At 38.3% G+C, this 72089-nt stretch overlaps 3 protein-coding genes across 3 annotated transcripts; all 3 read right to left on the reverse strand.

Moving 5' to 3' along the window:
- Positions 1 to 32942: 32942 nt before the first annotated feature.
- Positions 32943 to 35915, reverse strand: LOC131961178 (cyclin-dependent kinase inhibitor 1B-like). The gene is made up of 3 exons (XM_059326446.1): positions 35095 to 35915; positions 34557 to 34713; positions 32943 to 34174 (listed from the first exon to the last, which is right to left on the reverse strand). The coding sequence occupies exons 1-2, from the start codon at positions 35516 to 35518 to the stop codon at positions 34568 to 34570; spliced, it is 570 nt and encodes a 189-aa protein (XP_059182429.1). The 5' UTR covers positions 35519 to 35915; the 3' UTR covers positions 32943 to 34174; positions 34557 to 34567.
- A 1416-nt stretch (positions 35916 to 37331) lies between these two features.
- Positions 37332 to 40326, reverse strand: cdpf1 (cysteine rich DPF motif domain containing 1). Its single transcript, XM_059326043.1, has 3 exons — positions 40130 to 40326; positions 38657 to 38768; positions 37332 to 38230 (listed from the first exon to the last, which is right to left on the reverse strand). The coding sequence occupies exons 1-3, from the start codon at positions 40240 to 40242 to the stop codon at positions 38102 to 38104; spliced, it is 354 nt and encodes a 117-aa protein (XP_059182026.1). The 5' UTR covers positions 40243 to 40326; the 3' UTR covers positions 37332 to 38101.
- A 1356-nt stretch (positions 40327 to 41682) lies between these two features.
- pparaa (peroxisome proliferator-activated receptor alpha a) lies at positions 41683 to 58436 on the reverse strand. Its single transcript, XM_059326158.1, has 8 exons — positions 58338 to 58436; positions 55740 to 55952; positions 54503 to 54657; positions 48252 to 48390; positions 46634 to 46833; positions 45631 to 45897; positions 44057 to 44300; positions 41683 to 43973 (listed from the first exon to the last, which is right to left on the reverse strand). The coding sequence occupies exons 2-8, from the start codon at positions 55942 to 55944 to the stop codon at positions 43729 to 43731; spliced, it is 1455 nt and encodes a 484-aa protein (XP_059182141.1). The 5' UTR covers positions 55945 to 55952; positions 58338 to 58436; the 3' UTR covers positions 41683 to 43728.
- Positions 58437 to 72089: the final 13653 nt, after the last annotated feature.

Below are 72089 nucleotides of genomic sequence, written 5' to 3' on the forward strand. Positions count from 1 at the left end.
CACAGCCAAAAATAATTGAAAAATCAAAAATGAAATTGCCAAAAATGTCATTAGTAAGGCACACAGGTTAAAAGAGATTATTTCAGTCTGGGCGTTGAGCGCAATGGGGCATCCCACTCACTGGTTAGTATTAATGCATTTGAGGAACAAATAAAAGCTGCCAAGTCAGGATACGACTTGAACTTACTGACTTGCAGATCTGACCATTAAATTCAATAGAAATAACCCCACCATATATTTACCACCAAGTAATCTAACTGCAGTTTAACATGAAGTCAGGGAGTATTGACTTTCAACAGACAATCTGCTGCTACCACATTCACAGTATGTAAAAAAATGTGCTTGTCTGGTTCCTCTGAAAAAAAAGGGGATGTAGAAGTGACCCTAAAAAGCCTGTGTTCAAGGATTTAAAGTATTCTTAACCTTTGTAGAGATTATATGCTATCAGCTACATAAGGGATGGCTGACGCTGGTTGAAAAGGTGTTTATCATACAGACATAAGTGTGTGAGAGTAGGGACATCTTATCTGAATTGATTTTCATCAGACTATATCAGTTCAGCTGCCAGCAAGCGAGGGCATATAGTGCCACAGGAATCTATTCTGGGCATTGGGCTGTTCATCAGTTACATGAATAATACATTACGTCAATGTGTAAATGTCAAATTCATCTTTATGCAGATGATACTCTTTTATACTGTGCTGTTTCTATTTAATTCGTCTTTTAGAATTCACAACACAACTCAACTAAACTGAATCCATTGTGAGATACTGCTATGCAATGCAAATTAAGTACATCCTATTCTAGAAAAATCGCTTGCATATTGCCACTGCTTTTAATATCATGAGGGCCATGGATCCTAAATTTGCATATTTAGATTACAGAATACAGTGTAATCAAAGCAGGGACTTTGTGTTCAGATCACATATGCCAACCTGCAGTGAGAAGAAAAGTTGTTGGGTTTTTTAAGACAAAAAAGAAAACTCTTGTTTGAAACGCTGTCACTTTCAACCAACTGAAGCCATGCGAAAGTGCCTCTTAACCAGGATGTCAATGTTTTACCGTCACTGTTGTTGATGCACGTCATTGTTCTGTGACATATGATTGAGGGACGAAATTAGTTTCACGCTGTGTCGCCTGTGTTCATCAAACAAATCTCTCTGGACATCTGTGGCGACCAAAACCAACACCCATGTTTTCCACAGCACTCTGACTGATGGCCAGCAATCACGAAGTCTCATCCTTTTCTGACTTTCTTAATTTAGAAGTTTTCCAACCCAGTGATCCTTCGTGCTACACAAATGCCTCACATTAGATCAGTGACAGCCAAAATCGAGGTGACCTTGTTCATTTCTGACAGTTGTTGAAATTACTTTTTTGTGTTTATTGAATTAGCTACACTGAAAAAGATGTGCAACTCATAATCTTGGCTCCCTTAGCAAATATTTAAGAACTGACTGACTGCTGATGTTAGAATACACTAACACAGCTTTATTCCACATCTATGTGCATGTGTTCCTTCAGCAGGGCCATGGGGTTTACGATGACGCATTAACCCTGTATGAACCTGACTGAGAGAGATAAAGGAGGTGTGACGAGAGAGTCAGAACAGAAAGACAGAGATAAAGAGAAGTATGATGAGGTATGGTGTTCCTGATGAACAGGCGGGGAGTAGAGGAGTAGTCTGCAGTTTATGTCCAGGGAGGGAGGTGTATGTGTGTGTGTGTGTGTGTGTGTGTGTGTGTGTGTGTGGAGGAGGAACAGTAAATGGATGCAGTTGGGTGAGGTATATAGGGAGAATGGGGGAGGAAGGAAGAGTAAAGTGCAGAGGAGCAAGGGAGGACAGACAGAGTGTAGGGGAGAACTCTTATCTTGGCCTGTGTATCACAGTGGCCTGCTATCATGCACATGGGGGAGGTGGAGTTTTTTATCTTAAGCCAGGAATAGGAATCAAGTTGACTCCTAGTGTTTTTTATATAAATACTTTTACTCGTGTTTGCATGACACAAGTTTAAATGGATACCAATCATTCAGCTGTGGATGAAATTTGACCAGATCATTTCCTGTAAAACTCAACAAGCAACACTTGTTTTGGCCACTTGTGTGCAGTAGACAAGATGTAAACATGATAGTCAATGGAAAGTAATAAGTACATTTACTCAAGTACTGTACTTAAGTATAATTTTTGAGGTACTTGTACTTAACTTGAGTATTTCCATTTTATGTAACTTTATACTTCAACTCCACTACATTTTGATCCATAAATTGTACTTTTTACTCCACTACATTTAGCTGAAAGCTTTAGTTACTTTTCAGGTCCAGATTTAACATAAAAAACATCATCAATTTAAATTGATTAGACATGTTTAATTAAACCTTATAACAGTATAAATCAGCCCTATACCTTGAGAAGAGTCAACCACTGCTTACATAAAAACATCCAAAATAATAATATAATAATATATTGGAATGTATTTAATAGTCTGAGTGTGTCCATTCTGCATAATGAGTACTTTTACTTTTGATACTTTAAGTACATTTTGATGCTGATACTTTTGTACTTTTACTTCAGTAAGTTCTGAATGCAGGACTTTTACTTGTAGTGGAGTAATTTCACAGTGTGGTATTAGTACTTTTACTGAAGTAAGGGATCTGAATACTTTTTCCATCACTGATGATAGTAATATATTGTCACCTTATAAATGTTTCGGGGTCAACATTTTAGCAAACATCTACATATTTGCTATTTACACAAAGCAAGATTATTCCATTGTTATCATTTGCTGGTCACCTTAAAGCAGCATTATGCAGCAATTTTACCTTAAAATAACAACATCAAGGTATTTTTTATGCTACACTGACTTGTAACAGGCCTCTGTCATTCACACTCTGTGCCCAAAATATCTTTTCTCACACTATTCAACTTCAGTGAGCAAGTACAAAAATTGCAAAAGTGATTTTACGGCACTAACACACTGATTTTGGTGAAACTGGATCATAAAATATGCTCTCTGGCATTCCCTCTGATGTCCGTCAGCTGCTTGAGAGTTTTTCTAAATAAAGGCTGCCGACAGATGCTGAGCTGGGCTTCTTGCTAGACTTTGTAAGTAATATTAGCTGGCGTGTTATGTCTTGTGTTGTTGCACTTGCTTATTGTATGGCTGCGTTAGCAAAGTTATTAAGTGAAATTTAATTTTGGTTAAAGGTTAAGGTTTATCCTCCTAATTTTGAAACACAAGTAAAACATGAGAGTGAATTATGACTCATAAAGTGCTGTGCTGCACAGTATGAAGTAATGTAGTAAACATAAAGGAAGATAACAGATGTAAAAATGAATACAAAAGGGAAGTCTAGTAATTATCAACAGAGAGAGTCATTGTAAAACAGGTATCTATTTTGTTCCGTGTAGTACGTGCTAGGAACAGGCTGACAGCATTATAGGGATCAATAAATCCATTAAATATGTTGCACACACCCCAGAAGTTTATTGACTGTAATGCAGATTTAATCACCACCTGCATGACTTGATTGCTGGGTATTACTGTAAACTTTACACCTCTAGTATGCACACAGGGATTATATAATTCTATTTAGCTTACTCAGGATGACGGCTTTGTCAAAACATTGAAGCACATAAATTTACATACTTATTATTTTCTACATTTGCAAATTAGCGTATACTGAAGGTGCACAGGTAAGCCTCTTACAGATAAATGCACTTGCACTATACACACACACTTATGCACGCACACTCCTGATTCCTGACTGTTGAGTGGATGCAGATTTCTATTTGCATCACGTCAGGCTATAATAAAACCTCTGAGGAACTGTTTTTCATTACTGCCTCTCTTGCTACAACTTCTCTGTAACATACATCTTCGAGAGGAATGCGAGGAAAAACACTGGCACAGATTCCAGTAGTGGTTTACCCTCCCGGACAGGCTTTACAGTTGGGTTGGAAAAGTATCTCTATCTGTTTTGAAATGTCCCCTGCCTGCGGAGCAGAGCGGGGCAATGTGCCAACAGCCTCGGCACCTGTGTCTCCACCCAGAAGTTTTTGGAGGGAAATAGTTCCAGTTGAGTTGCTGGTTGAACCAGTTTGGTTGTAAGTTGTAGTAGTAAAATCAGTTCCTCTATTGTGTGTTTGGGTGCATGTTTTATCTTATTTTATGTTCATGATTCTTGATTCCTTAAAAAAAGAAGTTAGTTAAAGTGACAAAAAGAAACATTAGCAGGTTCAATAATGCATAAAAACAAACATGCCGATGCAGTTAAACAACTGTTTTTGCAAAAACAGAAGAAAAAATTAAAATGACTAAAGAAGCTTACTGGGCACATGCTCAGGGGCCCAAGGGGTAATGGGGCCCCTGGACCAGAGCTTCTGTTTGAAGTGACAGTTAACATTTCTTGTTGGAATGTCAATCAAAGAACAACAAAGACACTGAAACACAACCACAACAAGAAAAACTATAAAATGACTACAAAGAAACATAAAACTACTACAAAAGACACAAAACACGTCTTTTTCTCTGTTTCTGCCCGTCCAGATCCCCCCACCATGTCTACATTAAACCATGTTTTACAGTTAAACCGCTGAATATCTACATAAACTGTCTAATGTAGATACACTCTGTAAAGAGGGTTTAATATAGACATAGTGTCATATAGGAGAGGTGGGGCCCTTTACATGTTGGTGCCCGGTGGCCTGTTGTCTCAAAATCCACCCATGAAGACAAAAGCATGTATTTCTGATAAATCAGATCCTGCACTTTTGACACACATTTAAACCTATGATGACAAAAATTTACACTAATCCAATATATTTGAAAAATAGGTTTGATTAGAATACGTTAATGCAGGAGTGTTAAAACACACAAACTAATGACCTATGTCTTCATGTTGATTCCACAGAATGTATTACTCACTGTGCTGTATTGTGAAATTTATTTTATTGTGAGTATTTCTTTACTCTTCATTTCCTCAGTGGCCAGCTGCTACAGGGAAGGAGGAGGACAAAACAGAATCTGCAATAGTGAGTTCCACATTTTCATGACTAGACCAGCTCCTTCAGGCCCAATGGCATCACATGTGTGTGTGTGTGTGTGTGTGTGTGTGTGTGTGTGAGTGCGTGCATGTGTGTGCACATGTGGTGAACAGCCACACCCTTACCGTAGTAAAATCACGCGGATCATTATACCGCAGCCCAAACAAAACCCAACTGCTGCAGCAAAACTGTACTGGCAAGAGGACAATGTGTGCAACATTATCAGCTTTAACATCTTGTAGCAGTTTTAACCACCTTTTAAAGACTTTTGGTTATACAGTGAAGGGCTTTGAGTGACAAGAAGACAGAAAGATTGACAGAGAAATGGAGGCTGAATGTTGAACATATAGCATATGTGTGGAGCGTATGTGCCTCCATTATTAATCAGCCATATGTGGCTGCTCAGTATGGAACATTTTCTGGGATTTGTATATTTTTTGGCATGAAGTCAAAAACCCTGTATGCCTCCCATGTGTAAAACCTGTTGTATTCTGTCCATCCAAAGATTAGCATGGAACTTAAAACCCTTTGTATTCTTTATCCATTGCAGTGGAATATCAGGTTGAAGTGTGTATCTCATGTTTCACTTATCTACGAGTGTCTCCTACATGTACCCCTGCAATCACCTTAAATGACTTTTGAGGAGAACCTTTGGGAGGCCTCAAGAGATCTCATGATTCAAACAGTTGTCAGAGAAAAAAAATCTTGTCCTTATGCCTGAGCAGCTGTCAAACAGCAAAGACAAGAGGTGATAGGAGAAATAATGACACAAAGAAAGATCCATGCTTCAACCTTAAAGCTGGATGTTTTCTAAACGAGACAAAACATAAATTAAGAAGTGCACTCAGCAGAGTGCAGGTCTTAGTTGTGTCTTCCTCTTCCTTCCCAAACAAAAAAAAGTTGAATTGACGGATAGAATTTAAAAAATGTGTGTTTTCGAATTACAACACGCTTTGACAGATCCATAAAAGATGGTGAATCCTATTGCACTGCTACATTTGGTTGGTAATTCGGTCCACTTTGTTGTTTTTCTTGTTTTTTGAATGTAGTTCTGCTGAAACGGAAACCAGCTCACAGCAGGACTGTGCAGCAGCTAGCGTGAGTTCATGATTTGCTTAAATCTTCTTTTGAACTTCATTTGTTGGCCCAATTCTTCTGGTTAGTCCGAGCTAAATTCCCAAAATCTAGAGGTAACATCTAGCTCTTAACCACTGCTCCTACCCACAACAAAGTTAAAAACTGCGGTATTGGCCTCCTTACAGTCAAGATGACGGCAAAGATAACAAAAACAGGGATTTATTCATCTCACATCATGCCTCACTTGAGTGGATCTGAAGATGGGGCGTCCCGGTGGCTCACACTGTTAGAGCGCTTACTTGCCGCGGCGGACCAGGGTTCGAATCCGGCCTGAGGTCCCTTTGCCGCATGTCCTCCCCTCTGTCTCCCCCTTTCTAACTATCACTTTCAATAAAAGCAAAAATGCCAAAAAAAAAAAAAAAAGTGGATCTGAAGATATCAGCTGTGGAATTAAACTGCGGAAGCTCTAGTTTAAAATGAGGCAACACTTCTCTATAGTTGTCAGTTTTTGAGCCATGACAAAGGCCAAAGTGTGGCGTGCAACAGACTGAGGAGTCAGCATTCAATTATGTAATAAAACAGTCAATAAAATGCTTTTTTTTTAAATTTCTCTTCTTTGGGCGAATTGTATTTCTCTCCACCGTTTTGGAACTGTGTTCACCATAAGGTATGGTGGGCACTTCATGGTGCATTCAAGTGCACCTCTGGATGAATATTTAATTGTTTTACATTATCCTTTACATAAATAAAATATATACCATGGATTTGTACAGAAAAGGCCCAAATTAGGATAAAGCAATTAACCCCGGCTTATTTCCTGGGTTCTCTCTCAACACAGGAGGCTCCTCTCGAGCTCTTTAAGCAGGCTCTAATTAGATTAGTGGACTTTATTAGTCGCCCAAAAAACAGAGAGGAAAGGTAGACAGACAAATATAAAGAAAGAGTAGAACCATGTCGTCACTCTTTGATCTGTTTCGCCTGTGAAATATATTCCTTGTCCCCTCCAAATGCCCTTCATCACCCAACATTCACTCACTCTCACACACACACACACACACACGCTTTTGCCCTCAGGGTTCAGTGCGGTGAGCACGCAAACCAGCGCCTGTCTTTCATTTTGCCTTTCCAAAAGCAAACGAGCGAGGTGGAGGCCAAGAGAGACAGAGAGAGAAATTACGAGACGTGCTCCCGACATTCCTTCCAATTTAATGGCCGCTGTAGTATGTCCTGTTTTGACAAGGAATGAATTTGGGCCCCAATACTCTCCACGATTTCCTTCCAGCAGTTGACTTACGGCACGGTGGTTGGATATATGAGGGGTTCATTTCCAAAAATGTTCGGGTGTCAGTTCTGGGGTTGAAACATTACCTGAAGCTCATCAGTCATCTCCAGATTTTTTATGACCACCCCAATGCTCATTTTGTCAAGCAATCATCAACATGTGGTAAATTAGTTTCAATGGATATTTTTTTCAAATGGTGATTAACATGATGATTTTGGACTGAATCCAATCCCAAGCTGATAAACAGTTACAGAGTTGTGAGGTCAAAAATAATGAAAATTCATGTTTATTCACTGTTGGTTTGTGGCGTGCACGGCAGGTTCCATCTGTTGTTTGTCATTTTTCCTTGTTTGACCCTGGATGAATATTATTGTCAGCTTAGGATGGGTTCCTTGTTTGTGTTCTCATCCAGTCCCCAAATAGGAAAGTGCTGAATAAAAACTATATATGGTACATAACAAACCCAAGAGGGCACATGTGGATTTAGCAGGAAAAGTCAAGGTAACATTTGTGCATTCATGAGAACATCTGCACAGCCTGTAAAACTAAACCTGATTTATTTTACCCCAAAATCAATACTTTCAGAATAACAATGGATCAAATGACTACGCATAATATAAAAGGAGTTGCTCATAGTGACAAACGAAAGAGGGGAAACCATTCCTGCAGTTCCTCTCAGCTCCATAGACCTCTCTGGCTTTCCATCCTCAAACTTTACTATTTCACTTCACTCTTGCAGATCTCATAGTGTCGTTTTTGGCAGCATACGGCAGCTGTTTTAAGTTAAAAAGCTCCAAAATCCCAGTGTAAACTATCTGCTCAGAACCGAAGAGCAGATTCACAAAGTTAGAGACTAGCTGCTGAACAAAATTTAGAAGCTATAAAGCCAGATATTTCTCTCAGGAGTTGGTGGAGACCAAAACAGAGCTTCAAATAACAGCCCACTGTTTGTGCCACAAGATAAGGTGATAATATCAAGGTCAAGGTCAATGTCACGTTTATTTATAGAGCACTTTATATACAACCAAGGTTGACCAAAGTGCTTTACATAACTGAATCACAACAAAAAATCCAATGCAATCCAACACAACACACAGAAACAACTTTCTTCTCATGCAGGTTCAAAAGCCTGGGAGAAAAAATGCGTCTTGAGACAAGATTTAAAATTGTCCAGTGTCTTTGACGACCGGATATGCAGCGGTAAACTGTTCCACGGCTTCGGGGCAGCAACTGCAAAAGGGCGATCGCCTATAGTTTTTAGCCTGCATTTAGGCACATCCAGGTAGGACTCATTTGCAGACCTCAGAGCTCTGGTCGGTCTGTGAACCTGTATCAGTTCGGTCAAATAAGCTGGAGCCAATCCGTTTAAAATTTTAAAAACAAACATCAGGTTTTTAAAATCTATCTATCTAAAAAAGCACTTTTTTGAAACCAAGGAGGGGGGCAGAGCATCAGCACAGTCACTGTAATGTTTATGACGCTGTGAAGGAAATTTGGGGCTTCCTGCATGGTGGGACAGTTCCCACATGGTGGGAAGTAGGCGTTGACCTACTTGGTATTCAAGACACAAGGCATTGTGGGAACTGACTCTGTGAACTTAACAATTCTAACACCATGACTGAGGGGAACGTGTTGACCAGTGGGCTCTGTCCTGATGTGATGTTTAGGGCAGGAAGATAGGGCCGCATTGAGTCTTGTTGAAAAGCCAATGTTGAAAAGTGCAACAGTCATAAGTCGAGCGGTGTATGGGACTTTGTTGTATTGTAAAATAGCCATTCGGAATTGTGCGATGTATGGAATACGAATGTGCTAATAAATCTTGCTGAACAGAGTATTGAGTGCTTTGTTTTTGGCCAGCTCACCCACTAACTTAGTGCAATTGACCAGAATTGCCACGACAGTTTGGGGGCTCGTCCGGGATCACCACTTGAGTTGGACCAGGATAAATCTGCAGGTGAGGAACTGACCCCGAAACTCATTTACCTCCCCCCGGGGAAAAGCTTTTGGACGCCGAAGGGGGCGAGATGCATGAGCGCCTGCTGGATGACCTGGAACTACTCAATGCGTGATCGGACCGAAGGGTGAGCCAATACTCTATTCAACTAAAGCAATTTGATATATGTATAGTTGGGAATTATGCATAGAAGAAGCTGTTGTTTCTATCAAGCCGACGCAAATGACTCATAAAATATTGTAGTTGTGCTGACTTACTGCATGGGAAAAACCCCAGGGTGTTTAGTTGTGTTCCTTTTGTTGCTTATTTGGCTTTCATAGTTTATCTATTTATTTTTTCATAATTCATGGTAGAGGGCTGGAGTGGAACTCATGATTAAGTTAAATACTCATGATTAAGTTAAAGTTAGCCACAATTGAATAAACTGTGACTCAATCATTGTCACCTTATACAATAGAACGAGGTGAAGCAGACTGGAAGGGAGGTGTCAACAGTTCACAATTGTTCTCAATCTTAGGTGTGAAAGCTGTTGCCATTGATCCTGTGTTCTCATCATTCCTTTTATTAGTGATCCTTTGTTATTTCCTTTCCTTTAAGTTAACATTTATCCTTTTTTAGTGAGTTTTAACTTAATCCTTTATAAACATGGGTTGTGCATTGGCAAAAAAGACAACCCCATCACTTCCACTCACAAGACCGGTACAAATCATGATTGAAAAAAATGGTGAGCGGTCTTGTAAACAGCTTAACCTGTGGGAATATTTAGGATTCCCAACTGAAGGTAGTTTCAGCACCAATCAGCTGGCAATTCTAAAATTCCGACTACAAAAATATGAAAGGAAACATAAAAGGGCTAGAATTGACTGGGAGGCTTTTGAGTTGTGGGAAAATGAAGCAGAGATGAGGGATGAACAGAAAAAGAAAGAAAGAACATCTAATGTTGTCCAAGCTGTTACAGCTGTTCCAGTGACGACGAGCCTGGAGACAGACCTAGACCGTCTCCCGAGCAGTCATACAGCTGCAACCCCTGACCCAGAATGCCCGCCACCATACAACAGCCAGGCCGACCAGAAGGATGCGACCTCACCAAAATCTGTCCTACTGCGTGACCTCAACACACCTCCACCGACTGCACCAGCCCACAGCACCCGCAGCCACACACAAAAGGATTTATTTGCAACTCCCCCCACACCTACTCTTTGCTGTGAACCACTGTTGCCACAGGCACAAAACACACCCCTTGATGGATACACTTCATGCGAGCAGCCTAATGACGACATGGGAATTACAGTACAAGCACCCATGGTACAGGTGCTGAACCATGAAGGCCAACCGGCATATGTGTTCAGACCATGGAGTCCGGAAGAACGGCATGGAATTATTGCAGACCTCCCTGATCCAGCCAGAGAGGGGGGGCAAAAGTTTTCAAAAGCCCTGCTCCAACTGGTTGAACAATACCGGCCCAATACCCAAGAATTAGAAACCATAATTCGAGGGAAACTGCACCTGAAATGGGGAATGATCAGGGGTGACTGGAGAGGTAACAAAGTGGAATACAACTGGACTGTTGGTCATCCCTACAGGATTGCCATCACTGAGCTGACAGATCGCATCTCTACCCATTTCCAAAAGAAAATGGATTGGGGAATAATCCACAGTACACGACAGCAACCAGATGAGAGTGTCAATGATTTTTCCATGAGGATGACTGAAATCTTCAGAGATCATAGTGGCCAAGAGGAACCGGATAACCAGAACGACTCTCCATATTGGCAACAGTTAAAAAATGCAATTGTGCAAGGACTAAGACCTGATGTAAAAACCAGAGTGAAAACACTGTGCATTGCTCTGGCCACAAACACCTTACAGGACATGATGATATATGCCAGACATGCTGAGAAATTGGCATGTGAGGACCAGCAGAATGAACAAAATAAAAAACAAAAACTTCAGGAACGCTTACAGATGGCTCAGCTACAGGCCTATTCAAGGAATAATTTCCATGAGAGAACAGCAAACAACTATAAAAGAAGAGTTTTTCGAGGTCGAGGTCAGACTTCAAGCAGTAGAGGACATACAATAGACACATGTTTTGTCTGTGGACAACAAGGCCACTGGGCAAGAGACTGTCGCGATCCTGTTGGTGGCTGCCACACTTGTGAGACACCTGACCACTGGGCAGTCGACTGCCCAGATGAACAGCACCATGGACAATGGCAGGCCAGCTCTCACACTGCAGGATGGTCAAACAGCCCTCCTACTGGAGTAACTGTCAGGAACCCAAGGTCCAGGGGTCACAACAGCCTCATGAATTTTGACTCACGGAGGAGACAGGAACACCAGCCAGACCAGTCTCCTTTTTCAGAATTCATTGAAAACCAGCAATAAGCAAGGCCACAAGAGCGAGAACGCTGGAAGTGTTCATAAAAGGAGGGGTTTGATATGGCCTGAATGGAAATCTTTTACTGTGCTAAGTTAGCACATTGTATTGACCATGTGTCTAAAGGAGGGATGGTCAGTATGCTTCACAAACATTGGCATGATGCGCTGTACACATTACATTTAGTATTCCCATACCTTATTGATAAATTTCATTGTGTTATTTAGAAGTGTTCGTGTTTTTTTTTCTTTAATGCATTTGAGATTTTTTCATGTACACTGTTTTTTGAATTTTATATTCTATGTTTTTGAAAATGTAACATTGTCGCACAGTTTCCACTCAGTCATATTGTAACCAGGTTAACAATCAGTGATATAGTTCTCCCTTGGCCTGCAACCAAATTTTTAGCTTTTGAAATTGACTATGTTAGTCAAAAGGAGGGAAGTGTGAAGGAAATTTGGGGCTTCCTGCATGGTGGGACAGTTCCCACATGGTGGGAAGTAGGCGTCGACCTACTTGGTATTCAAGACACAAGGCATTGTGGGAACTGACTCTGTGAACTTAACAATTCTAACACCATGACTGAGGGGAACGTGTTGACCAGTGGGCTCTGTCCTGATGTGATGTTTAGGGCAGGAAGATAGGGCCGCATTGAGTATTGTTGAAAAGCCAATGTTGAAAAGTGCAACAGTCATAAGTCGAGCGGTGTATGGGACTTTGTTGTATTGTAAATAGCCATTCGGAATTGTGCGATGTATGGAATACGAATGTGCTAATAAATCTTGCTGAACAGAGTATTGAGTGCTTTGTTTTTGGCCAGCTCACCCACTAACTTAGTGCAATTGACCAGAATTGCCACGACAACGCCCAAACACAATGACCTCTGTCTTGCTGTCATCCAGATTTAGGAAGCTGAGGCTTGATGTCAGTCTTGATGTCAGTTATGCAGTCCAGTAAAGATTGTACAGAGTCTTTACAATTCGTTTGCATGGGGAGATAAATCTGAACATCATCAGCGTAACAATGAAAAGACACATTATGTTTGCGGAGAATGGAACCAAGGGGCAACATGTACAGTGTGAACAGTAAAGGGCCTAGAATAGACCCTTGAGGCACCCCACAAGTAAGAGGGGTCACACTAGAAGAGAAATCTCCCAAATGCACGGAGAAACTCCTATCGGTCAGGTAGGACTGGAGCAGCATGAGGGCAGCACCCTTGATACCAACATGATGCTCCAGGCGTGAGAGCAGGGTCCTGTGATCTACCGTGTCAAATGCAGCAGTTAGATCTAATGTCACCATGATGGCAGCACATCCAGAATCAACAGTTAAAATAAGATCATTAAAAACTCTTAAAAGGGCAGATTCTGTACTATGACGAGGTCTAAAACCAGACTGGAACTTTTCGCAAATGTCATTTTTTTCCAGAAATGATACCAGCTGGGTAAGCCATTAAGATTAATATGATCATTATTAATCGTTGCTGCTTTAATTTTTAGTTTTTCTCATGAACAAACTAACAACGTTTTGGTTAAGTAACAAATGTTCTCTTCATGGTCACATGTGAAAGAGTTTCCCCTTTAGTAAAACATGCACAGCTCTGATAGGATCTCCACCGATCTCTCCCTCCATCTACCTTCTCCACAGCCCACTGACTGCACTCCTGATTGGAAGAAGACAAACAGTTTGACCACTGACCTTGTGTTACTCCAATACCTTTGAAGTGGACCAGTAATCTGCCCAGAGGTAGATGGGTTTTTTTAACAACACTGGACATTAGAGAAATCACCCCCTCCTTTTATAGATTGACCTAGATGAGAATATGGCCTCCTTCAGGGCTAATAACATGATGAAAAGGTGGTTCAATGAGAAACGCCCCAGATGACTGACCATCAGAGTCCAAAAGGCATGAAAGGGTCCTGCGTCCTGGAATGTTCATGTTCTTGTGGCTTGTTTTGGCTAAAATCTTGAACTAAATATTAAAAGTGGACACCGGTGCTGGTCCTAAACATCACAGAAATGCATTTCAATTTGGGGGCGGGACCTTAGAAAACTAGCAGCTGCAGCAGGAGGAGATGCAATGTTCAGTTGTTTGAGCTGGACAGAGTAATTGTATCTCATTGTGACCACGTCAAACACATATAGCCTAAATATCTGGTGTAAATGTAATTAGGTCATATCCTATTATAATATAATTTATAATCTTGATGAAGTGGCCCCCATCAAAAACTGAAACTTATGGTGATGTAGAGCATGTGGAAAAAATGTGGTGCTTTTGTCCAGCGTGTCCCCTTTATTTAGCCAAGCCTCTACACTAAATATATGTCAGACCGCCTAGGAAGTTTGAAATTATGTCAATACATGGCGAAAATGAATATATCTATTTGATCAAATAATCATCTAGTGATATTCTTGTTGCTTCATTCTGCTTTTGGCTCTGTTTTGGTCTCAACCAGTGGAGAATTTAGTTGCTAACTTTATCAGATAATTTTAGATTTTGAAAAAGTTATACTTGCTGTGGCTGGAAACGGTTGATGAGAGAGTAAACCAAAACAGTGATAGTAATATATGTGTGTGTGTGTGTGTGTGTGTGTGTGTGTGTGTGTTTGTGTAGAAGTCACATTCACTTTGCCTTTGTTAATTTGAGTTGTTGTTAGTATGAAAATATGGATTAGTGCAGCTTTAAGCAGTCTTTTTGTTGCATTATTTTCATTAACAGTGGTTATCCAATAATTATACAGTGACCTTTGTTGTGGTGGTAAAATGCAGGAAAACATCATTTACAGAAACAGAGGGTTCAGTAAATTACACATAAACACTACAAGACAAACTATGATTATTTGTTCTCAGTATTTTTGCTCCAAGTACAAATGTGGTTGAGAGTTGAGTGTGTGCTCTGTGGTGTCAGCTTGCTGTAAGTTTTTGTGAGGAGGGGCGCGGCTGCTGTGTAAATCTGTGTGTGTGTGCTGTGGTGGTGAAAATGATAATGCTGGCCTTATGGTTTTATCACACTCCAGAGAAGTGTGTGAATGTAAGACTACTGCACGAGGCACAAAAACTCCAGAAGTGGAGAGCAAGATAGCAGAGCTGACACCGATAACAGCAAAATCAAATTCATGGTTTCCTTGCAGTGGTTTCCCCTCGCTGTAGCTCATGTGTTTGATTTAGAGGCTGTTGCTGCCAAACACACCAGTCCTCCCTCTCTTTCTCTAGTAATGGCAGAAGATGTGTGTGAAAGCCAAGACATTCCTGCAGTTGTGTGGTAGGATTTCTCTATTTCTTTCGTTCCCCTTTCTTTCTCTGTGTCGAACTCCTCTCCATTTATCTCCCTTTCTCTGTCAGACCAGTGAAAAGCTGTGGTTTAAGCTATCTGCTTTCTGTTAGCTCTCTTTCTTTCTCCCCTTTTACTTCCTTCTATCCATTTGCGGGCCGGAGAAAAAAAAGGCTGGCAGCACTGTGTTTGTGTGTGTGTGTGCCCTTGGGATGTGACTCAGTGTACAATCTAAGACAGCCCCCTATCATAATGACTGCTCATTACCTACCATGCTCTCATATAAAGATATATTTATACACCCGAGGACATAACCTCATCGCTCATCTACATAACAATTATGGCTCATTTTATAGGCCTCTTTGGAGCCATAGAGGAAGCTCAGAATTCACTCCGTTGCAGAAATGGCCTGGGTGACAGACAGGTTGGGAAATTAACAACAGCCACCAGTCATATTCTGGTTAAACTGTTGCTGTGGCCTGTAAGTTTGTGTAGCGATCTCCTTGGCAGATGGATGCACAGATCAGTCAGTGGCCCTATTGTATTATGTGTGGTTAGCTGGTAAAATAGTGGAAGTGGTGATAAAACTTTAAGATTCAACAACCACTGCAGACTGTAGACAAAACAGTTTATTTCTATTGTCTTTCAATGAAGTTCAGTGACAACAAAGATAAACAAGATATTCCTATAAGCTAAATGTCAGAGGTCTGTGCTGGGTTGCATAAACTACTTTAAGTTTCAAACTCAAGTTTGTCCCTTATGCAAAAAAAATTCTCAAAACTCATTTCGGAGCATCTCATAAAGACTCTTTGGGTCCTTCTGTCCCTTCTGTTAGCTCGAATCAGAGTGAAATTGATATTTTTGGTAAGTTTTGTATTTAGTCTGGTTTGCTTTCACAGTGCATAAATGTAAGCTGAATATTCATACATTAATTTACTTTAACTGTCTATCTGAACTCGAGTCGTGGGGGGCGGGAGCCGATCCAAGCTGACTTTGGGCGAGAAGCAGGTTCACCCTGGACAGGTCTCCAGACTATCACAGGGCCGACACATAGAGACAGACAATAACACTCTCAGTAACTCCTACAGGCAATTTAGAGTCACCAATCGAGAGTGCTAACCACTACACCACCGTGTAGCTCGTAAGTGTAACCAAAAAAAGATTCAGGTATCCCACAATCCGCTGCATTTTGGTTCTTTTTTCATGTAATTGGGTCAGATTATGTTCACAGTGCAACTGAACTGCACAAGGGTTAGTTTGGAAACAGTCAGAGACCCCCTCTCACAAGGTCTTGGATCGGTTGCTTTGTTCTGCACAATTTGACCGTTCAATAGCGACCACCAGAATTGTAACAAGGATTTAACTGTGTTTGATTGAAACGGGCTAAATTTTGTGTTGTGAAAGTGCCCTGAGGATGTTGGCTAAGTGTTTAACTTTACTTGACAGCATTATTATATGGTGTTGGCTAGCTTCTTCAAATTGGACAACAAAGCAAGGACTAACAAACTAAAAAACTGTTTATTTCCCAAAGCCATGACAACCTTAAACACACACATGCACTGATCCCACAGTCCAACCCCATAGACTCCCTTCCCTCCCACCCTGTTCAGTTTCTCATGTTTATCATTACTGTCAGTCATTGCTGTGCAATATTTATCAATTATTTATTACAGTATTCTCATGTTTGTGTCTCATGTGTCCTCTAACTTGTTATATCTTTTTTTAATGTCTTATGCACTGATTGGGTTGAGCACCCATAATTTTGTTGTACACTGTTACTGTGCAGTAACAATAAAGACTATTCTATTCTATTCTATTCTATTCTACAAAGAGAAAAAGAAACCCGAACTGGACAGAAGATGAAAAAAATGTTGTCCTGGAAGATTATGGAAATCCAAAGTCAATTTAACCCAGCCATAAGGAATACATATAACCAGATAATGTAGCAAGAAGCATGCCAAGCTGACAAATCAATGGGAGATACAAACTAATGAAGAAATGTTTTTAAAAAAATACTGTAAACGTGAGAAACAACAGGAAAAGAAAACAGACTAACATATTGACAGTTGATGGTCTTTTGGTGGGATTTGTTGACAAAAAATAATATTGTCAGACTTATCCTTTAAGCAAGGACAAATTATCTGTAGTCATTGTGATCACAAAACATTATGTGTGCTGTAACTCATATGACAGGGTTGCTTATGGAAGCCAAGTAAACTTTACTCTCGATAAAACGCAACAAGGTTTCTGTGCCAACCTTGGACACACTTAATACAGATAAGAAAAGGCAGTTCTTCTAACTAGTGAGAAGAGCAAATATCATTTAAAGGACCATAAAACAACACTGGTGCTAATTTTATCTTGACTCGGCTCTGGTTATTTCAACATGCAAATTTGCACACAACTTAGGCTAACATCCAAAGGCTTTCAACTGGAAAAGATGTCTTCAAATGTTTTTATCTATCTACCAAATGACTATCACATTTTTTAACAAGTAATGCAAGCCACGGTGCTTGGCTGAAACATTTTTAGAGAAATGTTTATTTAAGAAGTAATGTGACAGAAATCTGGAAAATTGACCTCAGACTTCAAATTTAACTCCAAAAATCACTGTTTTCCCATGCCCTAGAAGTGAAAATGTAGATAATTTATAGCATATTTAATTTACTTAGATAAAATATTGTCATTTCTACTGATAAGAACACATGCTGGCTTCTGCAGAAGGATGCTGTTTAAACATTTGCAGCTGAAAGTACAAAGAAAAGCAGAGGTGTAATAAATTACATGATAAGTTAGCTTTGCATACACTGTAAAAATGTTTGAGAGTGTTTTACTGTAATTTGTACAAATTGCATCAGAAATAGGGCGTTAAATTAAAACTTGAATATCACTGTAGTAGACGCTGTTAATTACCGTATATCAAGGAAAAGTATGAAACGTTTAAACTGTAGAAAACACAAACTTTTTTTCATATAAAATTAAAGGATAAATACCATAATGTGAATAACCAAAAAGTGACACAATTACCCTAAAAATAAAGGGACTATTTGGTCCAAATTACAGTTTTTGCTGATATTTATATTTGCAAAGACACAGTTTTCTGCCATTTGTACCTAAACCTTGAAGTTGCCAAAAATAGCATGCAGTTAGATATGTCATCCATCTGTCTGCTTGTTGTGCACAGTAGACTGGCCTTTGTGCCAGTGCACTTGATGCAAACCCAAAGTACATTTGCTTGTGATCCTCGAGCTTAATTACAGTTAATGATCAACCAATACAGCCACCATTACAGCTTATCACAGCCTAAATGCATCATCATCAATCATAAAAAAAAGGAGGGGGCGTGCTTTTGGATCAGGCTCAAATGCACACAGGTGTGTCTTGTTGATTTCTCTCTGGATTGTGTGGACAGATGGTTAATGTCCAGAGAGGAGACAGACGGCTAGTGCTGACCATGCTGATTCGCTTCCACTGCGATACTGATATAATATCACCATGCAATTCTTACTGAAAACATCTGTTTTTCTATTATTTTTTGTCAAGGAAACAGCTGAATCTAAAGCATCTTTATGAAATGACATGGGAAACTCCTTAACTGTATTAAAAGGCTTTTAAAGGAGTGAAATATATTTGTTTATTTGTGAAAAAAAGAACTCGGTTCAGTGGTTTTCCTTTCAACAGTGATGTACTGGATGTGACATTTGGCTTGTGGTTTAGCAGGAGACAGACATGTTGTTTTCTGTTAGAACTCGCCGTTTCCTCCTCTCTCTGTTGCTCTCTCTCTCACACACACACACATACAGGAGTGCAGTGCAAAGCGTGGGTGCAGGATTTGCCCTTGTTTGATCTGATCGATGCCAAAATTCGTCGGATGTCCCCTATGTATGTGTTGCATGGTTCAAAAATGTTAGTCTCTAACTACAAACCAGATAAAACCAGAGCTGCTTCAGGAGCGAAAGTGTGTGGGAAGGAGCAGCTTCAGGCCATGTTTGTGTCTGCAAATGTGAAAGTGCATGGGCCTGGCGAATGTGTGGGACATCAGTGACCATGATACCACAACATTCAGAATAAAACAGTATGTAGACGACTGTCTCCTTTCTTTCACTCTGTAGTTCTCTCACACCCACAGAAAATATATCTGTCTGTCCACAGCACACAGCAAGGAACAATAAACTAAAAACCTGCATGCTGCTCAGTTGCCAAAGCAATGCTATGACCAAAAGTTTAATAGTAAGTTACATTTCTGCAACAGCCAGATTTGCACACTCATATGATACTTAATATTCAATCATCAGATAGAAAAAACACCTCTAACTCCCACTTTTCACCTCCTGCTGTGGTTGATTATACATTGAGAGAATAGTCCATTTTCAACTTAGCAAACCATTCACAATGACTAATGCTCATCATCTCTTGCAGCAAAATGCTGACACAAATCAGCAGCAGCACGGAGCTGGAGCTGCAGATGTGGGGTTTTCACATCTGTAAATCATCTCTCCGGGTAAACTGAGACAGCCAGGATAAATGTGGGCAGTGGAAGTGAACGGGATGCGCTTCCCTCTCGCTGAACTGGACTCCCAACTGTGGTTGTGGTTGCACTGGGCAGCTCCCAGGCCGGAGTGTGGGTTGTGTTTGTGCGTGTAACTACTCCATACTCAAAGTTGGAGAGTATTCTTGGGTCAATTTTACTGTTCAAGGGAGTAAGATCTCCAAAGAAAAAGAGGCCAAAAAAGTGATCATCATCAGTTTATTGTTGGAGATACGGTCTGGTTTTGAAAGATAAATCTATGCCACCATCATGTTTACAATGTATTTTATCTACTGTGGATAAGTGGTCAAAGATGATGGTTAAAGTTTTCACTTATCCGGTGAAATATCTCAATAACTACTGGCTCTACCGTGAGGTTTGCATTTGTGGTTTTAAATAAAAATGCCAACTCACCAACTGTTGGATGGATTGCCATAAAACTTTGCATACACGTTCATGGTCTCCTCTGAAGTAATTTATCAAAACATTTATCTGATGAAAAATAATTACCAATTTTTTTATTTATCCAGTACTTAGATTTATCAGCAAGTATTTTGTGTTTTGTGTCAATTGCTTACATGCTCAACTAAGATGGTGCACATGGCTAACATTTTACTTTCTAACAACATCAAGTTTGCATTGTCACTGTGAGCAGGTCAGCATGATGACATCAGACGCTGTGGCTAAGTTCAGACTCACAGAGCTGCTAGTACAACTGTAGACCTTAGGCGTGTTTCCACTGAGTACTTTTTGGAACGCGGCTGAGTGTTTTGGTTCTGCCCACTAGTTAGTTCCCCTCTGCCTCTGTTCCCATACAGGTACTTTTGTAGCTCACAACTAGGCTAACCACCGGGGTTAGAAAGTGACAACTAGTGACAAATCTAGCAACTTTTTCTGGTGTTATTGGAGACTCGTTCCTACACTTCTTAACGAGTAGCAGGCGCCGTCCCAAAGCACTCACAAGCGGCCCAGTCCCCCTGCAGCAGTCTCTCCCAGCTGCAGTCAGAGCAGGAGATGTTAACCCCTCAGAGTCCAGTCCGCACATAAATCAGGCACGCGTGAAATCGCGGCTCAGTAGCGGCTAACCAGGGAAGTTGGGCGGATCTGTGGCGGATCCTCACTCCCAAGCCATACCCATAGCTCTTTAGAGGGAAAATGACCTAATGGAAATGCATCTATTGTGTAAAAAAAGAAAAAAAAAAAGTTGTGGACTTCTTTTGTTGACAATGGTATATTAAAATCCTTGAGTTTGGCATTTTGCCGATCACCATCTTGGTTTTTTGGAACCAGATGGGACCATATTTGGACAAGACGGTGAAGCTAGGAGGAGGAAACTGAATTATCAGCTAGGGCTAGCAAGCTTGGTTAGCCAGGTGCATTCGTAATTCAAAATAAAAAGTTGACTCTTTAGAATGTCTTTAAGTACAACTGAACACTGAATAAGAGCTTTATGTGCAACCAAAATGTTACAGTTAACCTTCATTAAGTAGAAAAACATTGTGAGAGGATCAAAGTTTTAAGATGAAAACACACAATGCAATGTGGTAGCGACTTGACACAAGTTAGCCACGCCTTAAATCACACACTGCTTTTTTGTCTATTGTACTATGTGTATGGGGCGGCAATTTACAAAATGAACATCATGCTGTATTGAAGAAAACTTGACAATAGTGATTGAGACCATAAACACATTGGAAAAATGTTAACAGAAGTGATAAATCAAGTCAGAAGTAGGTTCTTTTCCTCATAGACTTCTATACAACTGGCTTCTTATTAAAACCGGAGGGGTTGCCCCCTACTGGCCTTAAGAAAAAAGAATGCAGATTTAAGGCATTTCAGAGTTCACTTTTCAGACCCTGAGGTTGCTGCTTGCTGCAGACTTAAAATGTTCAAATGATATGATGAAGGGTGGGTGTGTTGCAGAAAAGACAAAAACATGGTTATTAAGTTCCCCTGATAGAAATACAGAGAGGAGGTGAATTCAAAAACATTTTTTTCAAGTTCCAGCTGTTCCAAAGAGTTCATGGCCTTCTCCCACTAGGGTTTCAGTAGATTTGTCGGTCACCTAGGGTCATGCATTTTTATCCACAGTCAAAACACACACACCGGTGTCAACTGCAGGGCAAGTTGGTCTTCTCTGGAAGAGGTCAACTCTCTGGGGTGAGCAAATGACTTGCCAGTAGTTTAGATTCAGAACGTCCCCCACACTGAAAGTAGCTTCTCACCTCCCCTGCCCTTGAGTGAAAACCTCAATGTATTTGAGTGTCGGAAAGAAATGAAGATACAAAGGAAAGTGTACAAGCTAGTGTCATGCCCCCCGTGAGCCCCCGCACGGCTCTTAGCCTTATTTCTACTCATTCACACTTTCTCAGCCACATGAGTCGTGACATTTAGCACAGGCACTCTAATATCCAGCCTCTGTTATCACCCTTATACCACCTCTGCAGAAGCTGTGAAGCTGGTCACATGCTACACGTTTCTTTTCATACACTGTGCTATACATTAGGCACAGCAGGACGGCACAGTAATTATAAAACCTGCAGGATTCATCCCATCACCAGCAGCGTGTTCCAGGAAAACAGAGGGGGAAAGGTTACACGCAAGGCCATGGTTGTGGTTATGGTCTGCTAAGCCTAGCAAAGGATTCTGAGTTTGTATGCAGTCAGAGGAAGTTCTTCATGGGAGGCTTAACTCAGCCCCATGGTCACTGGAAATAACCTTGGGCAAGATGCTCAAGCTATTGACTACAGTGCAAATGAAGCACAGTACCTCTAAGAGATAGGTAGTCAATCTTAGTGAGCATTAAGTTGCTTTTACTCTTATTTTTGAGATGCAATAGCAATGGTGCTTCTCTTATCGGGATGCTCACAATGAGACTCTAAGGTGATCCCTTAACTTTCTGTTAAGGGATGACCAAACATTAGAAAAGTGCTCTAGCCAACAGTATATTACTGCAGCGTTCACTTTGAGGTTGAGTTTTGTGAGGTTCCTCTAAATTAGAGGCTGTTCCAGTTTTAACTGCCGACTGGGAAATTCTGACTTCCCAAATGTAATGCAGAATAAGTGATGTTTTGTATCTTTTATATGGAATTTTAGTTTTTTGTTGTTGTTGTTGTTGTAAATTTCTTGTGTATCTTTGTGTTCTTTGTTGTGTGTTGTGTCTTTTGAGTGGTGGATCTATATCTTTTTGTAGTCATTTTGTGTCTTATTGGTTGTTTTTGGGCCATTTTATGTCTCTTTGTAGTCATTTGTTTTTTTTTTGTGGTTGTTTAGCATTGGTTCATGGTTGGTATTCGTCTCTTAAAGTGACATTATGGCCCCATTTGGAAGGTCGCCAAGGTGGCCCCTAACACTTTGGGCCCCTGGACCAAGACGGCCTTTTCCGTATTTCATCCATGGCTGTGATTGTGTGTTCATGTGTTTGTGTCTTGGTCTTAAAACTTGAGGTAGCATTCAGCCAGCCCTAAGGTCACAAAACGATTTGTTTCCCAGACATTGATAAGGTGATTCGTCATTTATCAGATACACTTGTTGCCTGTTTGTTGTATTTTTGTTTTGGACTGTTTGCTGTTGTATTAAACTGCTATTACCACCACAATAAGTGTCACCTTACAAAGCAGTTAACATCACTGATGTAAGAAATGATGACGTCATCATGACAGATGACGCTCACACGTCATCTGGGATTGATTTTATGATAACATAATTCATGTTTTAGATGTTTTTCAGCAGTCAGGAAGGTTGCATGCAGCGTTTTCAAACTAGTTCCAACTGCACTTTAACATTGGCTTGTAAATAAAACAAAAAATGGCAGTACATTGTGGCAGATTTCCTGTCTCAAGTGAGTTTTAAGTTGCAATAATTTGCACTACACTGATGTGAAGCAACAGGGTTTGGACTTGGACAGTGGCTGGTAAAGTGATCTGAAGTGAACGGGTCAAAACAACAAGTATGGTCTTTGAAGTGTTTGCTTTCCTGAGCTGCTCTGAAATGACTCAACTATGAAATGATGAAATGACTTAAAATAACAACTTTGGTGCAAAGAGAGAAGTATAGAGTCCTGATATTTGACTGAAAAAAAAGTGTGGCCTTGAGTCGTGAGCCTCCCTCACCCTCCTTTAGAAGAAAATAATCTTCCTTCAGCCTGCGTGTAGGGATTTAGCCTTTAACACTTGCCCCCGCAGAGGGTCACGACCCAGACTCACCCAATCACAGCACCAATCACACACATTAGAAGAGTTTGCTTTGCCCTCACCCTGACCTGTGAGTGCTGATACTTCCTGTAGTCACACGTCTGTCCTCGGGTCAAACATTACTCACCGCCAAAAAACCCTCAGTTTAGGGGTCAACTGTTCAGGGATCATCCACGGCCAGCTTTCATTTCAAAGATGTTTACTTTTTCGTAAGCTGCAAACACTCTGGTTAATATGTCGTTGAGGTGATACACTGACAGATACATTGCACAGTATCCACCCACAAATTTATCTTGGCAGTATTTAATAGCCTGTCAAATACAACTATTTCTCACTAAAGCCAAAGAATGAGCAGCAAGTATGGGGGTCAGTGAATCCCACTTTTTACTCTGACAAATAAGTGCTTTTATACATTAAGTGTTAGATTGCAAACACACATGTACAATTACTTAAACTATGTAGTGGAAATTGGAAAGGTATGGGACCTAAACTATAGGTTAAAGTCCTATTACTGTCTCAGCACACATGCAAACACACACTCTTGGGGGAGTGATGTTGGGGCTGTTTGGCTGTCTGAGGTTCGCGTGCCATCTCCCAGCTGTCTGAAACCTGATGTATAGGGGGGAGACATGGCCCCAGGTTATTAGCTGGAGCACGAGTCACCTCAGCAGCTGATTGTTGCCTTATTTCAACCGAGTTGTTCTTCCTCCCTTCTCCCAGACACACATGTCATCGACCCCTCAGGGCTAGAGGAAAGAAATCAAAAGCATGTGACCTGCAAAGGGATTGAAGAGGGGCTGTGTTATGAGACAATGGGCCCCTGGGTGCAGACATGTGTCCTTTGAGGCCCTTTTTTGTCCACTTTGTGGTCATTTTGTGTCTTTTTGTTGTTGTTTTGTGCCCTTTATTCAATTTTTTTTAATTTGTCCCTGGGGGGCAACTCAAAACACATAGGCACAATTATAACACTTTGTTATAATATAATTGTAATTTTGTGTCTCTTTGTTGTTTTGTGTCTCTTTAGGGTTATTTTGTATCTTTTGTGATAATTTTGTGTCTCTTTGTGGACTCTGTAGTAATGTGTCTTTCTGGGTGGTCGATCTATATCTTCTTGTAGTCATTTTGTGTCTTATTGGTTGTTTTTTTGTGCCATTGTAGTCTCCTTGTAGTCATTTGTATTTTTGTGGTTGTTTTGCATTGGTTCATGGTCAGTAAGTGTCTCTTAAAGTGACATTTTGATGATGACGAGGGTGGTCCCTGGGCCAAGTAGGCCCTTTCAGTATTTCATCCATGGCTGCGATTGTGTGTTTGTGTTTGAGTCTACGTCTTAAAACTCGAGGGAGCATTCAGTCAGCCCTAAGGTCATCAAACAGTTTGTTTCCCAGACATTTATGGTGATTCATCACTAAGCAGATACACTAGTTGCTTGTTTGTTGTATTTTTGTTTTTGAGTGTTTGCTGTTGTATTAAACTGCTATTACCACCACTAACCACAGGTGTCGCCAAAACAACCAAAACAGAAAACTTGAAAATGACAAATTAAATTTTGCCAATAAATTGAATGCTAAACTGTCGGACTTCACATAATAGGTGCAGTACTTTTATTTTTAGAAGGCAGCCAGCTTTATACATGCTTCTCCTCACTTTATCAAAGTGAAAAATCATTTGTATGCATTGGTAGAGAACACAGCAGCCTACACAGTGTTGGTGACCCCTGCTGCAAGGCAAACTAAGCACTGCAGTGCTGTAGCAGCAGGCCAGCCAGCCTCTGAGGCCACACAGCCAGGCCGCATGAGTCACACAGTCCTGAGCGAAACCAAAATGTGTAAAAACTTCACATTGGCAGATTAGTTTGTTTACATCCTGCACTGGACGTGATTTGGCCAGGCTCGGGCAAAACACAGCCAAAAAGCCCGTTTTTTCTTTCCTCCCTTTAACTTGATCCTTCACTGCCTCTTTCCTTCTTTTTCTTTCTTCCTTCCTCCTTTTCTTTCTTCCCTCCTTTAACTATCTCCACCTCATCTCTCCTTTTCTCGCTGCTGCCAAGAGCACATGACCGTGAGGCGGAGTGAAGCGGAAAAATAAAGCTGCCCTGCCCTTGTAAAAAAATTTAAATGAAGTTTAAAAAATCAAAAAAAAATCAGACAAATTAATAACAACACCAAACAGATGGGGAAGTTGTATTTCCAGAATAAAACAAGACATTCGTAAAAAAGAGGAAAAAAAGCCCTTTCCCCCCAACGGAGTTTGCCAAGTTATGAGCTCATACTTTGTAGGCCCTCTGCTGAATATCTATTCATAGCGTCAGCTCCAAGATGTCAGACTTTTATGACCCATTTCTCCTCTCGTTATCTGCAGCAACATTTAGGGGCCTGCTAATTTAACGCTGGAAATATGGAAGTGTTTTTCTGACTTGGAAGCAAACCCGGGGCGGCTCACAGTGAACCGGTGTGTAAAGGGATTGATTAAACTCTTCATACGTCTTGAAGTGTAGGAGAAGACTGGTAAAAGAAACATGTGGCTGCAGCTTTATGTGCATGTGTCTTTTTCACACCAGGCTAGAATATAATGATGAACAGGGTCAGTCTGGGGTAACACACACACAGACACACACACATCCTCTGTTGGCGGTGGTTTTGAGGTCATGCCTGGCACAGCTATCTGAAAGTGGTGATGTCATATCTGCATCATGGCATACTTTAAAAGCTACTGCTTCCCTTCCTGCAAAACATCTTTCTTCTCCTTTCAAACTTTTACTCTAAATCAAAAGCAGCCATCTAAAACTGTTGGTGAAATCATTGCATCCTCCCAGAATATCAGTGTTTTATCTTGACGTTTATGCATCATGGCAGAAACGAAAAGTGGGACAGACGGGCACAACAACAGGTTTATAATGGGCTGACAGAGCCAAACAAAGGAAGTGATGTCACCTTTTAAAGCTTCTGTACCATGACAACACAGGTGATTTGATTTCTTGCTAAATGCAACAAAAAAACTCTAATCAGGGAGATGTCAGTCATGTATGTTTATGTCCTGAGGTCTAATCAGGCAAACTAAGTGAAAACACCTGTGTTTGTAAGATGACTCTTCTAAATAGTATCTTAAATCCTAAATTACACATACATTTCAGAGATAGTGAGAAGTTATATTTTTTCTACTTTTCACTTGAAATAAATAGCAAAAAAAGAGCATTTTCTCCCCATTTTTTCAAAACCCCATTCATCTCCAACTATTTTCTGAGCTAATTTTGCCATAACTTGGACTGTTGACCAGATTATAACAGACTACAGGGAAAATATTGGTGTCATATGAAACTAGAAGAAGAAGAAATAATGTTCAGAAGTTAGCCCAAGTTTTAGCTAGTAAAAACTGACCTCAGGAAATTGAATGGAATTGGATTCTGTGTGTAACTAGAAATCTCCCCTTTACAGACATGCCCACTTTATGTTCATCCCATGCAGTTTGGTGTAAAACCATTTTACTTATGCAGTCCATATGTGTTATTATTCGTCTGTTGTATTTGAACATTTCTGCATTCTCTGGTCCCTCAACAGCCTTGGAATTGCATAAATTGGGTTTCGTTGAAAATCTGACTCCTATGTATTCAATGAATAATTGTATTGATATGTGATGATGTTAGTCCCCACAGTAGCTTTTAATTGTAGTGAAATACATTTTTTAAACTTGACTTCACTGTATAAAATGACCGGTAGGGACTTTACCACCACAAACTAGAAACTACTGGAAATATGCCACAAACCAGGTTCATGAGACACATTCCTAATCAGGCAACACAAATACACAATTTGCTTTTTGAAAAATGGAATTCCAAACGGTTTTACGGAAGAGGATTAGGACCAGGTAGGAGAAAAAAATAATGAGAGGAGGAAACATTTTTTCCTCATTATGCACTTCAAGAATAAAGTCGAAACACAATGTTGAGAAAAAAGTTGAAATGTTGAGAATAAAGTCAACTTTTTGAATTTGGTGACTTAGACTGCAAGCCACAACTTGATTTTCTTCCAAATATGTCTAAAAATTTCACATAAATTACATAAAAGCAGATTTTCCAAAAACAATAGTTGTGGTAGCCTGCTACCAAGAATAGCTAGTTTGTGTGTAGGGGGATTTTAGTACCACTGCATTCTTAAATATTGTGGTTATTGCTCATTTTATGACATTAATGAAAATCAGGTTGTAGCTTGCAGTCTACCTAACTGTTCAGATAGACAATGTTCCTCTGATGATTTACTGACACGGGAACAACCCATCTGTGAATATTTTTCCAACTTTACCGAACACAAAAGTTGAATTTATTATCAACATTTCGACTTTTTTTCTCAAACTGCATATGGAAAAAAAAATGTCCACCTCTCATTCTGTTTTTATTTGTTCTTTGTGGTTTTTTAAAATTAAGATTAATTTTAAAATTAAGACTAATTTTAAAATTGAGATTCATTTTAAAACCCACTTTTATTTATTGGTTTTTACCCAGCATGAGACTCGCTTTGTTTTAGTTGTTTTTGCTTGTTTTGTTTTTATTGTTGGTCTGTCCTGCCATGTACAGCACTTTGTATCAGCTAACGCTGTCTTAAAGGGCTCTATAAATAAAGTTGATTTGATTTGATTTGATTTGACTATTTTTTTTCTCCTACCTGGCCTCAATCCTCTTCCATACAATTTTTGACTTTTCAGATTTTTTTAAATTATTTTTTTTTTAGCTTAAACTTCCATGTTAACTTCATTTAGTCAATGCCGACGTCCCTGTTGGTCATAATATGTTTTGCTGCAGTGCAGGATTCAGATAGATCATTTATCACACACATACACTGATGCTACCATAAAACAACATCTGAACTTCAGAATATTATTGGTTATATAATATTTGTAATAATATGCTAATAATAATATACTTCTCTATGAAAGTTGCATTTTTTTGGGAACTCTGCTGTTCTGACTCTGTGAAACTGCCTCTGCGTCATGTATTGTTTTCATTATACTGTTACTGGTAACCTGAGAATATTAAGAGGAAATTGGCATTTCAAGGACCAGAACGTACTGTCACTAACAACAAACATCAGCTAAATGTCACGGCTCAGTTAAACATAAAAGACTGTTCCTTACGTGAAAGGCTTGATTTAACTGCACCAGAGAGGGTCATAATTGGTTTATTTAATGTACTCTACATGGCTTTTCTGCGTATGATTCCTGAGTGGTGTGACAGAATGGAAATGTATTCAGAGACTTTCCATTTACCTTTTTGTTTATTCGACTCACAGGATTAGTGTGCACGCAGTGAACGTAAAATTAAGCAAAAGGCTAGTTTTAATCTCCTTTAAAAATAAAGTTACATTTCAATAAAAGCAAAGATTTTCACAGTTATTCAAACTCGCATCACAAGCATGCAATGTTATCATTTCACAGTAATTGAGGCCACTGTGCTCATGGGAACACTGAAAGCTTTAGAAATGTTTTTTGCCTGTATATGCCTCTGGCTCTATAAGCCTACAGAGGGCTCCTTAGACTTGGTTTTCATCATAACATGCAGTGTGAACTTTGGGGTATTATATACACACTGTGTGTCGCTGTGTGTGTGTGTGTGTGTGTGTGTGTGTATGCCTGTCTGCAATCAGTTCAGTTTGCCACAGGTGGACTCTAATCAAGCTCGACACATCTCAAGGATAATTAAAGCAAACAGGATGCACCTGAGCACCATTTAGAGGCTCTGAACTCTCATGTAAATGAGAGATTTCGGTTTTTGTTTTGTTTTTATTTGCACATTTCTACAAACATGTTTTGACTTCATCATTATGGGTTATTAGTGTTGATTGGTGGGCAAAAGTGACAATTTATGCATTTAAAATTACATCTGCAAAAAATAAAGGAATCTGAATACTTTCTGAAGCCGCTAGATGTTTAATTTGTGTGCTGTATCATGTTTTCCCAGTTAAGGCTGGTGGCTTTAATGTGATGTGCTAACACTGCTCTTGCTTTTTGAACGATAAACCATTTGAGAGACTATTACTACATGCAGATAGCTGAGGGATCAGCTATCGCTTCTTATGTATCTGAAATATGCTGTATCATCACTGAGGCTGTTCGCTTAGCTCAGCATAAAAACACAGTGGGAAACAGGTCGAACATTGAACTCAGTGCATCAATTCCATCAGGGAACATGAATGTGAGCATTGTTAATTTTTGCAACAGTTGACGACGCTCACACTGTGATTGGTTGCACCTGGCATGCCAGTGTTGGCTCGATGTTTGTTCCCTCATCAAAAAAAATAAATTCTTCCTTAGTTTCCCCCTGTGAAAATGATGCCTAGTGTAACATTTAAATGAGTGGCCCTGTTAACTGGTGACTCGACTAAATGCATCTTGGTTGCTGGTACTGATGGCAGCTGTTGAAAACACAAACAGAACATGTGAATTTCCTTAAACTTACTTAAAAATGCTTACTCATTTGTGTTTATTATCAACACCAACCATTGATTTAAGTTATTAGGAGAAACCACAGACACTTTAGGCTTGAAGTCACCAGTTAACATGGTCACTCAATCCTATTCTGTCTCAGAGACGGTAACATTTTTGTGTTTATTGCGTATGTTCAATACATAAATTCATGATCATTTAAGTTCATAAAGTCATTAAAAGGTGAGTAATGGACACTTTCATGAGAAAGTTTAACAGTGAGACATCTGTATTAATCATGGCAATTATTTTGTTTGATCGGTGTAGTTACATTATATTTTTATGCAGATACATGTCAGAACTTCAGCCACATTGGCAACAAATTTGAAATGACATATTGAGTTGAAGCAACAAAATAAACTAATGTGAACTAGTTCATATTTTGGGACTGTGCAGTTAGTTCAAAATTTGAATTGTGTACAATTAAAGGGGTCTTGTTCGTTTTAATTGTGCGAACTCAACTTTGAGTCAATAAACTCATGAGGAAAATGTTTACTGAGAAAACAAATTAAGTGAGAAGTAGATTCATTTTCTCATAGACTTCAAAACAATCAGACTTCTTTAGACAGCCAGTGGAGTCGTCCCCTGCTGGACATTATAAAGAATGCAGGTTTAAGGCACTTGCACATTGACTTCACTGTTCAGGCCTGAACCACTTGATTTATACAGTCTATTGTTTTCACCAGTGGTGGAATGTAACTAAGTACATTTACTGAAGTACTGTACATAAGTACAACTTTGAGCTCCTTGTAATTTACTTGAGTATTTCCATTTTATGTAACTTTATACTTCTACTCCAATACATTTTGGGGCAAATATTATAAAATATCAGTAACTACCAGCTTTAGTTACTTTTCAGGCCGTGGGCTGCGATCCCTCTCAGTGTGGATGATCCCCCCATAGGTGGTTTTCCTCTCATGGTTCCTCAGTGCCCTGCCATGTTAATTCAGTGATAGTTTGTGTAGTGTGCGTATGTGTGTGCATGTGAGTGAGTGTGGGTGTGCGGTGGATGAGTGGGTCTGTGTGTGTGTATTTGTATTTGTGTTGCATCTCTGTTTTTATATTCTGTACAGCACTTTGTGTTGCATTTATTGTATGAAAAGTGCTTTATAAATAAAGTTTGATTTGATGAAAAAATACAATCAATTTAAAATTATAACGAATGTTGATAAATTTAACCACATAAAAGCATATTAAGTAGTTAAAATGAGCCCTATTTTGACAACAGTAAAATGCTTCTTATATGAATGCATCAATAATAATAATAATAATAATAATAATAATAATGTAATAATATATTTCGAATATTTAAAACAATCTGAGTGGGTCCATTCTGCATAACGAGTACTTTTACTTTTGATACGCTAAATACATTGTTATGCTTATACTTTTGTACTTTTGTACTAAATTTTTTCCCTGGGGATCAATAAAGAAATATCTTATCTTATATTTTATTTAAGTAAGTTTTTAATGCAGGACTTTTTCTTGTAGTGGAGTAATTCTGCAGTGTGGTATTAGTACTTTTACTTAAGTAAAGGAATCTGAATACTTCTTCCACCACTGGTTTCAACTAAATTTGAATCAAATCTATTAAGCACTACACAAAACAACAACACAACACGAAGTTCAGACAGACGCAAAAAAACAGGATGGAAGTGAAAGTGACAAGATATAAATATGACGCACATTAGGTTAATGTTGAAACATTTTAAGATTCATTGTGTGACAAAAAGAGAGCACCAATGTGTTTAAAGTGTCGCAATCCTCTCTAAAAGTTTAGTGAAAGGCCATGAGCTCATAGTAATTACTGCAGACGCAGTCAGAGCCAGTATGCGATATTATAGGAATAGCTCTCTCTCTCACTCACTCTGTATTTGACTCCTACTCGCTGGTATCAACAGGAAAGAGGCAGCCAATGAAACTAATTGGGTGGTGTGTGTTTTATGAAAAGAACAGCCTGTACTGTCCCGGGCTCCCTCCCACTGCTCTCTGACTGGCTGGCTTCTAAGTGGTCTGCTTTTCTTCTCTCCGCTGTGATTGGAGCCAGGGAAAGCCAATAACTAAAAACTTTTTTTCCCTCTTTTCCTCAGGACGTACCCTTGTTGTTTTCAACTTTGGAGGCAGAGCTGGGCTGAGACGATCCAGCACAGTCACAGTCTGCACTCTGGTGCTGTGTTTGCACTCAAGACGTACACCGTGTGCTGGATTTTTGAGTCCAACCACACACATTATGTCATTTTATTATACAGCAGGAACTCCATAGGAAATAGAGTTGCTTTTGGCAAAATATGGGAGTGTTATAGAAGTCTTTTTGTAGTTAGGCTCCAACAGAAAATTATCACTGAATTATCGCTTTTATATTTAAATGTACATAGTACATGGCAACTAAAACCTCATTATAGAGCAAGACAGACATTAAGTTCGTCATTAGGTTATTAGTGGGCTGCTTAGTATGACTACAGTGTCATTCGCCAGGCTGAAGAACTCATTAAACCTCTTTAATAACATGTTTATATCTCCATTAGGTCTTTGTATAAGACTTAATAATTACTACAATCAGACTACCAGTTTACATGGGTGGATCACTTTAAGCCTGAAGTGTGTTTGTGAAGGGTGGAGCTGTTGTGTGCTATGCAATCAAAAATAGTGAGCACATGCATTTATTACACCAGCATTGCTTTTTAATCAATCAAACTGCAGATTGAAGAAGAGAGAGGAAAAAAATACAAAACACACAGGATATAAAATCGATTATTAGGCTCAGTTTTGCAACAGTTTATTTATCTTAAAAACAATATTGAAAATATATATTTACAAAATGTCGCTTTGGGAAGCTATACATACACCCACAACAAAAAGCTCAACATAAATAAGTTAGTATAATCTTTCAGTGTTTTTGAAAAAAAATAAAAAGGAAAAAAAAAAAGGCACACAAGTACACTTCAAAGTTTTACACCAGATGAGGCAGTGTCACTTTGTTTTTCTCCCCTAAAAAAAAAAGAAAGAAATTAACAATAGTGCAATTACATGTTCCACATGAATTCCACACCACAAAGACAAATCTTTGATTCACATATTTGCATAATAAGTAGCCCAGTGATTTTTTTAAACATATTTTATCTATGTTAACCTGGACTACACCACTTACTACAAGGGGTGGATTATGTGGCATAAAGCCACTAAAATATAAAGTCACCTAATTTAAAAATAAAAGCTAATTCTTAGGATTATTAGCAAATACTGTTAAAATTTGGTTGGATATTGCTCAGCAGTTTAGCCACCCTCCCGCCCCTCCCCTCAGCCCCAGAACAAAAGGAACAAACTTTGGTGGAGAAAAAAAAAAACTTAAACAAACAAACAAAAAATGGGGAAATAAGTAGACAATATTTGCATGTAAACTTTATCTGTCATGGCTGTTCCCAGTTAGATGGACCCTCAACTTACAGTGTGGCCATCTGGGCCTTCAAAAAACAAGATATATAACACTGGGACAAATAAAGCCATAGAATAAGTGAAGACATTTTGTTTCCACACAACCCTGACTTTTGTAATCTGCATTTTTTAACTTACATCAATTACCTGAATAATGACACAATATGACCACTTTAACAAAATAATATTTCTCTGTTGGAAATTGCACTGCAACTTCCCGAGTCAAATTCACACACTTATTCAAATACATTTAACAAAAAGGTATGAAAAGCATAATATGCTTTTATTTATGTGCTACATCTGAAACATAGGTAGTAGATAAAAAATGAGCAAAAATCCATTTGCACACTGCTACATTGTCTGCTGCTTCTGAGGCAATTTAATTGAAATGAGTGCCAAAACTTGATAGTGTACATATTCAGTGCTTGTGCAGCCTCTCCTCCTCCCTTCTTTAGGAAAAGGCCGCTTTTATATATTTTCTCTCCCATCTGTCAGATGATGAGAAAGGCTACAGTATTCCACCAGCAACAGGTCTCCCCGCTCTGTGGGACATAAAGAGGAAACAGCCTGTTGAATGGTGCAATTGAAAAAGCAGTTGCTCATGCTAGATATCCTTCATGCAGACACGCACACACACACACACACACACACACACACACGCGCGCACACAGGGTGAACAGTCATAGCACGAAGAGTTGTGGAAGATGAAAGAAAAAAACATGCAAGTTTGACTTGATGACGTGTAAGTGCTGTGTACAGGGCAGAATGTGTGTTTACAACTGTAACTGATGCTGGTGATAAACAAAACTCTATTTGCGTCCAATATGAAAGCCGATCGTTAGTATTTTACTAATCGAATACCTGTTTATTACCATGCATTCCGATTTTTTAATAACAGTGGAATTTTGAGAAATTATTTCTAACCTGGCAGCTTTTCACTGGTCCTCCGCGCTCTGCTCCGGCCTGCTGGGTCTCTCCTCCGCGGCTGTTACCGCCTGACTTCCTGCACCGGCCGACTGGTCTTCATCATCATCTTCGTCGGTATGCGACCTTTTACTCTGACACTCGCTGGAGCAGGGACCTGGCAGACAAGAGGAAAAGTTGTCAGGGTGTAGAGCTGCACGTTCATTTTTTTTTTTTTTTTTAAAGCACCTGACATCCTTAGCATATTGGAGAAATGCAACTGGCGAGATTTAAATATATATATTCTAACTACAATGCTATTCATAAACGCGGTTTTAATCTCCTAACCAATTGGGCATTACACTGCCACTATCATTAATAAAAACAGATTTACCGACTTATAAATAAATGATCGGCCCCCTCGGTGCTCTTGCACACTTGTGCTTGGGTGACCGACCGATCGTAGCCCAGGGTTGAACCCGGGACACAACTGTTGCTTCGCGCCTCTGCATTGCGGCACAGCGAAACAAAAATGCGTAGCAGCTTTAAGGCAAATCACCTGGAGCTCCTGAACTTGGTCTTTTTCTCGAGCCGTCTCTGGCTGGCTGATCCGGCTGCTGTTCACTCCTCCCCTCGGCAGAACACGAGTTGTTATCCCCGGGCAGGTCCTCCTCTCGCTGGGGTCGCTGGTTCTCGTGAGGCTGCCGGGCATAAAACTCCGGTGCGCCGCGGTCCTCCTGCCACTCGAAGTTGCCCGGAGAGAGCGGTCTCTCGTTCACCGGATCGAAATTATACCTCTCCGTAAAACGCTGCACATCTTCCTGTATCGAAGCCGTCACATACCTCCGTATCTCCTCTGGGTCGGGTCTGCCGAAAAGGTTTCTGCTCACCGAAGGTCTGACGTTGTCTGGCTGCCGCGCATCCACCCTCTCCACGGTCGGGCTCGCATTAGAAAGGCGAACATCTGACATTTTGTTGCACATATGACAAGGGAAAAAATACACAAACAACAACCCAACAACCGAAGCCTTTCAAACTTCTATTTCCAAGTAGTATTCCTTTAAAATGCGAGGGATGATGCGTGCATACTCCGCGCGTATCATCCAAAACGCGTACGCGCAAAAATGGAATAAAGCGTCTCCAAGGGCGCAGGGGGGTTTAAGAGAGCCACTCCTGTCAAGTCCGTAGTAAGGCTGATGCAAACAACAAGTCAAGTAATAACAGCCAACATGGCGTTAGAGGGAGCTATGAGTGAAGAAGAAAAGTTGACATCAAGGACTATTTAAACAGAGAAGCCGATTCATTGGTCTGCGCTCTAGGACCGCCCATTGAGCTCTCTTAAAGTCGAACAGGGGCAACAACAACACAGAGCTGGATTGGATTAACTCTACACATGAATATGGCCTAATTAATCTGTGTGATTAGTTAAATACATAAAGAAGGAAAGGAACAGAGGCTGTGGGTGTAAAGGAGTGCATTATCTCGTTTTATCGTTCCATTAGTAGGTGATTTATCACAGCAGGGATCAGGTCAACTGAACACCTACAGGTCAAAGATATCATTTGATCTCATTAATATCATTTGTATCTCTGTGATGCACTGTAAGATGTTCTGAATAAAAAACAACTCTAAACAGATTTATCTCCCTGCAGTAGTAGTAGTCTGAGGTCTTGCTCCAGGCTGGTAATACAATTGTAGAAATCAATCATCCAGTGATTGTTGGAGTGCTGACAGATATCTCTGCCTCATCTGTTTTGGTGTTACATAAATGGTTTAGGCACACTTGATTCAATCAGTGTAAATCCATTCAGATACAGCTTTGAGGCAATTGAAGGACAATGAGATACTAAAATGAGGTTTTATGCGGAAAAACAAGATTTTTAAAAAAGCCACAAACTTGCCTCCTGGCATACGATGACATCAGCTCCTGAGCAGAAAGCCTTCCGTCATCGTTGGCACGGCGCCTATCGCTGTCAGACTTTGCCACTGGTGCCACAGAGGTGGTTTGTGTGCTTCACTGGTTGTAATTGCTTGTGTGTGCTTGGAATTTAAACTCCAAGGAAACAAAGTGTTGCAGCTTTAAAAAGAAAAAAAAAGAAAAGAAAAAAAAATACCTTGAAATTCTGCACCATTTCCCTCTGGGGAGGTTCTTATTTTGCATCTTAAAAATTCCTGACATGAAATTTTATCTTGTATTCACGCAGAGACTTAAGTTATTTTCTGTACATCTCAGAACAGCATAGAAATCCTGGAGTAATTGAGTGAATGCATTGGCAAAAGTGAGCACTCCTTGTGCCCAGGAGTTCACAATGTCCCAACTTAAACTCTGCAGTGAATGTCGCTCTGCATTCCTCTTCAGCATTTGCCAGTAAAAATCACTGGGCCTGCCTTAAAGGCCATGCTGTTTCAATTAGCCCTCGAAACGTCAAATATCTCGTGATGAATACAGCGAAGCCATCTGTTATATTGATGTTATCGCCAGGATCACACTTAATCCATAATGTGTTTATGCTGCTGCAAACTGTGCACGATGTTGTACCGAGTGATCCCTGAGATGAAAACTGATTTTGATCAAAATGATTAAACGGAATGTGAGAAAAGGGGCGAGAGAACATTTTGTTTGCTTCGGGTTTGATACTGTAAAGCACGTATTTTGAAATGGGAGTAACTGTTTAACACTGCTAAAAGTAACAAGAGTGGGATGATGCAACTACAGCAGATTCTGTCACTAAACAAACATTAGTTACATATTAATTATGACCCTCGATTAAACAGTCACAAAACAACAGAGAAAGGTCACTGTATGCATCTTTTTTTATATAGTTTAAGATAACAGGAACACTTTTTCTTTTGACATCACAGAAGTCAACAATGAACCCTCTGACCATGGATGCAGAGTGATACACTCATAAAAAGATGCATTATGTCAACACAAACACGTTTGGCACGAGAGATAATTAGCCATATAAATGTTAATGTTACCATATGCTGAAAAGTAATAAAATTTGTTTTCTTACAAAAAAGGGGCATTTACAAGTACAAAGAGAAAATCTTGGCAAATTAGTATATTTTTTTCAGTTGTAGTGTTGAAAAGTTTTTACAAAGTAATTTAAACTGTTATATATGTTTAAAAAAACATTTTACAACAGAAAATTTAGAGCAACTGTGTACATACAGGACATGGCGTCAGATTATTCATTCGGAACCTTTTTTTTAATTGCTGCAAACCAGCAGGGCTGATCATCCGTCTGCAACCACAATCCATCAGGGGTCCGGCAACACTCGTCACGCCTGTTGCTTCTATAAAACTCTCTAGCAACAAATAAACAAATAACACTAGGATGGCCTAGTTTTACTAGACATGAGCATAAACTAGTATTTTTCTGATGTGTGGTGTAATTTTTAATAAAAGCTATGCTTCTAAAATACAGGATGTTTTGATCTTTATGGTGTTTTTGCACTTTGGTGCAGTATGGGTTTCATAGAAGTGTGCTGGTAAAGCACCTTGACACATTTCGGAGTTTTCTCTTCTTTCGGGGAGCACGTTATGGACTTCTTGTTCGATGTCAGGAGACGGCAGCCTTGGAGCTCTGCTTCTTCTTGGCCAGCTCGGCCTGGATCTGATGGGGGAACTGGTCTAAGTGCTTGTTCACACACTGCATGCAGAACCTCTTGGTGTAGAAGAGACTGCAGTCCTGAGAAAAACACTAAGTATCAGTGCTCTGTTTTCACATATGTACTCGACAAACTTAGTGACCTTTATTCCTGGGTTTAAAGTACATCTATTTGTGTAACTGGATTAACCGATCTCAGGGACATCAGTCATGAATGTCACTCAGTACATATAGATGTCACAAGATTGCAAAGTCATCTGAGGGAATCTTCCAAAGCACAGATGCACGTTTTATCAACTTCAAGGTCAACTCATGCCAAGTGGAAACATGTTACAGGAGAACAGCTCACTGTTCAAAGCAGGAATGGACATTAATTTGTAGCGGATAAGCACGTTCCTACGTTACTTTTCCTATGTGCATCAGGCATTAATCGTCTGATTACATTATCACATATTTTTAGTCTGTGGCAACCGCAGCCTGAAGCAGTTAAATATAAAGACGTCTTACCGATCCAACACAGACACACATGCTGCACAGGCTGCAGGTAGAGCCCAGAATGAGGAACTTCTCCTTGTCTGGACTGAAGGGGTCCTGGGTCACAAAACACTCCTCTAGCAACCTGGTGGACGACAAAAAATCAGGTATAAGTTGATGTATAAAGATATGAGGTTGATGTATACAGAGATTGAAGTGGTTCACCAAGAAAAAACTGACATGTTGCAGGAAAAACTTGCTAGAAATGTGACATCAATGGTGAAATGTAACACTGCATTTACCCCAGGACTGTACAATTCCTGGGGTATTTGTACTTTACAAGAGTCGTAAAATTTCATGCTACTCTCTATGTCTGACAGCTTTAGTTACTTTACACATTTTCATCCTCTGCCTGTCCTGTATAAAACATGCAACTCCAGATGTGTTGATTTTGATTTGTTGGGATAAACTGAAGGATAAAGTGTTCCTTCATGTGTCGAGAAAATCTCTTTAATCCTTGAGCTAAATAAACAACTTAAAAAACCATCTTGGACCTGCTGGAAAATGCATCTTCACAAGGCTGAAAATGGGTTATTTTTCTGACACCATGTAAAGCTGACTTTTCAGAGGTATCTGACTCTCACAGGACATCGATGCTACAATCTTTTTTGTAGAACATGATGCATTGCTGCAGATTAAACCAACCAACCAACAATACATAAACACAAAGTCTAAATATGTAACTGCAGTAAAATGCAACATACAGTCATGGAAAAAAATATTAGACCATTGTTTTCTTCAATTTCTTGTTCATTTTAATGCCTGGTACAACTAAAGGAACATTTGTTTAGGTACAAATGTACGACAACAACAAAATAGCTCATAAGAGTTTAATTTAAGAGCTTATATCGAGTCATTTTCCATGAGTTTTCTTGATAATAACCAAAATCATTATCAGGAAAACCATGGAAAATGGCTCCCAATCGTTATACATGTCCAAACAAATGTACCTTTAGTTGTACCAAGCATTAAAATTAACAAATTGAAGAAAACAAAGGTCTAATAATCCTTTCCATGACTGTATATACACACACTTTAAATATCTAACTGCAGTGTAATGCAACATACACATTTAAGCAGTAATATTAATCAGTAATATTAAAAACATCATTTATAAGAGTTAAACACTGACAGGGAACATTTTACTGCACAATGAACGACTTTTGATCCTTTTTTTTCGACTAATGGTTTTGAATGCAGGACTTTAACTTGTAGTGTATTGGAGTATTTCAGTGTGCTACTGCTACATTTACTACAGTAAATGCATGAATAGTCGCCCCACTGCTGTATAACATAATAACCTTTGTCTTTAGGGTTACTTTGCTGTCTAACTTTAGACATTTGAGTTAACTTTCCGTGCAGCCACGTAGCAGCTAGCTAACAACATTAGCTTCAGCGCAGCTAGCTCCACAGCGCTAACAGCAACACGAGATACTGTCCACTTACACAATGGCTCTGGTGTTTGGTGGTTTCTGGCCGTAGTAAGTAAAAGGGCTACTTAAACCACACAACTGGCATGTAAATGTTTTTTGACGGGTCTCACTTGTAGTTTGCTCCATCTTTCAAAAGCAGAAAATGTTACTTCCTTGTGTTCATATCGAGTCCAGTCGTGTTGTTCCGTGAAGTTTTAGCGACACCTAAAGGACCGGGGATGAACTGCAATAATTATTTTAAGTTGGGATGGCCCGCCCTACTCGGCCTCTGATTGGCTAGTGCTTGTTGACTCCGTTAATTTGACTGGTTATTTTATGGCACGGGGAAGTGGATTGGTTAAGGCCAGCATAAGAATATATGCACAAGCCAATCAGAAGCAGAGAAAGGCGGGTCATGGCTTTGCCATCATTAAATGAAGATTAATATACTTTTATAGTTGTTGTTTTTTGTACACAGGATTAGGATGCTTCAACATAATTATTGTCAGTGGTGGAAAAAGTATTCAGATCCGTTTTTTAGGTAAAAGTACTAATACCACACTGTGAAATGACTCCACTACAAGTAAAAGTCCTGCATTCAAAACTTACTTAAGTAAATGTACCAAAGTATCAGCATCAAAATCTACTTAAAGTATCAAAAGTAAAAGTACTCAATATGCAGAATGGACCCATTCAGATTGTTTACTATATTCTAAATATTATGATCAGATTATTTGTATTGATGCATTAATGTAAGCACTTTAATTTTGTACAGATAGGGCTCATTTTTTCTACTTAATATACTGTTATGAGGTTTAATTAAAAAAAAAATCTAATCACTTTTAATGAATCATGTTTTTTATGTTAAATCTTGACATGAAAAGTTACTAAAGCTGTCAGCTCAATGTAGTGGAGTAAAAAGTACAATAATTGCCTCTAAATGTAGTGGAGTAGAAGTATAAAGTTACAAGGAAATACTCAAGTAAAGTATGAGTACTTCAAAACTGTACTCAAGTACAGTGCTTGAGTAAATGTACTTAGTTACGTTCCACCACTTATAATTGTTAATATATATATTTCCATAGAAAATATGAAAATTTGGTGAAAATTGACCAACATGGATTATACTTACAGTAAAAATAATATTCTTAGACAGGGGTAGAAAAAGTCCTAAAATATTTCTGTAAAAGTAGCAATACCAGTGCAAAAATACATGCTACAAGCATTTACATTTTTATCTTATGTTGCAGTTGGTAAAAGTGAAGCTAATTTTAATTACTTGATATCATTGCTGGATAGTTCACAATAATATAGTAATGCACCATAATGTATTACTTATATTTTGTATCAATGATCTGAATCTGCAAAGTAACTAAAGTTATCATAGAAATGTACTGGAATATAAAATACAGTATTTTCCTTTGAGGTGTGGTAAAGTAGACGTAGAAAATAGCAGAAAATGGAAATACTCAAAAGAGGTGCAAACACCTTCAATTTTTTTGAAACACTGAATTTTAGGCCTTTATTAAATGTAAGCCATAATCATTATAATTAGAAGAAATTAAATAAATTAAGACATGAAATGTTTCATTCTGTGTGTAATGGATCTATATAATGTTTTTTTCCCACTTTTTGAATTTAATTACTGACATAAACTTTTCTATGATATTCTAATTTATCAAGATGCACCTGTATGCAGTAAAAAGCTATTAGCTACTTTATTTTAACATCTAAATCAGATGAACAGGTAAATAAGTCAGGGCATTACAAATAAAAGTTAAATATATTAGTTTATTTTTAACTACCACATGACATAATTCATTTTACTGACACAGCAAATGCATTTTTTACTGTACAGGATAAAAAATATAAACAGTTTCACTATAACCAGAAACAATGCTCAACGACTACATTGAGAGGTGAAGTTTAAGTACAGCACATGAGGCGCTCAGCTTTTCCTTTTGAGACCTGTTTCATGTCTGCAGATACTTTCACGGTGCTCACCGCATTCTTGTTATATTTACAAAATAAAACATAAACCAGCTTAACAGATTATTGTGTTTATGGTCAAAATATTCACTGGCCAATAATGTGTCTTAAAGGGAGGATTTGTACAAGGAGACTTCTGGAAGAAAAAGGGCTAGGTGAGCTATCATGTTGTGTTGGTTTTTATCAGTAGGATTAAGGATTAAAATAAATATATTACACATGAAATTACGATATTTTCAAATGATGGCTGCTAACAGTAAAAGTAAGGCTCACTTAACTTCATTGCCTGCTTAAAACACATGAATTCATCATGATTTGTGATGTGAGAACATTCCCTGATCCAACATGAAATAATTATACATCTATCCAATAATGATTATGTATTTGTTATGTGGTAAATATATCACGTGTGGTATGAATAGAGGAAATATGAGCATTAAGGCACTTGGTGAATACTGATGCAGGTGTTTCTTCAACAACTAATCTCAAAAAATGGTTGAGGGAGATGTGGACGATTTCAATAAGGCACAAGTACACAATGAAAGTATATGACGGCTATTAACCAAATCATACCAAATGTGCTAAATATTCATAATATTAGGAATATGCACAATAAACATTTGTTTCCTCCCACATTAAAACTGTTATGACTTCTCTAACTTGCCTGCTTTTTTTCCTTTTCTTTTTTTTCCACAATTCAATTTATTGTTTAAAATTAATATTCAGCATCAGTGCTGCTCTGAAACTGGTGCATAATGCTATCTATGGCTTAAGATCAAAACTTTTCTTCCCCCCTTTCATGCATGCCACCTACAGTCATGGAAAAAAAATATTAGACAACCCTTTTTCTTCAGTTTCTTGTTCATTTTTGGTACAACTAAAGGTACATTAGTTTGGATAAATATAATGATAACAACAAAATAGCTCATAAGAGTTTAATTTAAGAGCCGATTTGTAGACATTTTGTTGTTATCAGTATATTTGTCCAAAAAAATGTAGGGTGGTATAATAATTTATTCCATGCCACCTACAACAGCTGTCTTTACCCCCCGAAAAAAATGTATTTATGTTTGTTCCAGTAGAAAGTTTCCGTGTCTAACTGCAACCACTGCAGATCACAGCAGTGTGCACCCACAGAAGCTGCACAGCAAGCTACTTACAGTACATTGATATGCATGAAAATATGAGTAAATATTTATGGACACCCCATTTTTCTGAGTGTTATACAGGTGCATCTCAATACATTAGAATATGATTTAAAAGTCCATTTCCAGTAGTTCAAGTCAAATAGTCCCAACCAAGTATTGAGTCATATAGATGGACATACTTTTCAGAGGCCAACATTTCCATATTAAACATGCTTTTTAAAATTGGTCTCTTGTAATATTCCATTTTTTTGAGACATTGAGTTTTAGGTCTTCATTAAATGTAAGCCTTAATCATTATAATTAGAAGAAAACTGAATAAATGAAGACATGAAGTGTTTCATTCTGTGTGTAATGGATCTATATAATGTGTTATTCCCACTATTAGATTTGAATTACTGAAATAAATAAACTTTTCTATAATATTTTAATTTATTGAGATGTACCTGTACATAAATATTCTAATAAATGCCTCTGTTCATGACCATGTGCCATCACATCAGTACATGTCCCTGTAGATCTCTTGCAGGAGCGGGTGCAGCGACGTCTCCTCTGTTGTCTTGATGTCCTGCACCAACTGAGCATGCTCGGTGACCAGCTCCCGAAGGTCGGCCAGCTTCTGCAGCAGTCTGGGGAAGAGGAAGCTGTCGTCGGGGTGGTTGGCCTGCAGGTGGAGCCGCAGCGCCTGAACGATGCTCTCCTGCAGCCGCTCCACAAGAGGCACATCCACCAGGCCGGGGCGATCTGGAGGGGAGAAGTTTTTCTTAAAAATTTCACTCATTGTGGACGATGTGATTATGAATAATATCCCACACAGTATCAGTTACCTCCGCAGCAGATAATGGCTGCCACAAAAAGGGCCAGGTCGCTGTCTTCCAGTTCCAGGGAGTTGAAGCGTGTGGCAAACTGGAATTTTGGCTCCATCATGTCGCTAAATGGACGCCGGAGGCTCTTAAGGAACTCTCTGGTGATGAAGCCTCCGCCACGGGCCACTAGGAGGCCATCTTTGTTCATGCAGGAGGCCAGGAGGGTGAAGAGGGCTTCATAAACGCCGTACTTCAACAGAGTCACCTGAGGTAGGAAGGCCACAGCATGACTCAGATGTGCCTCTAAATTTTAGTGTTTAGAACTTAATGTCAAGAAAACAAAAGAACTAATCATCAACACCTCAGCACACAATTTCACCCATAACCCCACAGTGATCAACGGTGAATCCGTAGAAATGGTGGAGTCCATCAAATACCTCAGACTCATCCTGGACAATAAACTGAACTTTGATCATCACACCACTGACAGACACAAACGCTGCCACCAAAGACTCTCTGCCATCCACAAACTTAAAGCACTCTCTGTAGCCCCCCAACTTCTGTTATTACTTCACAAAAGCATAGTTCAATCCACCATCCTCTACTGTTCAACCTGCTTCCTTTTTTTTAATGAGTGTGTTTTATTTATTAGTTTTTGTTTGCAAATTACAGCAGATAAAACAGCAAGACATTGTTACAGGGAACAGAGCAAACTTTTTCTCCCTATTCCCCCTCCGATCCCCCCACCAGATAAGTATAAGAAAAACATGTTGAAACTATAAACACATGAAAATAAAGCAAAACCCCCCCAAAACAACAATGTAATGTATGTTATCTTTTCCATTGTCATGTTTGATGCCATCTCTTTAACCCATCTTCCAATTCTTGGTCCATCTCAACCTGCTTTTTTAACATGTTAACCACCTCAAACAGGAACACACTAGCATGCATTACACATCACACCTCCAAAATCATTGGTCTCCCTACCCCCCGACCTCTCTGACCTCAACAACACAGCCATCGCACACAGAGGGCCTATGGTGGAGGGTTAAATGTGATAAACGTGCTGGATTAAGTGTATATTTTTGTTGTGCCATGTTGTGTCTATATGTATACTGTGTCTATGTGTGTATATAGTATGTCTGTGGGACTTGTAAAGGCTGTCTGCTGTACGTAAATGCTTTTTTTTTTTACATTAAATTCCAGCAGAAACACATAGGCATACACAAGGAAGGAAGGAAGGAAGGAAAGAAGGAAGGAAGGAAGGAAAGAAGGAAACAAGGAAGGAAAGAAGGAAAGAAAGAAAGAAAGAAAGAAAGAAAGAAAGAAAGAAAGAAAGAAAGAAAGAAAGAAAGAAAGAAAGAAAGAAAGAAAGAAAGAAAGAAAGAAAGAAAGAAAGAAAGAAAGAAAGAAAGAAAGAAAGAAAGAAAGAAAGAAAGAAAGAAAGAAAGAAAGAAAGAAAGAAAGAAAGAAAGAAAGAAGGAAAGGAAGGAAGGAAGGAAAATTATCCATGTACTAGGCCTAAATTTTTCTTCCCGACTCCTCACCTGAGCACAGAGTAAGACAAATGAAGGATATAGCACCCCTAAACCCACCTGGTCATTCAGATCCAGGTCCTGGAAGCCCGGCACCGCCTTGGCAAACTCCGTCAGCTCTGTGACCGTCTCCACCGAGGTGCTCTGGCAGCAGTGGAAGAGCCTGGTTTCAGCCTCCCTTTGCTGGAGCTCCCCACACCCCACAGCCAGAGCCACATCCCCAGCCTGGAGGCCGCTCTCTGCTTCCGGACTGTCACCGTTTACCATATGGGCAGCTAACGTCCTCTCTGCCAGCTGGAAAGTCTCCATGTCGTGTATGATGAAAGGCTGAAGACAGAAAAGAGACTGTTGTAGGTGAGGATATTCTTTATTGTGTTTAGATATACAGTCATGGAAAAACTTATTAGACCACCCTTGTTTTCTCTAATTTCTTGTTTATTTTAATGCCTGGTACAACTAAAGGTACATTTGTTTGGACAAATATAATGATAACAACAAAAATAGCTGATAAGAGTTTAATTTAAGAGCTGATATCTAGACATTTTCCATGGTTTTCTTGATAATGATTTTGGTTATTATCAACAAAACCATGGACAATGTCTAGATATCAGCTCTTAAATTAAACTCTTATCAGCTATTTTTGTTGTTATCATTATATTTGTCCAAACAAAACACAGTTCAAGGTTCAAGGTTTTTATTTTGCCACTTGTGAACAGACCACAGTCCAAACACATAGAATTTTTTGTGCAGGGCTCTCTCGTGGTCAACAAAGAAAAACTTCAATAAGGAGAATAAATATAAAATATAAAAATATACAAGGGTGTCAGTTCAAAATATGGACATTATATACAACATCATAAAATAAGGCAGTTTAATAAGAAAAATATAAATACACTGGTTCTGGGGTGGGGGTGGGGGGGACAGAGAAAGATAATAATAGTTGCAAATGTTTGTCAGATGTCAAATATATACTTAGTTGTACCAGGCATTAAAATAAACAAGAAAAAAACAATGATCTAATAATGTTTTTTCAATGACTGTAGATTACTATTTTTTCATTTACCGGCTTGCTGGTCTTTCCGGTGAGTATGAGCCGAGCTTTTGCTTTGTTCATGTTGAAGTTCTTCATGTAGGCTTCGTGGATCTGCCCCACCAGAATCTTGTGGTCGGCCAGCATGGGGCTTGCCACCTCTTTCTCCACCATCTTGCTTACTGCCTTCAGCTTTAGCTTCTCCGCCTGCGGCATCCGACCAAACCGGATGGCTGGTGCATAGAAACATTAGGTTTGTTATTCTATATCTAACCTACACACAGAGACAACAGATACATCCTCCTACAGAAAACATGCATGTGCAAGCATTCGCCCCCAACAGATCTGGCGTTCTCTTTTCCAACATGTCGTACTGCTCTCAGGTTTCTAATGCTGCTCTGTCTGCAGTGGGAGGCCATTGCAACAAACCCAATGACCCTTCAGCAGTCAGTGCAGATGACGGGCCAGATGTGGAGCTATATGTGCCTGTGTTTTCTCAATGTCAAGCAGGCTCTGGCAGGACGTTGTCCTATAAAGACCCAGTCAATGTAAAGCATGTTAAACTGGAGCCAAATCACATTAGAACACGTCCTGCTGTTGTTGAGAACACATACCGGTGTCGACTGAGGACGTGGTGAGCAGAGTTTTATGTAACGGCAGTCATGATGCTTACTTTCAGTGTTATACACAGTCGCCCATAAAGTTGGAATAACATTTTTTCAGATACAATCCTCTGTTAATTGCGGTTTCATTTTCATTGTGATTTGTTTGGAAGAGATTTATTAGTAAAGTTTTGAGAAGATATACACTTTATCTCTCAAGAATAAATCACATTGTCACAATCATTTCATTGAAAGAGGTAAAAAAAAAAATGTATTCCAACTTTATGGGCAACCGTGTTAAGTTAATACTGCTATGAAAGATAATGTAACACATACGGTCAAGGAAAAACTTATTAGACCACCCTTGTTTTCCTCAATTTCGTGTTCATTTTAATGCCTGGTACAACTAAAGGTACATTTGTTTGGACAAATCTAATGATAACAACAAAAATAGCTGATAAGAGTTTAATTTATGAGCTGATATCTAGACATTTTTCATGGTTTTCTTGATAATGATTTTGGTTATTATCAATAAAACCATGGAAAATGTCTAGATATCAACTCTTAAATTAAACTCTTATCAGCTATTTTTGTTGTTATCATTAGATTTGTTAAAAACAGATGTACCTTTAGTTGTACCAGGCATTAAAATGAACAAAACATTGAAGAAAAAGGGTGGACTAATAATTTTTTCCATGACTGTGTTTACTCTCTTACAAATGTATTAAAAGGTACATTCACAAACAGTAAAACCAAGTGAAGACATTGCAGAAATGCCTTAAACCAGCATTATTTTAACCAGCAGGGGACGACTCCCCTGGTCGCAAAAAGAAATCTCACTGTATAGAAGTCTATGAGAAAATTACCTGACTTCTCACTTGATTTATGACCATATTAAATTCTGTTTACCGACTTTATGACTCATGACACTACATTTACATTCTTCTTCTTATTATTTTCTATCCTGCCAATGTCACTTATGGCCGTTATGTAACGAGGGTTGCACTGACAAGCTTTTAACTGTAAATATTGAAGGTTTCAGGTCTTACCATTGTGGGACATGCCTACAGAGAGGCACTTGTGGAATCTGCAGTACTGGCACTTGTTGCGGTTCTTCTTTTGGATTTTGCAGTTGCGTTCACACTTATCATACTCCAGCTTCAGCCTGATGGTCCTTCTGAAGAAACCCTGGTTGAGACAGAATGACACAAGTAGCTATCTTCTTCTGCGAATAAGATTGTATGATCAGATTCAAGTACACTGTAAAAAAGATAAACAATAGCTACTCAATAAAATTGAGGCAACAGATTGCATGCAATATTATTTATTAAATCTAACTAGGTTACAAGTTGAGTTAATAACAACTTAACAGGAAGTGCCTGTCGATTCAAAATGGACTAATTCTATTGTGTTGCATTCATTCAAAATTCTCTTGATTTAGAATTACATACACATACAGATTATATTTAACATGATCAAAATAAGTAGATTCTATCTCAAACATTTTTATATTAAAGTTACTTAAACAACTGCCTCAAAATCAAGGACGCATTTATATTTAATACATTTTATCAAATATATTAAGTAAAATTAAATGACTACAAAAAACCCTCATTCTCCTTTTACTTCAGCCCATATAGAAACCAGTTAAAGGTATAATGAATAACTTTACCCTTAAATGTCTAAAAATGACTAGACCTATGTTATTGACTTTATATTCACTTTGAAGCCCCATTTTTACAATACACTTCAGATTTTGGTAATTTTTAATTTTAACTACAGTCATGGAAAAAAATACTGAACCATTGTTTTCTTCAATTTCTTGTTGATTTTAATGCCTGGTACAACTAAAGGTACATTTGTTTGGACAAATATAATGATAACTACAAAAATAGCTGATGAGAGCTTAATTTAAGAGCTGATATCAAGACATTTTTTCATGGTTTTCTTCATAATAACCAAATCATTATCAAGAAAACCATGGAAAAATGTCTAGATATCAGCTCTTGAATTAAACTCATGTGAGCTATTTTTGTTCTTATCATTATATTTGTCCAAACAAACGTACCTTTAGTTGTACCAGGCATTAAAATGAACAAGAAAGCAAGGAGAAAACAATGGTTTAATAATTTTTCCAAGACTGTACATATTTTAACTGGGTGAAGGTTTTTAGTCCTCCAAGTCAGTCCAGTCCCTTTGCCTACCAGGTCAGAAATGACCCACCCTTGTCAAACATCTCTGATAACGTCTACTGATTGTATTTCATACAATATTAAGCAAGTACTTTACTTTGCAATGAGACTCTTTTGTTATTTTGTTCACCTCTAGATTTTATGTGCACCTGCCCGACATGTTTGTTTAACAATGCTTTTGGCATCCCAATCACTCTGGTGCAGTGATCCCATTACATTGACGTGATTAGACCCTGTTATTCTTGGTTGCAATTGTAGTTATTACTATAACTATTTAGGAGACAAGGTCATTTTAATAACTCCTATTTTAAGCATGAGTAAGGCTGCGTAGACACATACAACTGCAGCACTTCATAATACTGTCCATGCACCGTGCACTTTAAGCTCTGGTCGGATCAGTGTTATATAACATCTTGAGTTACATTATATCTATATTTAAAGGGAGATGTGCTCAAGGTGTATAATAAAGCTCTGGCCTTTCTAAAGAAGAGCCCTGATTGGACAAGACATCCTGCTCACTGAGATACAGGGCAGTGGGCCAGCACATGCTAACAGTAACAGATGTCACACATGTGCAGAAACATATGATCCTTTGACGCACGCTCTTACACACCTATGCATCGATGTAATGTCAGTCAGGGCATTCCTCATCCCTCACTGTCAAGAAGGCAATATGGATTTTCTGGCGCTATATCTTTAGCCACATGATCACGCAATATGTCAGTGAGTATTGTACGAAAGGTCTTGTCTGCCTTCATGTTGAAAACACATTGTTATTAAGGGTTATTATGTGTCACACATCACTTTTCGTGGTATTTTTAACCAAAAAAAAAAAAAGTGTTTTGTGTGGAGAACTGGGACAAGAAAACACAGAGGAGAGACCAGACATATGATAGTCATCAAAAATACATTACAAAACAACAGAAGAACACAAGGAGGAAAAACCAGATGTCTGGGTTTACAGCATGCATGTGTTTGCATGTCTGTGTACGAGTGTACAGACACAACCAGTAATTTACTGTGATATATAGCTGTGAGTAACAAGCTGTATTGCATAACTCTTGCTTTAGGGCAAACGTCTTTTAGTGAAGCCGAAGTCTGAAAAGTGGATCCACTAATGGCCAGCAGGGGGCGACTCCACTGGCTGCAAAAAGAAGTCAGATTGTAAAGAAGTGAAAATGACCCTACTTCTTACTTAATTTAACATTTTCCTAAAGAGTTTATGCTCTCAATCACTTGTCTCAAGTCTTCTTCATTACAGCATAATCTTATTTTGTAAATTATGATCCCATTTTGAGTAAAATAGACTTTGAGCGTGGCTTCCTTGTAATTGACAAGTCGCTACCGTGGTAACCTTTTCACTGTGTGTTTTCTGTTTATCAAAATTAAGTTAATTTTAACATTTTCGTTACCTAAATGAAAAAATGTCTTGTTTATCATTTGGTTGTACTAAAAGACAGTCTAAAGAGTTTGTCGTTTGTTTTATTATATTTTCCCCTCTTTCATGGAACAATTTTCAAAAGGACTTGAAACTGTCTGAACTGATCACAATTGGCGATTTTAAAGGACAAAGAAATCTCTTCCCTTGGTCAGTGTGACTGCTCCTTATAAGTCGGCTACTGAAGCTCACTCATTTGTATTTAATTGTGTATGATAACTGATAAATGTTGTAACTTGTTTATGCTGCTTTCTTGGCCAGGTCTCTCTTGGAAAAGAGATTTTTTTTAATCTCAATGAGACTTTTACCTGGTTAAATAAAGGATATATATATATATATATATATATATATATATATATATATATATATATATACTTATATACATATATACACGTATATATATACACGTATATATATATATATATATATATATATATATATATATATATATATTTATATATATACATATATACATATGCATGCATGTACAATGAGAGTGCGACAATAAATACAAATACTTAGGCAAGTAAGTCACCCTTTTAACCACTTCTGATTAAAAAAACAACAAAAACAGCCAAAATGAAGTTGAGGCTTCATAACTGAAGTACACAAACCAATGGGGGACGTCACAGTGACTACATCCACTTCTTTTAAACAGTCTTTGAGTCATCTTGGTGGCACTCCTGTTTAAAATTTCTACTTAATGAGCAAAGATGATTAACCTTCCCATTACTGAGGGCTTTCACTGACTGTCCTGCAGCTCTAAACGTCCCATACAAATGTCATACCATCATCACCACAGACTTGATCCCTTGCACCGTGGCATCACAGCACATTCCAGTCACATTCCCACTACTGAGCGCTCCTCTCTTAAAGCGAGGTGTTGAAAGTGATATGCAGAGCCTGTCGAGCATGGAGACCGCGAACTGTGACTGCTACATATCACAAGCCAGATTTTTCCATGATGCTGCAATATCATCAGTCAGAGCGCTGTCAAAATACACCTCTCACATGTGCGCCGTCCAACAGCTTCAGCATCATCGTGTCCCTGCTTTAGAACAGCAGCGGTCTGACACGAGGGCCGACAAGATTAGAGTTATTTATGTTGATTCTGATTCGCATGTGGGTCATAAAGCCGAGCCACTCAACAACACACAGATGTGCATTGTGCAACTGACAGAACCTTCTGCAAAAATGGAAATTGTCCAAACAAAGTCCATCCAAGTGTCTCGTATGGATAAGAGGAGGAGGAGTGGAAAAACAGTCTCCAGTAAGGTTAAAAAAGTGATTATGAAAGAAACAGAAAGAGGGAAACACAAGTAGCAACTCTCATTTCGATGAACATACTACTCTCTCTCAATGCTGAAACCACAGAAGTGAGTCTCAAACTTGTGATGTCAGTCATCAAGTATAAAAACCAGAGCAGCTCCAAAGACAATGCATGGCAGATGGATTTTCTGGACCCACAGAATTTTCTTTTTAATACCAAAAATAAGCTTTATTCCACTATATTTTTCTCAGAAACACAAAATGCACCTAGAACAAACTAACTTTTATGTAGTTTTATTAGTATTTGTATGTACGTTTTTACGACTGCTTGTTTGAGTGTTTTCACACTAAATCTTTTTATTGAAAAACCAAGAGTAGTGACAATGACTTATCACTAATGTTACAAAAGATTTATTTTTTTTTATACACACACAAACCACCCCCCAACCACCCAACCACCCATCCCCCCACCCCGACTGGACCAAGATAATAATAACAACAATAATTAAAAAAATTAAAAAAAAGCAAAAAGAGAAGGCTTAGTTTTAGGTGTCATAGACATACATACACCTAAATAAAATTAAAAAACAAATAAATAAATAGAATTTCAATAAGGGACAACATGACTTCAGAGCTCTGTATGACCGGTCAAGTGTGCCTTACTGTGGGCCCAAACCGCAAGACTCTATAGACTCCTGAAATCTTCCAATTTAGTCCATCAATGTCTTGCGAAGCTCTTGGAGATTACTGAAGTATGACAAAAGAGGTTCCTAAACAGATTGAAATTTGTCTGAGCATCTTATTGCAATTTTAATCTTCTCCGAAATTTGCCTTCGTGCCAGCAAAGAGAGAAATGCTATTATGTTGAGTTGCTTCTTGGTCATGATTGTTTCCTCATTTGGTACAGCAAATAATGGGACTGAGTGTTTTATTGTTGATTTTGTAAGGTGACCTCGAGTGTTCAGAAAGGCGCCCATTATTATTATTATTATTACTAACATCTAACCCCATTCATGTCTATGGGGCAGTTCTGGACTTTATACTTGATGACATCACACATTTTTAGCTCTCTAGATTTGGGATTTGGTTGAGAGTTGGTCATGTTTACTTATAGTTTTAGGATTGTCCTAAACCATAGGAATAACATTTATGAATTTTGAAATTTGGTGTTGGTCCCCTTTAAAACAGGCAAGGTCACAAGTTCAAAAAGTCATGCATAAATAGCAAACAAAGGCTCAGATTAGCAGCAACAACCTGCTGTCGGCTTAGAGAGGTATGTGACTACTACAAGCTCACATGACTTGACAAACAATGCCGTGATGTTCTAGTAACAACATGTTCTCATTATCCATGTCCTCTAATGACATTATTGTTCTCCTTAAAATCTCAACAATCTCTGAAATCTGTCCAGACTAATTAAGACCTTTTTGATTTTTTCTTTATTATGATTAAACCTGTCAAAAACTATACATGGAAACTAAATTTCCCTTTTCATCAAATCCCCAAAGACGTCTCTGTAAGATGATAATATTAGTATTAAGCAGGGCAGGGCTCTGGGCCAGCAGCAGCGCCGTGTGTGTACGTATGTGTGTGTATTAACGTCTTTCAGTTTAGGCTCTGAGCCAAGCAGGCGAGAGGTGGCAAGTCAACCAAGGCCACCATGTCCCCCATGTCACATGACCTGGCTGCGTCTCTTTGAAACTTTCCACTGGCCTCCAGGTCAGGCGCCTCCACATGCCAAGCTTTGTATGTGTCTGGGCGTGCATGTCGTGGTGCAGGCATGCATGTGCATGAGTACACATGAGAGACAAACATTTGCCTTTGCAGCACACGTTATCAATCTGAATGGGATTGTAGCCATCTTTATATTTACATACGTGTATGTCCTCTCTCATATTGATATGTACAGCATGTCAGTACATGCATACAATATGTACTCTAACAGGCTGTATTAAGTCTCTCACCTTGCTATGATTTAAGTAATTAAGTTAATACTGTTATGAAACATAATGTAACTTATTTACTCTACAAATTTACAAATGTATTAAAAGTCAAATTCGCAAGCAATAAAACCAAGTGGCAACCTCTGAGTATGAAAAATGAAGAAATTGTGTAAATGCCTTAAACCTGCATCATTTTCTAATGACCAGCAGGGGGCGACTACCCTGATGTCAAAAAGAAATCTCACTGTATAGAAGTCCATGAGAAAATGACCCTACTTATCAAATGGTTTATGAGCACAGTAAATTATGTTTACTGACTTTATGACTCATAACACTACATTTACATTTAACATTACTTTATATTTACATACATACATGTCCTCTCTCAATTTGATATGTACAGCATGCCAGTACATGCATACAATATGTACCATAACAGGCTGTATTAAGTGTCTCACCTTGCAGCCCTCACAGGCATGCACCCCGTAGTGAAATCCGGAGGCCTTGTCTGAGCAGATCCGGCACTCCAGGTTGAGGGTGCTGAAGCCCTCCTCCGGACTGGGAGCTGCTCCACACACCCCCGACGACGGACTGGAGGCTGGGGTCAACGTGTCTGCAGCAACACAGAAAAGCAGAGAGGAGACAACAGCTAGTGATTAAATTGTTTGAAGAAAGTAAATCTAAATTCACACATGCTCTCTGGAAAAAAGTTTGATCCAAGCAAAAAAAAAATCCAGTAATAACCCTAACCCTAACCCTAAACCCAGTAATTTAACCTCATAGAACACGGTAGATTCTGGTCTACTGCTGCCTTGGTCAGTTAGTTTGTTTGTGTTATTGTGTGACTTTGGTGAATCCTTGAATGAACCCTTTAAAACGTAAAAAATATGCAATAACACAAACAAACTAACCCAAGTCTTGAGGTAAAATTACTGTTTTGTCAATAGAGTCTGGTGGCTTTGAAGTGAGCATTGATAGCGGCTTCAGTTCACCTCAAGTAAACTTGAACAGGGCTGTCTGATGGCAAGATAGAGCAGTAAAAATATTCTCAATATAGCATGCACTTAAACTGATATTGATTTTGACTATGGATAAGGACCTTATACAACCGAATTTAAAAAATCCAAACATTCTGGCTTGTGATAAGCATGTTGAAGCACAAACAAACAACCTTTAACAGTGTAAACTGGCTGAGAAAGTATAAGTTTAATATTAACAGCATAATACCAGGCAACAGGAGAAAAGTAAATAAACTCTGCTCTGTCACAGTGGCTGTAAAAATACTATAATGTGTGACTTAAAACTTATAAGAACAACATTAATATTACATTCCTAACAGATGAACTATCACTGTGATGGGAAAACAAGATTTGTAACTTAACAGAAAGTATATTTCACTTCATACCCTGAGGACATGTTGCTCAGGAATATAAGGTAAGTGTCCCCTGCAGACTGAAAGAGTTAATGTGTCTCCATAACATTCCAGTAGGCTCATTTTTCAAAGTGCTCATGGCGAGACACAGAGCGTAGGATCTAATCTTCTGTTATCAGACACAGTGTTTTACCTCTTTAGTGAATTTACATACAGCACAATGGAGCCAAAAGGTCAGAATGTCAGTGTTTTACCTTTTTAACATGAGTGTTCATGCATTTTGTGACAATTTCTTCCAACCGCAAAGCCACTCAGCTACTCACCAAGTCCGATAGAGCTCTCAGACCCTGAGCCAGTGCTGTGGTACGCCGGGAAATCAAATCCCATCATGTCGTCTTCTATAGACTGTGAGATGTCATGAAGGTCCTCCATCAGGTCTCCACACAGTGGACTGTCCAGCAGGGAATCCCCAAGTGGGGACGGGGGGCTGAAGAGATCCCCTGCCATGGTGGAGGAACAACCCCTCATTCAGCAGACTGAGATAAGAGCAGAGAGACAGTTTGGAGGAGGACAATGGGTGATAATCTGATTTAAAAGACTTTAGATTGGTTGTGAGTTTCAAGACGCCCACCTCTGGAAAAAAAACCTTTCTATAGTTTTTAGATCAGCAAACCTCTGGGGGATTTTTGTTTTTTGTTTTGTTTGTAGAACAAGAACCTGCTATTCTGTTGCATCTATCACTGGCTTTTCAGACCGTTTTGAGTTTCATTTCAAGTCAGTGACAATGGTTTTCGTTCACAAATGTGATATCACACCTCGATTTTCAGGTATCACATTACACATGTTGTTGTTTCATGATTGGTCATTTAACTTGCCAGAACATTTAAGATTCTGTTATTTAGAATTAAACTTAAATAACATATAAATAGTTTTATGGCATTCGTTCAGGAAATTATTACATATATGGATTATAGATATATATATATTAGAGAATATATCTTGAAAGCTGAGAGGTTTCACTTTTTTTTGCACTAAAGAAAAATAAAAAATAAAGCTAAAATAAAAACAAAATATATTTGAATAATTCCTTTGTCTTTTCCTATTTGTTTGATTATTTTTTAAAACATTAAAAAGGTCAATTGGGTGTGGTGTAAAAAGAGATCTAGTTATAAGACCAGCCCTAACAGCCCTAACAGTTTTTAAAAAAAATGCAAACAAATTTGATTAAAATAAATAAGATCAAATATGTTAAAGGGCACTACCACAACATACTGAAAACTCCTTAACATATTCATAGCTTTGGTAAATATATATTATATATATTAAATGATATCTTATTCCCATCAGTAACTCATCTTAAATGAGCAAAAGTGCCTTACAAATATGAACAAATGTCAAAATGAAAGAAAAAAGCCTGATGTGTTGTGCTGTGGGGACAGGTATAATATCTGAGGTGAGTTCATAAAGTGAAGGTGGTTGTTTGATAAGTGAACCATGGCCACAGAGTCAGCAGTGCCACATTATTCACAGATTAAATTCCAACCTGTCCAGCCAAAGTACACAACCTGCAGTTTGTTTCAGAGCTCTCACTGTGATTTATTGGCCGACTCTGATGCTCCTGAGTGACTACACACTGTGCATCGTAGTCACTTTCTCTCTGTTACATTACTTTCAACAAAGACTGGACTGTCTATCTGTTCAACTGCCCGTCTGTCCTCTCACACTGGATCTAAAAGTATGTGTGGGAGGGAGTTTGGTGGAGCTCCCAGCTGCTCCCAGCGGGGTAAAGGACATCTGTTGGAGCCATCCCACAACATCAGAGCACCAGGACTCATGTTCTATAAGGCTCCCTCACAACTTCCACTGATTCATCACAGCGGATGTGACTGTTGTTCTTCTATACATTATAACAATAACTTCAAAGGCCTGGAAAACCTCCATGTATAAGTGATGATGTGATCATGAACACACAAATTGTAGGATTAAGCATTGATGGATTACTGAATGGGCCCACAGGGCACGGGCCCCCGGGGCTAAAGGTGTCAGGGGCCTTTGGCCTTCACCTACAAAATGTCACTCAAGAGACACGGCGAACCAGGAGGAGATTCAAATGAACACGTAGAAACATAAAAGACTAAAAAGAGACCAAAACAATCAATAAGAGATTGCCAAAACCAATAAAACGTGGCATTTAAAATACAAAACAACCACAAAGAAACATGCAGCAACTACAAAGAGTTGCAAAACAACTACAAAAAGGACAAAACAATTACAGAGAAACATAAAGCGACTAAAGGCAAGAAACAACTACAAAAAAGACTAAACTACAACAAAGAGACACAAAACAACTCCAAAAAGGACAAGACAACTACAAAGAGACATAAGGCAAATAAAAAGAGACATAAAGAAACTCCAAAGAGATACAAAACAACAGTAAAAAAAAGGACAAAACAACTACAAAGAGACATAAGGCAAATATAAAGAGACATAAATCAACTGCAAAGAGACACAAAACAACTACAAAAATGACAAAACTACTACAAAAAGGACAAAACAACCACAAAAAAGGTTTGTAGCAACTACAAAGAGGCACAAAACAACTTCAAAAAAGACAAAATAACTACAAAGAGACATAAGGCGACCAGAAAAAAACCCAAAAGAAGTATAAATCAACTACAAAGAGACACAAAACAACTCCAAAAATGACAAAACTACTACAAAAAGGATAAAACAACTACAATGAGACACAAGGCAAATATGAAGAGACATAATATCAACTACAAAAGGACAGAACATCCACAAAGAGACATAAAGCAACTGAAGGCTAAAGTAAAAGATAGAAATTCTTCCCCCTTAACCTTTGCTCTTACAGAACTACAATACAATTTGATCTTTGTTATAATTCAAACAGAGTTACTCACTGAGATCTTTCTGATGTAACACCCAGAGACCGGCTGTGGGACCATCACAGAGCTCATGTTAGCTCAGTGTAAAACCTCCGTTTATACAGCTGCACATATCTGTAAGCCCAGCAGGGAAGACACTTGAGATTGTGCAACTTTTAACTTTCGCTGTTAAACCTTGACTTTAAGTGGCTGAACACAACAATTAGGTAATAAGCTGTGTTTGTCTGTGAACACGGGCCACATGGTGAGGACGTGATTGATCAAAGCATGCTTGTTCTTGTTGATCTAGTCTTTGGGTTGCAGCATCCCAGGGGACAGGCCCAGACAGAATGCCAAAATTGTGCAAGATAGTGAGTGTGAGGAGCTGTAGGCTTGTACCGACAGTATGCTGAGCACCGTATGTGCACTGAGAGAGCGCACGGACTGAGACAAGTGTTGAATAACTGTTGTCTGACTGGTTGGTTGAGCTGCTTTTCTCTTGCGAAACAATAAACAGCATTAGAACAGAGTGCATTGAGTTCATCTAAAAATTAACCCTTCTCTGGCCATGGGTGTCACACATGAAGTTCAAATGTGTCTAAAATCTTTCGGTTGTATCCTTAATATATAGGCTTTGATTTATAGCAATGTGGCCAAAGTCCTCAATCCCAATGATTTAATATCTTAATACATCCCTATATATATATATATATATATATATATATATATATATACAGTCATGGAAAAAATTATTAGCCCTTTTTCTTCAATTTCTTGTTCATTTTAATGTCCGGTACAACTAAAGGCACATTTGCTTGGACAAATATAATGATAACAACAAAAATAGCTGATAAAAGTTTAATTTAAGAGCTGATATCTAGACATTTTCCATGATTTTATTGATAATGATTTTGGTTATTACCAAGAAAACATGTCACTGTTTTAGGTTACCTAATGTGAGAATATTTTGGTTTTCTTTTTTTTTTTTTTTAAATACTATTTATTTGGAATTATTAGTGAAAATAGAACACAGTAATTATGTAGTGACATTTGCATTTTCCCCCTTTTGAACATATAGGCATAAGAGCCTCATCCCAACCACCTAAACCTACTCTAGTGTACACACACCTAGAGGGGGAGAAAAACGGAAAACTAAACCAATGTAAACACACTGCACATTTGTGTTTGCACACCTACAACAGTCTGTAAAGTGAATACTGTGAATACACTGTTAATGAAATACTGTAAACACTGTAAAGTACATACACTGTAAATATGAATGTACAAAGTATCAATTAAACATCAATTAAACATAATTGAAATGCTATGATATGCATTACTTCAGATCAATGCATTATAGGGGTTCCCTGTAAGAAATTAGAACTAGATATGAGCAGGCAGATACACAGAAATAGGAGAAAAAAGAGGGATAATGTAGAATGTAGAATATAGAACTGAAACCGTTTTTACACTTTAGATTATCTGCTATGAGCTACATGAGTTGCTTTAGCAGGAAACACTGTGAGTGGGTGTCGTAGACTTTGACCCCCGAAGTGAGTATTTTATTTTCTCCAAATGTACAAATTGCATCACGTCAGTCATTCAAATTGAGGCTTTGGGTGTTTAGTAGTATTCTTCCCTGAACAAGCGATGTCATGAAAGCTGTTTTTTATGACTTTCTTTATTACAGAGTGTTGCTTATCTGTGATGCCAAATATAGCTGCTGCTGCATTTGGTTGGACGACAATATTAAGTGCCTCAGATATTTTTCTTAACCCTTTATCAGGCGAAGAACTATATTTGGTAACTTCAGCGGATATCTAAAATGAGTAATAAATGAGTAATAAATAAAATAATATTTCGAGAAAAAAGTTGCAAATTCACTAGATTAAAGTGGCAAATCTACAAGAAAAAAATTGCAGATTTAAGAGATTTAAAGTGGCAAATCTGCACGAAAAAAGTTGCAGATTTACAAGAAAAACGTTTTTTCTCGCAGATTTGCCACTTTAATCTCATAAACTTTTTCACAAAATATTCCCCCCCTCACCCGGGTCTGTATGTTTTTTTACACATTCTGGCAGTATGTAATATCCTCCAATATTCTCTAGGGTTGAAATTTGGAATTTGCAAGTATTTCAATGAGTGCACTACTTGGCATCTGTCACAGCTAGCATCTGAATTTGGAGATCCTAGCTTTGGAGAAATGAGCCCAATGTAGAATTATATTATATTTAATTTTGCACAGGAACTACTGTCATTTACTCTTTGTAAAGCACAGTTCCACATGTCTCCCTCCATCTCACCAGCCCAATCTGCCCTTATCTTCACAAGAGCTATACAATCATGTATTCTTGAAATTAGCCTTTTTGAATTGAATGTCAACTCTAACATTTCATCCAAGCTTGATACTGAATTGAGGTTTGGAAAATTGGGGTTATAGCACTTAAGGAAGTGGCGGATTTGAAGATATCGAAATAAATGCTAGATCTGGGTAGGCTGAATTTATGTGATAAGTCGTCACAACTGGCAAATATTCTGTTAATGTACATATCTTTAAATTAAGATGCCTTTTCTTTGCCAAAGAGAGAACGCCATGTCTGTTCTGGCTGGACGGAAGAGGTGGTTGTTACATATAGGACTTATGTTAAGAAGGTGAACTGTGAACTGTTAGCGATGTGAACTGCTGGATGGCACAAAATCTCCTGAAACTAAATAACTCAAAATCTGAAGTCATATTGCTTAATCCTCCCTTCCACACCAGCTCCATCCCAACCTCACTTGGTCCCTATGCCAACTGCGTAACATCCACCGCCCGTAATCGAGGAGTCATTTTGACTCAAACCTCAACTTTGAAAAACATATCAATAAAGTAGTTTCCTTCAAAGTCATACATACACTCATATTCTCCAGATTAGACTGGTTCAGAATGCAGCAGCTCGGCTTCTTACTGGTTTTAACAGACGACAGCACATTACTCTGATTTTAGCTTCTCTTAACTGGCTCCCTGTTCATTTTAGGATTGATTTTAAGATTTTACTGATCACTTTTAAAGCACGTCGGGGGCTGGCTCCAAGTTACATTTCAGAGATATTGACACCTTATGAGCCAGCCGCAGCCTTAGGTCCTCGGACGGGTCCCTTCTGGCTGTTCCAAAGTCCAGGCTTAAAACTAAAGCTGATAGGGCGTTTGCCATCAGGGCCCCTCAACTTTGGATCGCCGTACCTGAGGACCTAAGGCATTGGTATTTTTTCTTTTTCATTGTTGGTTTCTAATTTTTGCAGGAGTTTTATTCACGCTTGTTCTGTCAAAACACTTTGTGAACGTGTTTTTTAAAGGTGCTAAATAAAGGTAAAAAAAAAAAGGTGTTTAAAGTTTTGTCTGAATTGAGATCTTGAAAGAATTAATGAGTAGATTGTTTGAGAACTGTGAGATGGAAACGGGGAGACTGCACTGCAAAAAAAGCCAACTTGTATTTTTTGCTTAAAACAGTGATTTAAGTTGGTAAAACTTGGAAATATAAATTATTGACATTTAGGGCAATAATGTAAGTTAGCAGAACAAAGGAAGCCAGTTGTCTGCTCAAAAACAAGTTTGTGAGTTGTTGTTACTTAAATCTTTAAGTTGGGGTTCACAACAAGGGACAATAGTTCTGCTAACTCTCATTTCTTTGTTGTGAAATGCGGGAAAGCGGTGAAATTCGGTCATTAGCGAAAGCTAGCGGCTAACTGATGCTAGCGGCGCTGCTTGTTACAGCTACAAGAGCTACAAGCTACAAGAGTATCAACGCTAACTCAAAATTGTGGTCGCAACATTAGCTGATATTTCATACAATCGTGCAATTCAGCACATTGCAGAAGTTAGCAGAAGTAAGGATTAAAAGTTATTACAATGTAAAATTATGAGTTCAAATATCTGAATTCAGAGTTGAGCAAACTCAAAAACAAAACTTAAAATATTTAGCTAATTGTCCAACTTAAAATTTTATCGAAGTTTGTTGCCTTGAAATTTAAACAAGGTGACAGCTTTAGCAATACGTTTAAAGAAAGATTTAGGTAGGTAAAGTGGAATACACTGGAACAGGTACAGGAATTTTGGGAGTGCATTCATCTTGATACAATTAACTTTTCCTGCCAAGGATAAATTGAGTGTTTTCCATGTCTTCACATCAAATTTGAGGAGTAGAGGAGAAAAGTTTTTCTGATAATGTTTTGGTTTTCTTGCAAAAAAATGTTTTCTGTTGATTTATAGACCAAACAATCAATTGATAAGTGTCACAGTATGATAATATCTTATAAATAATCCAGCATGTCAACTAATTTCTATTTTGTTTTGTTCTCACTTTATGTAGTTATAAAGTTGTGGAAAAAATTATGCGACCATTGTTATCCTCAATTTCTTGTTCATTTTAATGTCTGGTACAACTAAATACATTTGTTTGGACAAATATAATGATAACAACAAAAATATCTGATAAGAGTTAAATTTAAGAGCTGATATCTAGACATTTTCCATGGTTTTCTTGTAATAACCAAAATAATTATCAAGAAAACCATTGAAAATGTCTAGATATCAGCTCTTAAATTTAACTCTTATCAGATATTTTTGTTGTTATCATTATATTTGTCCAAACAAATGTACCTTTAGTTGTACCAGGAATTAAAATGAACAAGAAAGCAAGGAGAAAACAAGGCTGGTCTAATCATTTTTTCCATGACCGTAGATACTCATTACACCTCCCTACGCAATTATGAGTGTTAAAGATGAATTTGACTAATTTTCCCTCAATCTTTTATAAATATCGTGATGAGACCATTATTGTGAAACATGATACAATGACCGCATGAGTCAGATTCATCCCTAATGAAAAGATCATCAGTCTTAAGTGAATGTCACAAGATTTACTGACGCACTGAGGCTCTGCTTCCCCTTCCTCATACAAGAGTAAAGCTGACGATGACAGCTTTCTAATGAACCCACCTGGTCTGGAACTGGAGCCTTTTTCATCCATACAATATATCCCTGCTATACAAGTAGGTCAACAACTTGCTCTTAAGTGGCTTGATATGACTTTCTTTGCCCTGGATGACTTCTGGCCCAGCCCCTGTTTCCCCCATCACCTCAAAGGACATTGTGTTTTAATTCCCAGAGGAACTATAATCCCAGACAGCGGAGCTCTATCTTTAGGTCACAGGAGAAGAGGAAGCAGCACTGAGAGCACTCAGCTGCACTCAACAACAGCATGTCCACAGATGACAATAGACAAAAACATGTTAGGGTAAGCTTGGTGGTCTCATACCCTCTGCTGGATCAGGATCAGCTGTTATGACCTTTCTGAGACCTTTGATACCCCCGCAACAAGGTCATCCACACACACCAAACATCACAATCCCCTCACAAACTTCCACATTTAGATTAAAACAAGTTCTGCGTTTAACTTGTCACCACACGATGCACAGACAATGAAATGGAAATGTATTGGGGCGGACAGGGGAATTCATGGCCTACATGAATATATTTTCCTCTCATTAGAATAAAGCTTTTCTTAACACCATGTGGGTGTGTGGTTTATTACAAAAGCAGGTGCAGGCTTGAGTAGTGAGGAAGTTTAAGTGGGGCTTACTCGCCACATATAGTCAGACACTGAGAACAAACGCATGCATTGTTCCTTCTGCAGCAGCTATAGGGTCTGTAAGAAACCACAATCCACATATGCAACGTAACGCTCAGGCGTCATAAAACTCCTAAACAATAAAAGTTCTGCCCAGACAACAGGCACACAATTAGGCTACACAACAGCTCAGCTTTCAAAATAAAGCGCATAGATTACCTCAGAGGCTGCTATCCGACCCGAAGCATGTCCAGATGCTGCTGCCGGGGATGGACACCTCGGTCCCGGGACGCTCAGATCCCGATCGGCTCTAGCTCAAAACTTGATAGGTCGCCTCCCTGCGTGCTGCTGTCAAACCTCCGCTCATCCTCTGCAGGAAATAACGTAGAGACGTGACGGATCCACGGCGTGCACACCCCCCTGACACACCTATGCTTTCAGCCAATGGGGAAGCGGGGATTTGAAGAAAGACCGCCTCGCTTCTTTTTTTTCTTTTTTTTTCCGAGTTTCGGTAGGATGCAATCACTTCCCGGTGGATTGGGACGTCACGGGTCGGTTTGTAACGTTATCTCTTTAAGTAGACAATAAAAGGCAGAGTTGTCAATAAAAGCAACTCTCAGGCTTGATTGGCTGTCTCGAAGCAGCAGGAAAATCAATAAATCGTTTACAATGAAGCCACTGTAAATCACTCAGTGTAAGTAAAGCAAACCATCATCTAGCCTATTATAGGACATTAATTACGTAAACGCTCAATAAAAACACAGCTTTTCCACAATAAAACACATTGTATGTTTTGTGTATGGTATTTTAGTACAGCTGTTTATATGCAGTGGTGCAGTGCATTGAATGCAATATATATATATATATATATATATATATATATATAATCTACTGTCTTTTTTTATTGTCTGTTTAGACATTTTTTTATGTATTGCATTTTTATTTGTTTGCTTTATTGTCAAGGAATTTGAGCTAAATCTATTGTATGGAAATCATTTTTTAAATTAATTATAATAATATTATAGTAATAATTATTATTATTTAATTATTATTTACTGCAATTAAAAAAACAGCTGCAGTATGTTTAAATTTCAGTATTGATACTTTTATCTATTATATCTATTAAAGTATTTCCTCCACCTCCACATGTGCTGTGCGTTGTATAGGATATACATAATGATGAAGCTGATAATAAAATGTTGTGCTCCCATTGAAAACATAAATTTGACTAGAATACTCTTCCAGATGTTTTAATATTGTCAGGGCTTTTTTTATTTTTAAATAAATGTGTACTCTTACAAAACTACACTGTGTTTTACTATTTGATTCTCACTACACTGATTTTTATAGTGTCTTATACCCTATACCATCATAAAGCATCATACTATTGTTAATATGTTTGGATCTCTGTATCATAGCATGCTATATTGTGTAACATGCTGTATTTTATCTTTATTTTATTTTATTTAGACTTATTTATTTTTCTTTTCTTGTACAGCAGCAACTGTAACAAAGCAATCCCCCCGGGGATCAATAAAGTATTTCTAATTCTCATTCTGATGACTCTGCTGCTATTACTGTCACTTTAGCCACAGCACTGTCGCTTTTTTTTTCTTTTTTTAGGTTAGCTTAATATACATCTAATTATTTATTATTTTACTTTCTCTATTTATCTGTATCAATGCTGTCTTGGAGCTGTTGTAACAACTGAATTTCAATAAAGGTTTATCTTATCTTAAATATTAGCATAAAATATAAAAATAAAAGTAGGTTACTGTATTGTGCAGGAATCAAGAGCGTCAGTTAGGTTAAGGTGTGGTTCCAGAGTTTGCCTCCAACTGCTAATTCCATCAGAGGTAAACAAGACAATATTACCTAAACAAAATGCAACTACATGTTTCTCTTTTATTAGTAGACTGAAATACTAATTATCAGGTGATTAATCCTGTCTTCATTTCCAGACAGGTTTTGCACATTTTCAACATCCTTCCCAGTTGAATTTGCTTCTCTTCTTTATCTTTTTATATGGTTAGTAGATTAAAATGAAATCAGTATGGTGATAACGGCATTTGTCTGTATTATTCTTTGTGAAATGAGCACATAACCTCAATCCTCAATCGCACAACTGGTGACATCTAGCGCCATCTACTGAGTGTGGGTGCCCTGCAATGTTTGAATATCTCCATCCTGAGGTGAGAGACGGTCTGGGGGTATTTAATCTTTTCCTGTTGACTTTCACAGCAAAAGCCAGACAACAAAACTCTTCTGAGGATGCTCAGTGTGTTTTCACACAGACAAGTGGGAGGGTGATAATTTATGATTTCTTGCGGGTACCTCAGCACCTGCTCTCTTGTTCCATCTGTGAGGGAAACACACATGCTCATGTTTTCTGAATTAGAGACAGTCTTTCACACTCTGAAGCTCAATTAAGTAAAATACACTGTGTGAAGCAGATTTCAGCTTTGGAGAAGTCCGGGACGCAACTCGAAAACTCGTTAGAAAATGCTGAACATTGTCAGACACCATTTAAATAAAATACTTTGAATTCTGCTCCAGTAAATTATTAAAATGTGTCATGGAATAAATCACAAAAAAATGTTTTAGAGTAAACTTTAGAACATTCTTCTAAATGAAGATAAAGTAGATGTCTAGTCTTAGGATTCATATTTTGAAATGTAATGAGCTCATTACAAAAATCCCAGAATTAGGCAATATTTCAAGAAACTATTCCAACAAATAGAGCACTGTGTAAACACTGAAAGGATCAGACTCTAGTCATTGTTTGTTCGTGTTTTTATCCAATCTTTATTTATTAATTAAACAGTACAAATTACATCTCTAAAGCAGACAGCACTTTCCATGCTATCTCAACAGATACAAATCAGTAAAGTAATACAGGTGCATCTCAATATATTAGAATATCATAGAAAACTTTATTTATGTCAGTAATGCAATTCAAAAAGTGGAAATAACACATTACATAGATCCATTACACACAGAATGAAACATTTCATGTCTTAATTTATTTAATTTATTCTGATTATAATGATTATGGCTTACATTTAATGAAAACCTAAAATTCAAAGTCTCAAGAAAATTGAATATTACAAAAGACCAATCTATATGACTCAATACTTGACTTGAACTACTGGAAAATGACTTTTCCATTATATTCTAATGTATTGAGATTCACCTATATATGCTGTTATAAAATGCATATTGTGACGTGGCACCACTCACTCGTTGAACTCAAAGCCAGCTCTTTGTCAGTGAATGAGACTCTTTTCAAAGGTGACGGAGACGTGTGTGCTCCTGTGATGTATTGCTGCCCTCCAGGGAAGGCAGTAGGTTGTATAGTTAGCTCCTGATGGGGTAAAATCACAACCCTGAAACCACACAACCTACTACCTCACCCTGTACGAACACCATAAGTCACCCAGGTGGGCAGCAGGAACATCTGGATCTGAAGGGTTGTGCACATCTGGTGGTAGAGCTACTGGGCTGCTGACACGGCTCGGTTGGTGAGGATAACATCAGAGTTAAAATGATACATTCTGACACGAGTGAAAGCCATTATTCAAATATCAGCTAATGGAGGCATTTTGTCAAAGCATTTGCAATTATAATAAGCAGATTTGAAGTAACAGACTCCTAAATTTACACTTTAATAACCAAGAAAAAAGAGAAAAATCTGTTTAAAATTCCAAAAAGAAATACACTTTAACGGATAGCCAACAGGGCTGCAACAAACAAATATTTACATTAATTTATCTGCCAATTATTTGTTACAAAATATTGGAAATGTCCATTCCAGTTTTTACATGATGTCTTAAAATGTTCATTTTTATGATTTAAAACAGAAAAAAAGGCAGGAAATCTCCACATTTGTGAGGCTGAAAGCAGTATTTTCTGCCATTTTTTGCATGAAAAATGATGTTTATGATTAATCAAATATAAAAATAGTCAACAAACATTTTTCTGATGATTCTGATTAATTTGTCGACTAACTGTTGCAGCTCTAATGGCCTACATGCTGAACGTACAGTACAACATATGAGTAAAGTCATCCAATCCACATATCATGTTACACCCATATTACACTTACATGATCTACCAACTCTAACACTGCTAGATAAATATTATATACTATATTTGCCGTGGTTGATGATCATGATGCTATCACAGTCCCTTCAGGAAAGACAGTAAGTTGTATAGTCATCTGACAGCTTGGGAATGACCCTAAAACTATACAACCTACTACCTCACCCCAAAGGACAGTTAGTCTCCTGCAGGTGTCTCTGATGCTCCATCTGTGGAAACACAAACTCAGAACAACAAAAGGCCCTTGAAACACAAGCTAATGTAAGAAAATAGTCACTCTTTTTTAAAAGGCTGAAATATGAAACACATATCTGCTGATGAAGACTGTGAGTTGCAGCTGAAATCTTAGAAATAGCTCCTAAATGGGCCTTTGAGTTTAAATTATCATGTCAAGATTAAAGCAACATGTTCATGAATTATTACTGTATTAATGCATTATATATTCAGCGACTAGATATTTTTTATTCATTTTAAAGATCAGGAGAGTTTTGGAGCAACTGAAGAAATTAAAACATAATTTATCAATTTTAATCTTTGTAGCTAAACACGACAGCTTCATCAATACAAATCTAATTTCTTTCTTTTTATTTTCTTATTTTTTTGTCTTTCTTTTTGTAATTTTTCTTTTTTTTTTCTTATGGGGGGGGGGGTTCATTAATGAGTCAATAAACTGGCCACTGGATTTATTTCACCTGTCAGCAGCTATGACCACATGATTCATAACTTTAATTATAATAATTATCCGTGCAATATGGACTTTCTAAAGAAATCATGATCCGATTTACTTCAAATGATGTCTATATTTCATGTTTTTATTTTATTTCTATTTGAGTTTTTTTCTATTAGTGTTTTTTTTAAATTTCTTTTATACATCTGTTTGCGTTTGTATGTTTGAAACACACAAAATGTATGTTTCAATCTTGTATATGCATTGTAAAATGTAAGTTCTGTAATAATTTAAATGCCACAGTGATTTCGTCAGGATTGATGCATTCCTGCTAGTTTCAACGGATGTCTGAAATAAACTGCTGCAGTGCATTTTAGTGTAAAACTACATTTTGACAGATTTTCAGTAACTATCTATCTATCTGTCTGTCTGTCCGTCTGTCCGTCCGTCCGTCCGTCCGTCTATATATATATATATATATATATATATATTTAGATAAAGTCAGGATTATTTTGTATCTAGATTACCCAATGTATATTTATAAGCAGGGTTCACTGAATTTATGAAATGTGCCTATGCCTTTTTGAATTCAGTTTTATTGCTTCAAATGTTCACAGGAAATCCAATTTGATGTGAGAGCAGAGCATCCGACCGTGCATCATGAACTGAGCTCATGTTTTTGTGCCTTAATGTTGCAAATTAAAGACACTAAAAACTTCCTGGTTCTCACTTGCGCTTAACACGTCACCTGCTCCTCTCTGCGGCTTCGGGTGGTTGCGGTGTGTTGGCTCGCCTCCTCTCAGGTTTCCTCCGCCTGATGGAGACAAACGAGAAGAGAGAGTGAGCTGCTGCCGGGTGTCGAAAGGTCACACTTTCACCTCTTGTCTCACACAGGAGAATCACATCACGACAGCACTCCACTGTGCACAGTCGCACACGTAGTACGTGAGAAACATGAAAGGCAAAATTTGCACAGATCTGAGGGTTAGTGTGTTAGCAGTTTGCACCTGAACACACAGAATGAGAGGGAACTCTGTCTTTTATCTGTGAGGATCTGGTTTGGCTTTTAACCTGGTGGCCTCTTAGGTGAACACACACACACACACACACACACGGGATAAACGACACCATTAACTAGTCAGATAAATCATTAGAATAATCTATCATTTGTGTATGTTACAGGAAATCATGGTGCAAATGAGCGTAAATCTGTGTATGTGTGTGTGTGTGTGTGTGTGTGTGTGTGTGTGTGTGTTTGGCAGAAGGTCAGGCAGGTTGTGGTTGTTTCAGGGAGTTTCCTGAGTGAGACAGGAGAGGCTGCAGCTCTGCTGCGGTTTGCCCTCTAGCTGGGGAGCGACGGGAGTGGGGGGGTCGGGGGGCGTGAGGAAGCGAGGTGGGTCCAACTTATAAAAGTGAGTCACTGTCTTTAACTCCTCACACGCACGCACGCACCAGTTTGCGGCTGTTTTTATTGCAGCTCGGTTATCCCATAAATGCCACACAAATCTCGACACAAGCTTCTTAATGTCCGAGCCTATGAGGTTCACACAGACCTGCATCCTGCTCCATCACATCTCACACTGCTGCTGTGTGTGTGTGTGTGTGTGTGTGTGTGTGTGTGTGTGTGTGTGTGTGTGCGCGCGTTTGTTTGTGTGTGTGTGTGTGTGTGTGTGTGTCAGGAGGCGAAGGCCTTTTACCTAAAGGGTCGATTCACATTTAAAACATTATTAAAAACCTAATGATTCTCCTTGGGGTTCAGTCCCAGCTAGGCAAGAATCCTTGTCTTTTTTACTTTTTACTCTTTTATTTATTGTAATTTGTAAATTTATTGTATTGTGAAGTGCTTTACAAATAAAATGTATCATTATTGTTATTATTTCCTTTTTTAACTTGGACTCTGTTTTTCTGAGTTTTTTATTTCTATTTAATTGTTTTAGTATTATTTTATTGTTTTTTATTTATTACTGTATTTGTGTATGATTTTACTGTATTTCAAAACCTGTACAGCACTTTGGTCAACTGAGGTTGTTTTTAAATGTGCTCTATAAATAAACTTTGACTCGAGTTGACATTTTCTCCTTAAGATCTGGTGGTATCTCATCGAAAGACTTTAAAAATATATTAGATTTCAGACTTCATGATAACACAATGAAGGTGAACTGTAATTCATTTAGTGCAAACAGAATTACATTTTAAAAAATTCAACAGCTATTCTGTGAGTATCCAGTGATAATTAGGTTTGCAGTGATGTATCAGTATTGCCGTACACCGTATTGTAAAAATTGACAGTTATCATACTGTGGACATTTGCTTTTCTGCAGTATTGGAAAAAAATATTACATTTTTTAAAGGGTGAATTCCTACACATACTTCCAATAAAAGTCAGGTTGAAATTATAGCTAAGTGTTTGTTAAACCACCCAAAAACACTGTTTCATTCCTTTAATGCTCATTGTAACTGATAATAAATATAATTATTGTGTAACAATTATTGTGTATACTGTGATACTGTGATATTTCCTGAGACGGTTATTTTACCGTGAAAATCCCTCCCTCTGTGTTTGTGTATGTTCTACTGTAGGATAGGACAGGAGGTGTTTTTACTATTTGATTGTGTGGATGTTTAGTGTTCTCATTTTTTTGTCTATAATACATTTTTTATTTTTTAATATAAAGCACTTTGTCAGAGCATTTGAGTTTGACTCTGAGTTAACTTGTTGTTAAATGTTCTATATAAATTAAGTTGCCATTACCACATTATAGGATAGATAGTGTAAATGACTTTTAAGTTATGAAAGATCAATTTTTCTCTTTGTATATGTAAAAATGTGTGAACAAAATGCTGGAGTTGCTAAGTTGGTCACATATGTAAGGCCTTACTTTCAGACCTTCACATGCACGATTTACCTCTGGCAAATTGTGGAAAAGCTTTTAAATAAAAAAAACAAAAACCTGCAAGTGGCAAGATTTGCACTGGTAGTGGAATTAAAAGGGCTTTAGTCCTGCTGTATGTTTTGTTACACAAAATTAAAAATTAAAAAATCAATATATTTTACCAAGTATAGTGTGACTGTTTCTCTGTATAATCCACAGGCCTCACTGTGAACTGTTTAACTGGAACTTCTTTCTCCCAAAGACAAACTCTACTGGCAGCTTGTTGTGTGGATGATCCAGAGTAACATGTTACTGTTGTAATGTGTCACTGCTTTGAGCACTAAAACTAAACTCTGTTCTTCTGCATTAGACGAACGAAGAAGTGGAGGCAGAAATCTCAGTGGTAGGAATCTCTAGAGATAATTTAACACCGGCACACTTTTCAACTAATATTTATAATGTGTTAAATTAATCCTGTATTTTTTGCTGCATGTGCTTAAAATGTTTTAAATGATTTAAATCACTTTAGAATTTTGATT

This window comes from Centropristis striata, chromosome 22, assembly GCF_030273125.1.
Source record: "Centropristis striata isolate RG_2023a ecotype Rhode Island chromosome 22, C.striata_1.0, whole genome shotgun sequence".
In the NCBI taxonomy this organism is placed as follows: Eukaryota; Metazoa; Chordata; class Actinopteri; order Perciformes; family Serranidae; genus Centropristis; species Centropristis striata.

Bases quoted from the DNA above. Each gene is read 5' to 3' on its own strand.
- LOC131961178 (XM_059326446.1), bottom strand. From the start codon at position 35,518: ATGTGCAACAAAATGTCAGATGTTCGCCTTTCTAATGCGAGCCCGACC. The intron at 34,714-35,094 runs GTGATTTGCCTT...CTTGTCTGCCAG, and splicing joins ACCAAGTTCAGGAGCTCCAG to GTCCCTGCTCCAGCGAGTGT.
- cdpf1 (XM_059326043.1), bottom strand. From the start codon at position 40,242: ATGGAGCAAACTACAAGTGAGACCCGTCAAAAAACATTTACATGCCAG. The intron at 38,769-40,129 runs GTAAGTGGACAG...GTCGTCCACCAG, and splicing joins CCAAACACCAGAGCCATTGT to GTTGCTAGAGGAGTGTTTTG. The intron at 38,231-38,656 runs GTAAGACGTCTT...TGTTTTTCTCAG, and splicing joins TGTGTGTCTGTGTTGGATCG to GACTGCAGTCTCTTCTACAC.
- pparaa (XM_059326158.1), bottom strand. From the start codon at position 55,944: ATGAGGGGTTGTTCCTCCACCATGGCAGGGGATCTCTTCAGCCCCCCG. The intron at 48,391-54,502 runs GTGAGACACTTA...TGTCTCAACCAG, and splicing joins ATGCCTGTGAGGGCTGCAAG to GGTTTCTTCAGAAGGACCAT. The intron at 44,301-45,630 runs GTGGGTTTAGGG...TTCCTACCTCAG, and splicing joins ACCTGGATCTGAATGACCAG to GTGACTCTGTTGAAGTACGG.